This window comes from Lissotriton vulgaris, chromosome 6, assembly GCF_964263255.1.
Source record: "Lissotriton vulgaris chromosome 6, aLisVul1.2, whole genome shotgun sequence".
Lineage (NCBI taxonomy): Eukaryota > Metazoa > Chordata > Amphibia > Caudata > Salamandridae > Lissotriton > Lissotriton vulgaris.
In genome coordinates, this window is record NC_141694.1 from 1,437,926,404 (window position 1) to 1,437,998,492 (window position 72,089).

Genomic DNA, 72,089 nt, shown 5'->3' on the forward strand with positions numbered 1-72,089 from the left:
GCCCCTCCCCCTCCCCATGTCACCTCCCTGCAGGAACTCCTACTGCCGACCTCGGCTGCTGTGAGGTATGAAACTGAGGTGGAAAAGGTATGCCCAGTTCATATTCGCATGTCCCAATACCATACACGAACATTTTATGTGTCATCCAGAATTATCATATTTCTCTGGCACAGGTCTTTCGTCACCCTGCTGGGCGAAGTGATTTCCATTTCTCCTCAGCAAAGGGACCAAAGGCCACGCCACACAAAAGGGATAATTAACAGTGCTTTTCTCAGCTCACGAGGAGGAAGGGGTTGGAATGAAAATCTGCATTCATTTATTACCTGTCACACTGTACCAGGGCTGTTAGCAGACCAATCCGACTGAACAAAGGAGGAAACCCAGACAACTGGAGCCAACACAGGAGGGGGCTCCTCTTTAACGTTTTGGTGGGAAAGGTCCTGGCCCTGGTGTCAGCATGGTGCAGAGCTAAGACCTCAAGACCAGATGTGACCAGTGACATCTTGAACTGTTCCAGGATGCTTAGCACGAGGGTTGGGATAGGACTGGCTTATAGATCCGTCCACCCCTTTAAAAACCCTTGTACATGAAGAGAAAGGGCTACTGATTGTGTGTGTTTTATGCTGCTGGACCTTGGGTCTGAGACAGCCATGGTAAACTGAAAAGAGGAGCACCGTGATACCCTAAAGAACCAAGCACTCTGCCCCAGTTGATCCCAGACCAGTGAGTTTCTGCAAGGGATGGTGATGATGACCCCCTTACACTTCCTCACGACCAATTGACAAAAAGATCTGGACTTCTGTGGCCAGACACAAGGACCAGGAAGATAGCTGGTGCAGGGAGCCAGTGGAACCGACTCTGTGCAAAGTACACCAACTTGGAGGTCAGGAGGCCTGCTGGAACTGTCACTAGTGTTTAGACTTCACCACCAGAAGTAAAATGAGCTCAGAAGCGACCCAACAGGACCATTTGAAGGTTGGTGACCTTAGACCAGCAAAGACTGCCTCGTAACTGCCTGGTGAGAAATTACCCCAGGGTGGGACAGGCCCCAAGGGCTTGTGCATGATTTCATTATATATTTCAGGAAGGGGGCATGTATGGGGCCCCACTCATTTCTCAATTTGCCCCTGGGGGCACCCATCTCCGTGGATGCAGAATAAGGGGGAGTAACATCATGCCCCTACCCCTAATTGCAGTGGCTTTTCCCCCACTTGCCATGGCTATTTCTGAGCAGCTACCACATACCAAACACCCTGCCCACAAGGAGAAACATGCATTGCTCCTGCACATGCAATAAGGACTGCTGGTTGTTGGGTAGCTGGCTGATACAGCTGGGAATGGGCCCACTGGGTAGCCCCCAATGTTGAAGGCATATCTAGGGTGTCCCAGGTGGTACCAGGAGCCCCTGCCCTTAAAAGCAAAACAACAAATCAACAAAGGAAAAGTGACATGACTCAAGCTAGGCAGCGTACCACACGATAAAAGCCACTTCACAATTGAAATTTAGTCCGGGGCTCAGTCGGGGCCTCAAAGCACCCAAACTACCAGCGTGAATCACACACACATTAATCCCCGGACAAAGTCGGGATGGCTGCTAGTGTATATAGTGTATATATATATATGTGAACTACTGAAAATACCAAAAGGTTACAGGGAGGTTATAGTTAGGCTCATATTTCACTCAGACAAAACCAGTGAAATTCCCCAGTTACTTACCGGAGCTAACTATAGCTTACACCCGTTTGCACTGTTATGACCTCACATATTACATCACTCATGATGGGGCCAGTGACATCACTGATTACATCACTGATGACATCCAGTGGGTGTTAGTGCTTGCATAAAAGATTCTGAAAGTTAAAGATATATACTAAGCTACTGCATAACCTAAATTACCATTCTTTTTGTACTACTGAGTGATACTGTTTCTAATATATGTAATCTTAGAGGTACTATGGCTGTATCAGTTTGAGAGTGGGTGTCTGAGTGGCTGTATGGGTGTGTGAGTGGCCATATGGGTGAATAGGTTGGTGTGTGAGTAGCTGTAAGTGTAAGTGAGTGACTGTATGAGTGGCTGTATAGGTAGGTAAGTGTGTGTGTGAATCGGTGACTGCAGTGGCTGCGTGAGTGGCTCTATAGGTGGATGGATGAGTGTGTTTGTGAGTGGCTGTATGGGTGATTGGGTATCTGTGTGAATGGCTCTATGGGTGAGTGACTGGGTGTGTAAATTAACGTATGGGTACATGAGTGGCTCTTTGACTGATTGTATGGCAGAGTGGGTGTGTGAGTGGCTGTTTTGCACAGTAAGTATTTGTGCGAGTGGCCGTAAAGATGAGTGCGTGGGCATGTGAGTGATTGTATTGATGTGTGAATGGGTGTGTGAGTGGTTTTGTGGGTGTGTGATTGGCTGTATGGGTCTGCGAGTGGTTGTGAATGTGTGGTTGTAAGAGTGAGTGAGTGAGTATGTGTGTCAGAAGTTGTATGGGTCTGTGAGTGGGTATGTGAGTTGCTGTATGAGATGTTTTATCGGGGTGTGAGTGGTTCTGTGGATGATGTTATTAGTGATGTCATCTGTGATGTAATTTGAGACATCATCGATGATGTCATCAATGATGTCACTGACCATGGGCCATATGTAGCAAAAAAGAGTTTTGCGATTCTCAAATTGCGATTTTTAGAGAATCGCAATTAGAGAATCGCAAAATGGAATGTATGTAGGATTTGCTAAAAATTTTGTGAATCCTACATATTCCTTATATGCGAATTGTAAATTAAGATGTGCAAATAAGGAATACCTTCCCATTCAGTCCTTTGGGCTAGGGGACCCATAGGAATGAATAGGACGACAGTCTCAATTTGCGATTACCAATTAGAGAATCGCAAATTGAGTATGCAATTTCAAGGTTTCAAGGTTGCCAAAAGGACACCCTGTTGCACCCTTGAAATATGCATGTGTGCACATTTTGTGCACATACATGGCATATATGTGCGACATATTGCACTTTAAAAAAAACAAAAAAGTGTTTTTTTAAAGAAAATCACAAATTACCACCAACTTAAAGTTGGTGGTAATTTGCAATTCCCTAAGGCCAAATAGCAAATTTCTGGGTCTTCCAGAATTGCATCTAAAGAATCACAATTTGCAATTCCTTAATTGCATTCGCAAAAAAGGGAATCGCAACTTTTGCGATTCTCTATTTTGCGATGGCCTTTTGGGATGATACATCCCGAAAGGCGTTTTCCCATTCGCAAATGGGCAGATTCTGAGAATCTATACATTTGCAAATGGGAAAAAGGCTTGATATATATGGCCCTATGTCATGAGTGATACAATATGTGAGGTCATTAGCAGTGAATCACGGGGTCGTAAGTTATAGTTAGCTCAGGTAACTATAACTGCAGAATTTCACTGGTGTTGAATGAGTGAAATCTTAGCCAAACTTTAAAGTCTCTGTAACCTTTGTTTTTTTCAGTGATTGTTTTAAAATTCTATTTCTGAACTATAACATCCTTGTAACCTTTGGTTTTTTCAGTGAATTTCAAAAGTTATTTTTATATTTTAATTCCTAAGTGTAACCTGTAACCTTTGAGAGTGGGTGTGGGATTGGATGCATAGGTAGGTTAGTGGGTGTATGATAGGCTGTATGGGTCTCTGAGTTGGTGTGTAATTGGGTTGGTGGGTGTGTGAGTAGCTTTATGGGTCTGTGAGTTGGTGTGTAAGTGACTGTATTGGTGTGTACATGGCTGTGTAAGTAGGTGTAGGAGCACCTTTGTTGGTCTGTGAGTGCATGCTTGAGTGTCTGAGTGGGTTAGTCAATGGCTGTGTTTTGTGTCTGAGTGGGTCTGTCAGTGGGCGCGTAGTGAAAAAAGTAGGGGCACACAGGAGCAAGTCTTTGTGCCAGCTCCCCCTGTGATGGTTCTCCTATCCAGCTTGCCCGCAGTCTGATACCCTCTGCTGCTTTTGTGCCTCCTCTGCTCATTTCCAACTCATTTTTCTGCCTCTTTTCTGCTTGCTCTTGCCCTCAATTTTGCCTGTTATTTTGCCCCTATGTGCTCCCTCCTGATCTTTATTATGCCTCATGTTGCTCGTTTCTGACCTCTATTTTACCTGTAAGCTCATTCTGTCTGTTATTTTGCCTCTTTCTGCTCACTCCTGACATTTATTTTGCCTCTTTCTGCTCCCTTCTTATCTTTATTCTGCATCTTTCTGCTTGTTTCTGACCTTTATTCTCCCTCTTGCGGATCATTTCTGACCTTTATTTTGCCTTTTTCTGCTTGTTTCTGACCTTTATTCTTCCTCTTTCTGCTCCCTTCTGACCTTTTTTCTGCCTCTTTCTGCTTATCTCATGGCTGACCTCTATCTTGCCTCTTTCTGCTCATTTCTCACCTTCATTTTGTCTCTTTCTGCTTCTTTCTCACCTTTAATATGCCTCTTGCTGTTTTTTTCTCAAATTCACTCTGCCTTTTTCTGCTCCTTTTTCACCTTTATTTTGCCTCTTCGTGCTCATTGCTGACTTTTATTTAGCCTCTTTCTGCTCGTTTACTGCCCTTTATTTTGCCTCTTTCTGCTTGTTTCTGAACTTTATTCTGCCTCTTTCTGCTAATTTCAATCCTTTATTCTGCCTCTTTTTGCTCCCTTCTGACCATTATTCTGCTTCTTTCTGCTCGTTTCTCAACTTTATTTTGCCTCTTCCTGCTTGTTGCTGACCCATATTTTGTCTCTTTCTGCTCGTTTAATCCCTTTATTTAACCTCTTTCTGCTTGTATCCAAACTTTAATCTTCCTCTTTCTACGTATTCCTATCTTGTATTCTGCCTCTTTTTGCTCCCTTCTGACCTTTATTCTGCCTCTTTCTTCTCGTTTCTCACCTTTATTTTGCCTCTTCCTGCTCATTTTTTACATTTATTTTGTCTCTTCCTGCTCGTTTCTGAACTTTATTCTGCCTCTTTCTGCTCATTTCGCACTTTTATCTTGCCTCTTTCTGCTCATTGCTGACCTTTATTTTGCCTCCTTCTGCTCCTTTCTGTCCTTTATTCTGCTTCTTTCTGCTCCCTTCTGACCTTTATTTGCCTCTATTTACTCTTTTCTCCAGGACCGTGAGGGGAGACTCAATGCCCCAGCAGTCCCAGCTGGTTCCCTGCCTCCTGGGGAGCCGGCATTGCTGCTGCATGGAGGGAGCTACTGGAAAGGCAGTTCCAAACAGAATGAAAATGAAAACATCAGACCATCCACTCTAAAAAGGGTGGGCAATCTTATGTTCTTAAATGTACGGCCCCAACTTTGCCAGGACATTCAGTGTAATGTTTCTGATAGCAGATCCAGCAGTGGCACTGCTGTCAGAAATACCACAATGTGCCCGGCTCACAGTAGGGTGGGTGTAACAACACATTTACGATAGAGCAGTTTTATAGTAATGTACAGTAGGGTTTTTTGACTCAGAATTGTGCAACATTGTTTTTTAACATCATTTCTAAGTTGTTTTGTGGCTTGATTGTCCGAAATAGCGGTGAATGCAATCTATTGCAGATAAAGGTGGCAAATGTGGGTGACATTGTTTAATTGCTAAGGTTATAGATCAAAAAGCAGTAGAAATGGATGAAGCACCACTTTGAAAAAAACTTGAATTAACAATATGCAAATGCCAATGTTTCAGAAATTCACACAGGAAAATCAGCATATTTTCTTTTGCTTAATTAGGTTGTGGTAATTCATCTGTGCAATAAATTGATTAGATGACAGCTTTGCAAGTAATCAATTTGTTAACTGAATGATGTATAGGCCTGTTGAGACCAAAGTATGCTGGGATATATTCATCAGGATTTTTAATCTTTAAATTTGTTCAATTTCTTTGTTACAGAAGTAATTATCCAGGAACTACTGAATGTTTCCAAACTATTAGGAGTGTATGGTATCCACATTTCTACTGAAGAGTTTTCCCTTTGCAAACTCTGTCACAGAAACCTATGTTTGAAAGTTTGAGATGTACGGAGTTGCCTGTAAGGACGATCTTTATGTTGTCAATAATATGATTGTCCTTTGGGATATGGCGTCCCTCTATTGACTGTCTGATTAATGTTATAGCTTCAACTGTCTGCTGAAAAAAGAAGTTTATTTAAATCCCGAGCAATTTTTACATTTCTACTAAATGTAAGTAAGTGTATTTTATTATGCTAGATTAATTAGAAACATTGCATACATTAATTACATGTTAAAATCTGAACTCCTTGCTCAAATACAATGCATTAACATAATGTTACGAATATGCACAGTATTTTACACATAAATCAAGTTAAAAGATTTTCACATTTTCTTTTTTTTCTTCAATTGACCATTAATACATAATCTATTAAAACTCACTTCAATAAAGAATTAACAAATAAACTGTCAACCCTACAGAAAGTCCTTTGCAAACCTTGCTACGGGGTTGTAGGCTGTAACCACACAGTATTTCCTAGACTTCAGTTAACATCTTCAACACATGCCCTATTTTAATATCTCAGTGCCATTGTTAAAAGGTCTAGTAAGTTTTAACAGGACTGTTCAGGTACAACTCAAGTTCGTTGTTGGGGGATGATTCCTAGCCAAGGGAGAAATGTATTTCAATCTCTGTGCTGTAATATCAAGACATTTTACAAAACAGCAGTTTAACTGCAATAACGTTAGATTAAATCACAGCATTACTGTCTGTCTGCATGACCTGACTCCTTGCTGGTTAAAAAGAGGGTTTAATAGAGAACTCTTTATGTCCTTTAGCTTGTCACAAATACAAATATTATGGATGAGGTCCTCTGTTCTACAGCCACACTGGTGGCGGGGTTCGTCGCCTCCATTTCTTTCCCAAGGCGGTAAAAATGGGTTGATAGAACCAACTCCCAAGCGGGCATTTAAGAATCTTTCCTTTGTCGCTATCTTTATTCCTGTTTTGAGATAAGGTTGGCGTTTCAAAATGTCTATGGCTGAGATACCCGCCACCCCCTCTCAACACAAATCCCCAAGGATGGGAAGACGGAAACGGTTCTGAGCTTTTGGAAGGCGGGAGGGAGTTACCCTTCCCGGCCGTATTTATTAAAATATGAAACAAAATTAAAACATTAAAATAACAGTTTCATATCATGTACAATTTCATTTATACAGTACGATGTTCTTGGCTGACCTTAACACATCTCTAATACAAAGGTTCTCCTAGCCGATACTAAACATCCTGCAAATGCATTTCTGAACATTGAAATTGTACATCCTAACGTTACGGGCCAACGGCAAGGTCGTAACCAGTGTCAGATCCCCAATACCAATTCCCCCCTCACTTGTGAGGGGCGGGCGCACAGAGGACTGTACCTCTGTGCCAACTTCCAATTTCCCTTGCCTTAGCGGGGGCCCCCTGTTAACTCGACGCCATCTTAGTGGTCGTCCGAGGACTCGTGTGAGGTGTCTAGAAGGTAGCGTAGACCCCTCTCCCACCCCACACAACTTACCACACCTGCCGTCGCAGATGTCCGGGCCCCGGGAAATTCCGAGGAGGGGTCCGTATCCCCTACTCCCCAGTGAAGGGGCTTATGGCCGCCTTCCCTTTCGGCGTCCCATCCTTAGATGGGACCGCCTCCCGTTTGAGGGGCCAATGGCCGCCTCCCCCCGGGCGCTCCCATCCGTAATGGGTGACGCCCAAACCTCTAGGGATCTTCCAATTACTGCTCACCGATCATGACCTTACCGCCCGACCAGAAATAAATACGACATTTTAAACTAAGCTAACGAAAAGGAAATTATTACATTCAAACGATTTCACGTATAACTCTACTGAGCATCACCATTAAACTTATTCGCAAACATTTCTGCTAAGAAACATGTTAAAAACGAAAATCATCCTTTATTATACACACATTATCAACTTTATTTCGAGACAACCTGTAAGAGAAACCAACTCTACTGAGCATCACCATTAAATTTATTCGCAAACATTTCTGCTAAGAAAACATGTTAAAACGAAAATCATCCTTTATTATACACACATTATCAACTTTATTCCAAGACAACCTGTAAGAGAAACCAATTCTCGTCAATCAATTTTATTCCAACAAATCGCTGTCCACAGGGGCTGGTGGGTGGGTCAAAATTGGCTCTTCGTTCCGTCTCGAGCTCACGTGTAACGCGGGGGTGCAGCTTCAGAGCACAGGAACAAGAGGATGCTTCCTTGGCTTGTTGCTCCTTTTATCCTTCGTCGGGCGGGCGTAGACCCTCCTCCAATCCGCCCCCCGGGCGTGGCTGGCGGTGTTGGTGTCTAGGACAACCCCTTCTTGGGCGGGAAAAGGCGCGCCCCAGCTACGCCGCTTCAGGCATACCAGCCGGGACACGCCTCCCGCCCAAAATGGTTTCCCGGGGAGATCGGGGTACTCCACCATACGTTCGGGGGGACCGAGTGGTCGCCCCTTTCCATATGGCTGAGATACCCGCCACCCCCTCTCAACACAAATCCCCAAGGATGGGAAGACGGAAACGGTTCTGAGCTTTTGGAAGGCGGGAGGGAGTTACCCTTCCCGGCCGTATTTATTAAAATATGAAACAAAATTAAAACATTAAAATAACAGTTTCATATCATGTACAATTTCATTTATACAGTACGATGTCCTTGGCTGACCTTAACACATCTCTAATACAAAGGTTCTCCTAGCCGATACTAAACATCCTGCAAATGCATTTCTGAACATTGAAATTGTACATCCTAACGTTACGGGCCAACGGCAAGGTCGTAACCGGTGTCAGATCCCCAATACCAATTCCCCCCTCACTTGTGAGGGGCGGGCGCACAGAGGACTGTACCTCTGTGCCAACTTCCAATTTCCCTTGCCTTAGCGGGGGCCCCCTGTTAACTCGACGCCATCTTAGTGGTCATCCGAGGACTCGTGTGAGGTGTCTAGAAGGTAGCGTAGACCCCCCTCCCACCCCAAACAACTTACCACACCTGCCGTCGCAGATGTCCGGGCCCGGGAAATTCCGAGGAGGGGTCCGTATCCCCTCCTCCCCAGTGAAGGGGCTTATGGCCGCCTTCCCTTTCGGTGTCCCATCCTTAGATGGGACCGCCTCCCGTTTGAGGGGCCAATGGCCGCCTCCCCCCGGGCGCTCCCATCCGTAATGGGTGACGCCCAAACCTCTAGGGATCTTCCAATTACTGCTCACCGATCATGACCTTACCGCCACAGGCCCGGATAGTTGACCGGCTATCCGGACCCCCCACAAAACTCCTACTTAAAGGTCATGGCTACAAATTCTTCAACCAAGCTATGAAGTCTCCTATGAGTAAATCATTCCCCACCCGGGACAAATGCACCCCGTCCTCCAAATACATCTGATCCCCCCTGATACACCCATGCGGAATAGAATGCAATGTATTCGTACGAAACAATCTACCAATTTTGTTATTTACCTTCTTCACAGAATGATTTAAAGCAGACACAGAATTAGCCCCCCGCCACACCTTCCGTGGGATCATGTGGGACCATGCAATTGTGCACCCAGGGACCCTCTTTGCTAACCAACTTACAGTGGATAGTATTACCTCGAGAAGCACTCGCCGACCAATGGTCACCAAATCATTGCCCCCAAGATGCACTATGAGTATAAATGGCGGTGACCTCGTCCGCCCTAACAAACCCTCCATAAAAACCTGAAACTGGTCAATACAGAGCCCGCCCCTTCCGTAGAAGGTCACCCTGTACCCGTATTTCCCAGCCATGTGAATCATGTCACCTGCTTTGAATACGTCTGCGGCACGCCTCATGTATGAGTGGCCCACGACCCACACCACTCTGTCCACAGCCGGTGTCCTTTGACCGCTGGTTCCCAGGTGTCGGGTCGACTGCACAGTCTGCCCCGCCTCGTAAGCATGCGAAACTGTAAAACCAAACAAAAACAAGAAGCGTGAGTTCATGATTTTAGCTTCACAACATGTGCAACCGCACGTACCGTTTATAACAATTCGAGGACCAACGCCCCAACTGTTTCACTTTATCAACACTCAGACCCCTGGCTGTGGCCTCAGTCGCAGCCCCTATCCTGAAGGAATGGGTCCCAAACTCACACGGGTTTAACCCAGCGGCTGTAATTGCCATCGCAAGCACCCGTTGGAACTGAAACCTCGTCAGCGGGGTGGCATCGGCGTGCCTCAGTAAGCTTCCCCCCCATGCTGCCGTCCTCTGCGCCAAATATTCCGCAACGCAGGCTACCGGGCATATGGGCGATCCGGGAATCCGGCGGACTATTACACACTCGCCGTTCGCTCCTTGATCGGTCTTGGACCTGGCAAAGGAGACTACCATTGTTTCCCCTGTAATGCGGATGTGCTCTCGGCACAGTCCCCCCCCCCCCGTATCCTGCTTATTCCTTGCTACCAGCTCGCTTACCCTCATAGCCCCATGGAATGCTAATGAAAAAGCGGCTCTAAACAGTACTGTCTCATATTGTGATGAACATGTTGCAGGGAGTACTGACATCAACAGGGCCAACCTTTCCAGACCTATCGGGTGCCTATCATCCACTCTGCGACCCTCAAGGCGTTGCCACCCACGCAGCGCCTTCTGAACCACAAAAGACGCTGTGGGGTCCTGGAGACCATGAGCTCGTGCCATGAAAGAAATAGCGGCCCGGTGCCTTTGTGCCGTGGCTACTGATTTGCCTGCCTGACGTAATGATAACAGAAACTTCAGGACATACTCCTCTTGGCCCCATAGCTCCCCCCCCAGCAGAACCCAAAAAGGACCAGTAGGAACGGAACGCCCCTTCGTATGCCTTCCTTGTTCTGGGAGCTAGACTCTCTCCCACGAGGTCTTGTAGTCCGGGGTGCCGAGAGACCAGAGAGCTTCGGGAAAAGGTGCCGCCACCGGGTCCGCTGAGGGTAGGAAACCCCAGAAGGCCTGCATACGGGAACGAGAAAGCGCATCAGCAGCCTGATTTAACACCCCTGGCACATGTCTTGCCCTAAAGTGGACGTTTAGTCTCATACACAGTAAAACAATTTCCTTCAGCAGTCTCAAGATCCACTCAACAACGGTCATATTATCAGACCAGAACACTACAGCGCGGTCACGAAATCCCTCGGGCCATGTTATCAAGGCCACCAGAATAGGGAAAAGCTCAAGAAATCCTATGTTACCTGTGAGCCCATTCTCGTGCCACCATGCCGGCCAGGTTTGTGCTGACCAGTGATTCCCAAAGATGGCGCCAAATCCAACACTCCCTGCCAAGTCTGTCCACAACCCTAACTCCTCCGAGGAGACCCCGGGTTTGCTCCACACGACCCGACCGTTGAAATCCGCCAGAAATGCCAACCATATGAGCATGTCCTGCCGGACCTCAGCCGAGAGCCTTGTGCGGTGGTGGCCTTCCTTAAGGCCAACCATGGCCTGCGCAATCGAGCGGGAAAATGGGCGCGCCATTGGGATCACCCTCAGGGCAAAATTCAGTTGACCCACGACCTGCTGTAACTGATGTAATCTCACTTTGGTCGCGCTAATACATGCTTTAAGCGATGCCTCGAATTTCGCCACCTTTTCCCTGGGCAAGCGGAAGCACCCCTCTTCGGAATCGAGCTCTATTCCAAGAAACTCGAGTGAAGTAGATCTGCCCCACTGTCTTACCGGGTGCCAATGGCACGCCAAAGCGCCTCATGAGATCACAAAATGCATTCAAAGCTCGTGTACACTCTATGTCCCCAGCTGCCCCCAGGAACAGAAAATCATCAAGATAATGCATCACATGAGTAAACCCTGTTATTCTTGTGAAGGCCCATTGCAAAAAACAACTGAATCCTTCAAAATAAACACAAGAGATGGAGCAACCCATTGGCATACATTTGTCGATGTAATAGCGACCCTGAAACATGAAACCAAGGAGACGCTGATCGTCTGGGTGTACCGGGAGCAACCGGAACGCTGACTCGATATCTGATTTAGCCATCAGCGCTCCGGGCCTAGGCGATTCAACATGGCGACGGCCTCATCGAAAGATGCGTACCGTACCGAACAAACATCCGGGTCAATCGCATCGTTCACCGAAAGACCCCCTGGAGCTGACAAATTATGTATCAACCTGAATTCCCCCGGATCTTTTTTGGGGACTACACCGAGGGGTGAACAAACAAAATTAGCAACTGGCGGGTTGTCATACGGTCCAGCAACCGACCTCGGGCCACCTCCTTACCAATCTTTGCTTGTACCACCGCCGCATTCTGCTGCACTGATAGTTGATTCCTACATTGTGCTTCACCCTGAAAATCCCCCGCCGGGATGCGGAAACCATATGAGAAACCATCTCGCAACACCCCAGCGGAGATATGATCTGGGTATTCGTTTAGCCAAGGGATCATTGCCATGATATCAACCGGGGTCGGTAGCGGTGCCCCCTGGACCATTTCAGACCTGTTTGGCGCTACCCCTACTCCCCGTATCACTAGTCTTGGCTCTGCACGTGTTCTCCGGATGGGAGGACTGACCACACCCCGAACATTCGTGCCTGAATTTACAAGAACCCTGAGGCCTAGTACATTTGCCCCTGTTAAAGCTCCAGCAGACCCCTTTTTTCCCTGTGCTACCGCTAGTCCTTGAGTTCCGGTCATTGCTGGAACTTGCTCGAAAGGGCGTCCCTGACGAATGGCGGGAATACCTGGCCATCTCACCCCCCAATGCAGGTGACTTCCCCCCTTCCATATTTTGCCATGAAATGGAGTCAAAACAATCCCATGTCAAGGATGAATCATGTTCCTTGGATTTACGAAATATATTATCATAGGCAAACCATTGATTTCCTCCGTACGTTTCATAAAAACCCATGATACGTGTCTGATACCCAGCCAGTTCCCCCAACAATTCGGGCCTACGTTCCCCCATAATTGCAATGAACATTCCGAACGCTCTGCCCCAATTGCCTATCGATTCATCGACTCTAAAACCGGCCATATTGGCTCGCCACACACTTGGATGCAGAAACTCTTTCTGGTTTTTTACATGCTCGATTTCGTAGTGATCGGTCAACAAGGAGAATATGTTTACATATTTATCTGCCCATATCCTCTCCTTCACCTCCTTCGGGATATGCTGCACAATTTTTTCCTTCCTCGAAGGTACCGATCCCTCCCCTACCATCGGCAATGGCTTACCTGAAGCTGCCGCTGTAACTGTCGACCCTGCCGTACCAACGCCTGATCCTGGATGACCCACGGGCGCCTGCGGGGAAACAAAAGGACAAGATGGTTTTGCGGCCTCCCGTGATTGCCGCACCTGCCTCATTAATTGCTTGGCCTCCTCGGCCGTGTCCCCTGGAGCAACGGAACTCACGCTGTTACTACCCAACCATGCCGCCAGCTGGGCGGCCAACTCCGGGGGCATGTCTCCCTCGTTCACCGGGGTAACCACCACAGGGATCGGCTGCCCCTCGACGGGAACCGGCACGGGAGCCTCCACCGGTCTGGGAGGGCTCGCCGGGGGAGCCTCCGGAACTGGGACCTCGTCCTCGATTGCCCCGTTCCTGGCCCTCTTCTTTCTCCCGGCAGGGACCGCCACTGGGATGGTTCTTTTTGGCCGTCCTGTCCCATCTCTGGCCGCCATTTTCCTCTTCATCTCCGCCATGTCTTTCACCAACATCCGGAGCATTTGGTCGGTGCTAACCTTCTTTGCGACCCTTTTGCCCGGCATTCTCCTCACGTGTATATATGACGGTCCTGGACAAGACTTGTAGCGCTAGAAGAGAAAAAAGAGAAATTACAAATTTCAAAATTGGCTCTTTGTTCCGTCTCGAGCTCACGTGTAACGCGGGGGTGCAGCTTCAGAGCACAGGAACAAGAGGATGCTTCCTTGGCTTGTTGCTCCTTTTATCCTTCGTCGGGCGGGCGTAGACCCTCCTCCAATCCGCCCCCCGGGCGTGGCTGGCGGTGTTAGTGTCTAGGACAACCCCTTCTTGGGCAGGAAAAGGCGCGCCCCAGCTACGCCGCTTCGGGCATACCAGCCGGGACACGCCTCCCGCCCAAAATGGTTTCCCGGGGAGATCGGGGTACTCCACCATACGTTCGGGGGGACCGAGTGGTCGCCCCTTTCCAATAGGTGTTTAGCACAACCCAGCCATGCGCTCATTTTGACAGTTTTCTTGTCCACTACGGCTGACAATAATCGTGTTATCCTTGTGACTATTGAATGAGTCATTGGGGTGTTCCAGAGGTCTGGCAGGCCTAGGGGCTTGATGGATTCCAGAAGGTACTCCTTGGCTGGTGATTTTTTAGGACGGGACAGCTCAGCCGAGACATGGTTGTTCAGTGTCCCCTCCTCGGCTGCTCTGATCTTATGCCAGCATTTTACATAACCTCCCCTTCTTTTTATTGATTGATTTTGAAGGCCAAATTCCAACCTTATTTGGGCCGGAGAGACATATTTAGAGAGTTTAAAGATTGCTCAGTAGCAGTTTGCTATTATTTTATCTAGAACTGTTGCATCTTTACCCTTCAATGATTCACTCCCATACGTTATGGTGGGCTTAAGTTTTGCTAACAGCACTTTTAAGAAAGGCTCCAGCCTTTAAGTCCGGTAACAGCTTCTTCAAGGGCTTATTGAGAGATAAGTCATAACTCCCTACCTTTGCTGAAATTCCATCTGTGGCTTACAGGAGTTGTTTTAATCTAGCAGAATGCCCAGATAAGTATATAACTTGTTACTTGATTTAGACGCGTTCCGTCCAGAAACCAATTAAAATCCCTTTTCTTCTCATGGTTTACTGCCATGATTTTTGATTTTTTTTTAAATTTATTTTTAGGCTGTTAGATAGTGAAAAGTTTTGGGTGACGTTCAGAAGATGTTCCGGCTGATCAGGACTAAATCATCGGCATAAAGGAGGTTAGACAATATTCTGTTTCCCAACTTCGGGGCATGTGATGAACTGCTGTCCAATGCGCCCAGTAGATCCGCCAGGAAAAGGCTATAAAGCAACGGGGCCAGGACCCCTTAGTAGTGGCGATTCTTTTTGAAAGGTGCGTCCAGCACTCAGCATTATTCTGATCCAGGCATCAGTATGCAAGTTCCTAAGATGATCTAAGAGGGGTGTTGGTATTCCCCAAACGTCCAGTTTTCGCCAGACCTTAGTCCAATCTACATGGTCAAAGGCGGGCATTTTCCCTGCTTCGCAGAATCCTTAAGCATTGTTAAGGCCATGATATTTGTTATTGTGCCTTGCCCTTGATGGAACTCCATTTGCATTAGAGCTATTAAATGATTTGTGGAAGCCCAACTTGCTAGTTCATTTAGAATGATCCCGCATAATATAGCCTCAGTGTCTATGAGGGCAATCAGTCGGTATTTCTGTGGGACGGACCTCTCGCCCTGTTTGTAAATTGGGCTAATGGTTGAGCCTCTCCATGACTCTGCCATTATAGTTGTTCTTAGCATTTGTAAGAAGACCGGGACGAATGCATTACTCCAGAATTGCGGATCATATTTATACAACATTGGCGCTATGCCATTGGGGCCAGGTGCTCCTGCTGGTCTGCCTCTAGCAATTTGTGTCCCTATTAGCAGTGCTGTATGGTCATTTTGTTCCTGTGCTGCAATAGATAGGCAATCTGGGCCCGCTGACAGATGCATCTCCTGCTGTATTAATCCTGGGTTACTACTGTCCACATCCATGGCACGTTGTTAGATTGTTGCTACATTGTAGCGCTTTTGATGGTGTCATTCCCCAAGTAAGCAGAGCGGACAGTTGTTTCTTTCTCTTTATCATTGAAGTGATTAAAAAGGTAGTCAACCCAGGTGGCTTCAGAAATGTTAGAATTCATGCCAGAATGATTAGGCTGCTGTAGTTTATTTACTGTTTGCCAAAACTTAGCGCTGTTTTCCTGATTTGCATAATGGAGGAGCTTTGCCCATACTTCATTATCCTTAGCTCTTTTGTTGGGCCATCTCCTCCATTTTATAAATGTCTTTAATTCACAAAGCGAGCTTTGAAAACTCGATTTGTTTGGTGATTTTTGGGGTCGCCTTAAGATTTGATTTATAGATTGCTTTAGTTTTTTGGAGGCCTGACTTTTTGCTATTTTTGAAGGTGCTACTGCATACCTCTGATTTGGACCTAAACTGGTTGCACATTTTTCTCCAAGTGATAAGACAAACTTGTCCCAATTTTCCAATGGCCGGGCTAGTTTATCCACTTCATGGTTATGTAGATCTTTAGCAGTAGATGATATTTCCCCAATGTTTTTTGAGTTGCATCTTATTGGTTTAAGATTATTGGTTTCATCCAGCACAATTGTTTTGCAAATTTCTAGCGAGTTGTTAGAGCTTGCTTTAAGTGTCATCTCCTATGCCATATGATAACTAAATTTGTTATTGATGATCTTAAAAGGGGCGATTTTGTTAAACAGAGTCAAGGTTGGAAATGTAAACCCTAGGTGAGACGATACATTGGCCGAATGATACGTTGCTGCTGGTGAATTGTCCTCCTTAAAGCAACCATTTAAAGCTCTCATATTTAAATGCTCCAGATCCTGGAGCAAGTTCCTCGCACTTTTTGCAGGTTTAATGATTTTAAATTAACCTTGCACCAGAATTCCCCATGCTGCTGTTAGATCCAACGTGGAGGCTTCGTCCTGGCCGTGTCCTAAGAGTTGCATATTAAAATCTCCACCCAGGATAATATGGTCTATGTCCTCATCTTCCATTACCCTCTTTAGCGCTGATGGCAGCTCCTTTACTGCGTTCAGTCTTTCTATTGGGTGCACATAAACATGTATTATTAATACTTCCTGTTTGGTCTGGTTAAGCATGAGCTTTACTTTTATAGCCTGGATGCGGTTTGGCGATGTTATTTGAATCTTTATAGGTACAATGCGACCCTGAACGGCGACCAAAGACAGATCCCTTGGTAGCTGGAGTCAGAAGAGATGAATACCCTTGCAGGTCATAGGGCTTGTCTTCCCAAGTCTCCTGAAGGAGGATTAAATCAAAGGATTTCAAATAATTCAATGTCTCATAATCAGATCGTTTTGGATGCTAGTCCATTGATGTTCCAGACGCAGATGTTATTTTCATATCTCTCTGCTATAGGTGACTGAGAGACAGGCATGTGTTGCCATTTTGAATGTACTGATGTTGTGGTTCGCTGTATTCCCAGCCAGTTGTTATTTGGGGAGTATATTATATCAAATTGTCCATGTGTTGGTATCAGTGCAGTTTTCAAATCTGACTCAGTTGTGGTACCTGGTGTTCTGCTCTTTGCTCCTTTTAGCACTGAAGTGGTCTGTCTTCTTGGGCTATTTACTTCATTTCCTAAAAAAGGTGTTGGATATAATGGCTTTGGGACTGGTTTCCGGATTATCCCCCAGCTTTGAAATCTGTATCTTTCCTGAATAATTCTACATGCCACCTCTACGGTGTTACAATTTGTTTTTGTTGCTTCACTACTTGGGGAGTTGTTGCTTGGCAGAAATTCTATTGACAGTAAATCAGAGGTTTGAATATTAGCTAATCTTGGAGTAGAATGTAGCAGCCGTAGCACATTCCCTCTGTTTAATATGTCAACGTGACATCGTGATTTATATTGAGTGGAGAATATAATAGCATTGGTCTAAGCTGACTGCGGTAATTCCTGAATAAGTGGTTGAATGCCGTCCTTATTGATTACTACTTGGGTTGTAGGCTGATGATAGGCATCGTTGGTATTGTTTGTTTTACAATTAGAGGTGTTATAAATGATTAACCGTTGGTATTTTTTGCATATTGGTAAATTTTTCATGAATTATCCTCAAAGGTTGTGATGGCTCTTTGTGGCTGTCAGCCATGCGGGTTGTATTCCTTCAATTGATTAGTTGTTTACTTGAGATGTTGTGAGTGACAATTGCTTTAGGTTTACTCTTTCTGCATTACTGCCCTGTTCTGAAGGGCTTAGATTTGGTCTGCTACTGGGCGATGTCCTAGCTGATGCATGTCTATCCTCCAGATTGTTGGTAGCACTTAATGGAGTATGAGTCCCCCTTTTTTGCTCCTGTGGAGTGTTATATCTGATAAACCATTTCTTTGTACTGTCTGCCAGAGTTGGAACAAAGGAATTTGAAGTTTCTGTGCTTTTGAGATCAAATGTAACTTGGCTTTGCTGAGGCTGGCTTACCGAGTGATGGGCCTGGATAATTAGTTTCTGATTCCTTCCTTTCCATTTATGTTTGCGATGTGTTTTTACTGGTGAGATGTTATTATCAAGTATTCCCTCGTTGGTATTAAACAAGGGCCCACTTCCACCTGGCAGATGTTTACTATTTGAAGGTGTCATCGTCACTGGCTGAAGACCTGAATTTATATTATTCTCCGTAGTTAGATCACTGGTTGCAGGGATCTGGATTATGACTATTGATTTCAGAACATCTAGCAAGTCACCTAATATTGATGAAAGCATTAGTAATTTGTCCACTATCGGAGCACAAGAACATTCTTGTTGCAAAGGCTGTGTTTTAACAGGCAGCTCTTGCCCCCTTTTTATTAATCCATTCAAATCAGCTAGCTTCCTAATAATCCCCTGAAGTGAAGTTGCCTAGGGTTTGAAGGACTGTAAGTTGGAGATTCAATTTGTGAGAATGGTATTGTAGCGCGGCTCTTGAATATTGCATAGCGCTTAGTATTGTTCCCCGAATTGAGTCTTTATTTGTGTGGTAAATTTCACTTCTCTTTGAGCACGCAATTTTTAGAGGAATATTTGGATCACGGCTGTACGAGGTGACTAATTTCGCCCACTCTTGGGAGGCTAGAAAAGATATGTCGTCATTGGAGATTTGAAAATCTTCCTTGGGAGATAACAGGCCAGGCCTTGTTTGTGATTTTACCAAGGGTTCGCCTGAAGCCTTTGAAGCCACCAAAAACATTGAGTCTTCTACTTCAACTCCAACTTGTGCAGTTGGCAAGGATTGGGTTGTAGATTTTTGTAACTGTGATACCTGCTGAGCTGTTGCCAGTAAAGGAGCCTGTTAGAGCTTTGAGTCAAGTCCCACGCCCCCTCTGTTGAAATGGAGCTTCTGTGTTTTTGGCAAGGCAAGCCCCCACAACTTGAGGACTCAGTATTCACTCATTATGGCTGTCCTTCTGCTGAGTGACTTGATGGTCCTGCTGGTAGCTATTGTGCTCCTTATTTGAACTTGACACATTTGGTTCTTCGGCTGCCTCTTCAGCCACTTGCATTACTTCATTATTTTATCGAACGGAGGTCTCGTCCACTTTAGTGTTTCCCTTATTATTGTCTTGGAATTTTTCACCTGGTTAGGTTTGTAAGAGTGAAAGAGCTGAAGGTCAAACCAGTCCGCCAGGTTGTCAGGTTTTCGTGCTGCCCCCTGACAGTCCCCCAGATGAGAGGCTATGGACACTCAAGTCTGTACGCCTGCACACCCGCCCCCGGCTGCTGGCTGGTGGCTGATGGGCAGCTGACGGACTGCTCAGTAGCGGGACCCCATAGCCCCAGGGCCACAGGCAAGACCCCCAGGGAGGTATGCAAGATGGCACAGCCTGTTTGGCAAAGTGCTCTCCTCTTGATAACCTCTGCTCACCTCCCATCCACTCTCCACATTTGGTGATCTTAGGGTGCCGGTCAACTGATGATTCGGGGTGATGCATGGCTACAGGGCTTATAGTTTAAATTTAGTTGTATGATTATATGGGGGTTACAGGTACAATGCGGACGTGCCGACGTATATGGCATACAAAAAAGGAGGAAAAGGGAGAAAGAAGGACTCACGAAGGACTCCCGAACAGCTGGCCAGTCGGCTTGCTTTCATCGCAACATTCGACAGTCAAAGATCGTGGTAAGCCCTTCCAGTCAGAAAACAAATGGGCTCCGCAGCTGTGACCACTGCCGTCGCTGCTCACAGCCTGGCCCCCACAGCTGGCCCAGCCCGCAGGCCGTGGCTGGATGTAGACGCCTGATGTTACAGGTGTAAAACGCTGTCTCTATCCACTGGGCTGACGGGCGCCGACAGGCGCTTGGTGAGTGGCTGGAAGGAAAAGCCGCCCGATATTCCCTAGCTGTTTTTAGCATTTATCAGCTCCCTCGCTTCTCCTTCACTGCTGCTACTCAGCAAAGTGGTACAGCGCTCAAATGCTCAAACAGCTTGAATGGATAAATGTGACTTTTGCAATATTTTACAAGTTTATTGGATCTTATATGTCCACTCCAGATTTTTACTAAGATGAAAAGCCTCATGGCTCGCAATGTTGAATACATTTTTTTTAAACTATGAACAGCTACATGAAGTGACTAACTTTTTATAGTTGCTTAGGCCAATGGGGGCACAGGTGTGGTTTAAAGCTGCTAACCGTGTTTCCTTCTGTTAAATGTCTGGGTTCCAGACAAATTTGCTCCTTCCCTTTCACCAAATGCCACCATGCCAACAATGTATTAGGCCAACCTATTCATCCAACCACAATATTTCCCAGGGCTTTATCATAACCTGTCAGCTAGGTGACTGTGGACTGGAATGCATCCTCAATTGATCACCAGTGGTTAAGATTAATTCAAGTGCTTCATGCACCATCTTGTTGTTTTTTTCCCAAGCTGCACACTACTGATGAGTCCCAAATAGTCCTAAGCCTGTCCGGGGTTTCTTGTGCTCCCTGCTGCATGAAGCCTCTCCTAATTTGGCATGGACATTTTCACTGAAAAGCATAATCAGTATAGATTTGCATAAAGTAGACTTCTCTGCAAAGTGGCTTGCTAGGCAAAAAATTATGGACTGGAATGAGCCCCAAGTGATTGTCAGGGCCTGAAATTAATTCAAGCATTCCAAACCGTCACCTTGTGTTAGCTTGAATATTGTAAGTACGCCTTTGGAAGAATGAGGGAAAAAGGCAAGAAAAGCTTTAGAAAGAGACAACATACAGTTTTGTTTCTCATTATATATACTCAAACCATGCAAGGTAGGGCAACTTGGTTTATAGGTAGGTAGAACCTGTGATCATTGAAAGTTGAAAAAAACGTTGAAAAATGAGGAAAGAAAATATGGCGCCAAAAGGATGATGGAAATGTCCAGGGACGGATTTACATATAGGCGGTAAAATTAAACATGCATCAACAATTGGCAGGGAACTTTAAGAGTTTGCGGTGAGCGATCGTGCCGCTGGCGTGTCAAGGCAATGTTTACCACAGGGACGTACGTGAAGAAATGAGTTGTCTAGCAGTGACTCTGCCGCGAGGAGCTATAGTAAAATAACCACGACGACGAAGTGAGACAGGGTTTAAGTGAACATTGACTTGGTTCGGTAGCAGTTTAGTTGCGACAAGTGAAAGCTAACCACGAGAACAACATGTGTGAAAGAATGTAGTCTGACCTGTAATTAAGGCCATAGTGACTTACAGTAAAAGCTAGCCACGAGAACACAATTATGCGAAGGAAAATCTAAATGTCTGACCTGTAAATTAGGCATATGGGGTGCGGGCGCACCTTCTAAAAAGGATACCACAATGAGTTGAAGACCGCAGTTTGTCGTTTATCCGCTCACACGCTAGTTACACTGTGTGAAGCTGGAAGTATAGCTATGAGTCGCAGCTAGTGTGCGCGACATGGATACCTGGAGGGGGTAATTTTTCAAAATTAATTGGCGCCAGTGAAGGCAGGTGGAGCAAGTGCAAACAGACGTGGTGAGGCTGTTCCCTGTTTAAACGGATGTAGAAGGTCTTGGTGTAGAGGATAGAGGAACCGCAGGAGTAATTCTCCTCATTGATTTTCATCAGGGGAGGATAATGGGGAGGATAATGCCTGTCAGAGCATAAGAGTCATCAATTGTAATAGGACTTGCTTTTTCCTAAGTTTTTCTAATTGCTCGGGAAGTGTAGAGTTTGTATTGCCTGGAATATCAGTTGAGTGAGAAAAGAGTGAGGGCCCCTCACAGATCTTTTTAATGTATTCATCCGAATACAGTGGTGCAAGGTCTGACATAATTTGTAAACAAGCTGGGAGTGGGGGAAAAAATAGGGAGTGAAAGGAAAAAGGTACAGGGGATCCGACTCAAGAGCTGAGGGGAATACTAAGTAATCCCTTGCAATCCAGTGATTGTGCTAAATACAGTTTTAAGTAAACAAGGGAACCCTATAGGTAGATAAGGATCTAGGATAGCAATTTATAAAACAACAATGGTCCTTAATGCATTTGATATCAACACTGTAATAAAGTATACTCAACAATGTTGCTATATTCAAAAAAGAGGTGTCCAGTCGGACACGGCATTTCATCAATGTAAGGTATAAAGGAATTTTACAAGGACAGATATACAGTGTGATACACTCCTGTATCCAATACAAGAAAACATAACAAAACAAAAATAAACAAAAATGTTTTTCAGGCAAAGGCAGAACGGATGCTTATGGTCAGTAGTAATGCCTATCTAAGCTATCCACAAATAGGCAACACAATGGTAGGCTGTGTGTAACTATATTACTGGTCGACGGCATTTTGATCCCTAAAAAAACAGATACTGGGATCATCATCAGGACTTGTAAGTATCACCCGTCGACTCTCCAAGCTTTTTATCACATCACTGGAACTGCACCACACTTCCTCACCTAAGATGGCGGCCGAGTCCGTCTTCACTCACGTATATTTAAACCCCTGACCCCGCCTCCTGTAGCGCCGCTCCTACACACGCCATCACGCCAAGCAGTCTTCGAACACTCACCTACTGGCTGGACGGTAAGCGCTCCCTTTTCCCTACCGACCTTTGACAGCCTTTGCCCCGCCAGCGTCAACTAACTCCGAGCCTTCCCCTCTGACAGGTATTAGCCTCCTCAGATGAAAATCGACGAGGAGAATTACTCCTGTGGTTCCTCTATCCTCTACACAGTACCTGCTACATCCGTTTCAACAGGTAACCGCCTCACCACATCCGTTTGCACTTGCTCCACCCGCCTTCACTGGCGCCAATTAATTTTGATAAAGTACTCCCTCCAGGTATCCGTGTAGCGCACACTAGCTGCAACTCATAGTTACGCTTCCAGCATCACACAGTGTAACTAACGTGTGAGCCGATAAACGAAAAACTGCAGTCTTCAACTCATTGTGGTTTCCTTTTTAGAAGGTCCGCCCACACGCCATATGTCTAATTTACAGGTCAGACATTTAGATTTTCCTTCGCATAATTGTGTTCTTGTGGCTAGCTTTCACTGTAAGTCACTATTGCCTTAATTACAGGTCAGACTACATTCTTTCACGCATGTTGTTCGTGTGGTTAGCTTTCACTTGTCGCAACTAAACTGTTACTGAACCAAGTCACTGTTCACTTAAACCCTGTCTCACTTCGTCGTCGTGGTTATTTCACTATAGCTCCTACCGGCAGAGTCACTGCTAGACAACTCATTTCTTCACGTACGTCCCTGTGGTAAACATTGCCTTGACACGCCGGTGGCACCATCGCTCACCGCAAACTCTTAAAGTTCCCTGCCAATTGTTGATGCATGTTTAATTTTACCGCCTATATGTAAATCCGTCCCTGAACATTTCCATCACCCTTTTGGTGCTTTATTTTCTTTCCTCATTTTTCAACGTTTTTTTCAACTTTCAATGATCACAGGTTCTACCTACCTATAAACCAAGTTGCCCTACCTTGCATGGTTTGAGTATATATAATTAGAAACAAAGCTGTATGTTGTCTCTTTCGAAAGCATTTCTTGCTTTTTTCCCTCATTCTTCCACAGGCTTGCTTACAATATTCAGGCATGTGATACTTCCAAGTCCTGATGATGATCCCAGTATCTGTTTTTTTAGGGATCGAAACGCCGTCGACCAGTAATATAGTTACACACAGCCTACCATCGTGTTTTATTCGTGTATTAACTATTTGTGGATAGCTTAGATATGCATTACTACTGATCATAAGCATCCCTTCTGCCTTTGCCTGAAACATTTCTTTGTTTCTTTTCGTTTTGTTTGGTTTTCATGTATAGGATACAGGAGTGTATCCCACTGTATATCTGTCCTTGTAAAATTCCTTTATACCTTACATTGATTAAATGCTGTGTCCGGCTGGACACCTCTTTTTTGAATATAGCACACATTGTTGACTATACTTCATCACAGTGTTGGTATCAAATGCATTAAGGACCATTGTTGTTTTATAAATTGCTACCCTAGGTCCTTAACTACCTATAGGATTCCCTTGTTTACTTAAAACTGCCCGTAGACTACAGCAGCATTATACCCCATCTTTACCCCCCCCCCTTGTCCTCCCTTACCAACAAAGCATTAGAGGATTTATTGATCTTCCTCTACCTTTTGTTGAAGGCAGGGAATATAGGGACTGGTAATGGAATGATGGAAATATATATGCCTGCCAACCTGTTGTTAAACTTACTCTTCAGATGGATCCCTTTCTATATCTATGCATGCAGCTTTCCTCAAAATCATCAATACATAAATGTTGCAAAAAAGATTGTTAAACCATTCATCTTACTGCACTAATGGCTAAATGATATCATCTGTGGTGCACAATCACATATTGACGTCTTAGATCCCTCTAAGCACCAACAGCATATTCGGTTGTTAAATGGAAAATTTTGGGTACTATTCTCATTCTTACTGGAGAATGAACAAGAACTTTAATTTCCCCTCTCATTGGTAGAAGTCCATGAAGGAAAGTGAGACCCCACTCCTTTATTAGTAATTTTAAACCGCCAATGATGAGAGACAATTGGTCTATTGATCAAGCAGTTAGGAAGTTTGGAAAAGCTATGTCTACTACTTTAGACATCTGTGCCCCAGTTAGGATACATTGCCCTCTAAACAGACATTCAACTGGTAAGTGATATGCAGGAGAACTGAGAAAACAGAAACAGGGATGCAAAACTCTTCAGCATAAGTGTCAACTAACAAAAAAAAATGCAGAGGATAAAAAGACCTATAAAAATGCTATGAATGCCTATTATAAACAACTAAGAAAACCTAAGAGACAATACTTCATGCAAAGACTGGACACAAGTAGAAATGAATCTAGTGAGTTGTTTAAAGTTGTTAAAGAATTATCTCAACCTTCTGCATTGAGCCAAAAAATTGAAGCTACAGAATCTTTCTGTGCGGAGTTATCTAAGTTGTTGAATGATAATATTATGTCAATCTACTCAACATTTGGGGCTCAACGCCCATTGGAATATAAACAGATATTCAAAACAATGCATCCAGAAGCAACTTTCAATTGGGGAGTATTTATGGACTTGACAGTTGGAATGGTGGAAAGGACAATGGGAATGGTAAGGACTGGATCAGCTTAGGACCCCTGTCCTCATTTGTTTAATTCTCTTTCAACCCCTATAATTGCTCCTCAGGTAACATCCCTCTTAAATAAATCACTAAAGGCAGCAGGGTTTCCCACATGTTGGAAAAAAGGCCTTAGTTGTGCCATGAGCCAAGAAGGAAGGAGTGAAGTTTTCTACTCCCTCAAATTATTGGCCCATCTCAATGACACCCTACCTGGCTAAAGTATTGACCCGTAAAAAATATATCAAAGGGGGGAGTGAAGAGGTGGTGCTTCAACGGCACCAAGGTGGGCCCATCCTCCTCTCCTGAATGTACAGTTTATCAACAAGGTCTACCTCACGTAGAGTTAGTGTGTATCCTGATGTTCATGGAATACACAATGTGTGTTAAAATACCCCTCACACACCAAAAGGGCCCTTGGTGTCATGCTTCATCATTGGGGTCTTCCCGCCCCGCTGCGGGACGGGGCAGTGCTGCGACAAGCGACTACGCTGGAGCACCTTTTTATGTGGGTGCTATGTGAGTGAATAGGAGTGAGTGTCAGTAGGGTCAGGGGTGATATATATAAGTGATGTTAAAAAATACCTGGCCTAGTGGTAGAAAAAACTATTTAATAGACACTGGCTGGTATTGTTAAAAAAAGTGATTCGGAGAGACAAAGCAAATTAATGGGCTTACTCTCCCGCACAGGAGAGTAAGCCTATTAATTTGCTTAGTTTGCTAATTGCGTAGTCGCTTGTCGCAGCACTGCCCCGTCCCGCAGCGGGGCTGGAAGACCCCAATGATGAAGCATGACACCAAGGGCCCTTTTGGTGTGTGAGGGGTATTTTAACACACATTGTGTATTCCATGAACATTAGGATACACACTAACTCTACGTGAGGTGGACCTTGTTGATAAACTGTAAAGTATTGACCCTTCTGGGCCGGTCGCTCCACACACCTCGTGATTCCTCGTGAGTGTGCCAGGCTCCCCGCTGCTGCCTCGAGCTCGCCGCTGCTTCGCAGCTGTGCCTTTTGGTTTCCTAGGCGGTCTCCGCCCGGGCTTTGTTGCCGCCCCAGATATTTATTTACTGTACTGTATTGTATATTGTATTCTGTTCCTGTTTTCTTGTATCTGCCTGTCTCTGTGCTCGTGTACTGCCCGTTCCCTTGTCCTCCGTACCCGCCCCCTCGCCCGTTTTTTCCCGCTCTCCTCTCCCCCGCTCCCCGCCGCTGCTCCCCTGCGGCCTCGCCCCATTTCCTTCCTCTACTCCCATTCGTCGCCCCGCTCCCACCTCCCAGCTGCTCCTCCCTCCCACTTGGCCATTTATGGCGGAGTCAGCGCGGTGGTGAGCGGTGACCCTTGACCCTTCTGGGCCGGTCGCTCCACACACCGCATGACTCCCCGTGAGTGTGCCAGGCTCCCCGCTGCTGCCTCGAGCTCGCCGCTGCCTTGCAGCTGTGCCTTTTGGTTTACTCGGCGGTCTCCGCCCATGCTTTGTCGCCGCCCCTGACATTTATTTACTGTACTGTATTGTATATAGTATTCTGTTCCTGTTTTCTTGTATCTGCCTGTCTCTGTGCTCGTGTGCTGCCCGTTCCCTTATCCTCCATACCCGCCCCTTGCCCGTTTTTCCCGATTTCCTCTCCCCCCGCTCCCCACCGCTGCTCCCCTGTGGCCCGCCCCTTTTCGTTCCTCTACCTCCATTCCCCGCCCCGCTCCCGCCTCCCAGCTGCTCCTCCCTCCCACTTGGCCATTTATGGCGGAGTCAACGCGGTGGTGAGCGGTGACCCTTGACCCTTCTGGGCCGGTCGCTCCACACACCGCGTGACTCCCCGTGAGTGTGCCAGGCTCCCCGCTGCTGCCTCAAGCTCGCCGCTGCCTTGCAGCTGTGCCTTTTGGTTTCCTCGGCGGTCTCCACACGTGCTTTGTCGTCGCCCCTGATATTTATTTACTGTACTGTATTGTATATTGTATTCTGTTCCTGTTTTCTTGTATCTGCCTGTCTCTGTGCTCGTGTGCTGCCCGTTCCCTTGTCCTCCGTACCCGCCCCCTTGCCCGTTTTTCCCGCTCTCCTCTCCCCCGCTCCCCGCCGCTACTCCCCTGCGGCCCGCCCCTTTTCCTTCCTCTACCCCCATTCGCCGGCCCGCTCCCGCCTCCCAGCTGCTCCTCCCTCCCACTTGGCCATTTATGGCGGAATCAACGCTGTGGTGAGCGGTGACCCTTGACCCTTCTGGGCCGGTCGCTCCACACACCGCGTGACTCCCCGTGAGTGTGCCAGGCTCCCCGCTGCTGCCTCAAGCTCGCCGCTGCCTTGCAGCTGTGCCTTTTGGTTTCCTCGGCGGTCTCCGCCCGTGCTTTTTCGCCGCCCCTGATATTTATTTACTGTACTGTATTGTATATTGTATTCTGTTCCTGTTTTCTTGTATCTGCCTGTCTCTGTGCTCGTGTACTGCCCGTTTCCTTGTCCTCCATACCCGCACCCTCGCCCGTTTTTCCCGCTCTCCTCTCTCTCTGCTCCCCGCCGCTGCTCCCCTGCGGCCCGCCCCTTTTCCGTCTTCTACCCCCATTTGCCGCCCGCTCCCACCTCCCAGCTGCTCCTCCCTCCCACTTGGCCATTTATGGCAGAGTCAACGCGGTGGTGAGCGGTGACCATTGACCCTTCTGGGCCGGTCGCTCCACACACCGCGTGACTCCCAGTGAGTGTGCCAGACTCCCTGCTGCTGCTCGAGCTCGCCGCTGCCTTGCAGCTGTGCCTTTTGGTTTCCTCTGCGGTCTCCGCCCGTGCTTTTTCGCCGCCCCTGATATTTACTTACTGTACTGTATTGTATATTGTATTCTGTTCCTGTTTTCTTGTATCTGCCTGTCTCTGTGCTCGTGTGCTGCCCGTTCCCTTGTCCTCCGTACCCGCCCCCTTGCCCGTTGCCCGTTTTTCCCGCTCTCCTCTCCCCCGCTCCCCGCCGCAACTCCCCTGCGGCCCGCCCCTTTTCCTTCCTCTACCCCCATTCGCCGCCCCGCTCCCGCCTCCCAGCTGCTCCTCCCTCCCACTTGGCCATTTATGGCGGAATCAACGCTGTGGTGAGCGGTGACCCTTGACCCTTCTGGGCCGGTCGCTCCACACACCGCGTGACTCCCCGTGAGTGTGCCAGGCTCCCCGCTGCTGCCTCAAGCTCGCCGCTGCCTTGCAGCTGTGCCTTTTGGTTTCCTCGGCGGTCTCCGCCCATGCTTTTTCGCCGCCCCTGATATTTATTTACTGTACTGTATTGTATATTGTATTCTGTTCCTGTTTTCTTGTATCTGCCTGTCTCTGTGCTCGTGTGCTGCCCGTTCCCTTATCCTCCATACCCGCCCCTTGCCCGTTTTTCCCGATTTCCTCTCCCCCCGCTCCCCACCGCTGCTCCCCTGTGGCCCGCCCCTTTTCGTTCCTCTACCTCCATTCCCCGCCCCGCTCCCGCCTCCCAGCTGCTCCTCCCTCCCACTTGGCCATTTATGGCGGAGTCAACGCGGTGGTGAGCGGTGACCCTTGACCCTTCTGGGCCGGTCGCTCCACACACCGCGTGACTCCCCGTGAGTGTGCCAGGCTCCCCGCTGCTGCCTCAAGCTCGCCGCTGCCTTGCAGCTGTGCCTTTTGGTTTCCTCGGCGGTCTCCACACGTGCTTTGTCGCCGCCCCTGATATTTATTTACTGTACTGTATTGTATATTGTATTCTGTTCCTGTTTTCTTGTATCTGCCTGTCTCTGTGCTCGTGTGCTGCCCGTTCCCTTGTCCTCCGTACCCGCCCCCTTGCCCGTTTTTCCCGCTCTCCTCTCCCCCGCTCCCCGCCGCTACTCCCCTGCGGCCCGCCCCTTTTCCTTCCTCTACCCCCATTCGCCGGCCCGCTCCCGCCTCCCAGCTGCTCCTCCCTCCCACTTGGCCATTTATGGCGGAATCAACGCTGTGGTGAGCGGTGACCCTTGACCCTTCTGGGCCGGTCGCTCCACACACCGCGTGACTCCCCGTGAGTGTGCCAGGCTCCCCGCTGCTGCCTCAAGCTCGCCGCTGCCTTGCAGCTGTGCCTTTTGGTTTCCTCGGCGGTCTCCGCCCGTGCTTTTTCGCCGCCCCTGATATTTATTTACTGTACTGTATTGTATATTGTATTCTGTTCCTGTTTTCTTGTATCTGCCTGTCTCTGTGCTCGTGTACTGCCCGTTTCCTTGTCCTCCATACCCGCACCCTCGCCCGTTTTTCCCGCTCTCCTCTCTCTCTGCTCCCCGCCGCTGCTCCCCTGCGGCCCGCCCCTTTTCCGTCTTCTACCCCCATTTGCCGCCCGCTCCCACCTCCCAGCTGCTCCTCCCTCCCACTTGGCCATTTATGGCAGAGTCAACGCGGTGGTGAGCGGTGACCATTGACCCTTCTGGGCCGGTCGCTCCACACACCGCGTGACTCCCAGTGAGTGTGCCAGACTCCCTGCTGCTGCTCGAGCTCGCCGCTGCCTTGCAGCTGTGCCTTTTGGTTTACTCGGCGGTCTCCGCCCATGCTTTGTCGCCGCCCCTGACATTTATTTACTGTACTGTATTGTATATAGTATTCTGTTCCTGTTTTCTTGTATCTGCCTGTCTCTGTGCTCGTGTGCTGCCCGTTCCCTTATCCTCCATACCCGCCCCTTGCCCGTTTTTCCCGATTTCCTCTCCCCCCGCTTCCCCCCGCTGCTCCCCTGTGGCCCGCCCCTTTTCGTTCCTCTACCTCCATTCCCCTCCCCGCTCCCGCCTCCCAGCTGCTCCTCCCTCCCACTTGGCCATTTATGGCGGAGTCAACGCGGTGGTGAGCGGTGACCCTTGACCCTTCTGGGCCGGTCGCTCCACACACCGCGTGACTCCCCGTGAGTGTGCCAGGCTCCCCGCTGCTGCCTCAAGCTCGCCGCTGCCTTGCAGCTGTGCCTTTTGGTTTCCTCGGCGGTCTCCACACGTGCTTTGTCGTCGCCCCTGATATTTACTTACTGTACTGTATTGTATATTGTATTCTGTTCCTGTTTTCTTGTATCTGCCTGTCTCTGTGCTCGTGTGCTGCCCGTTCCCTTGTCCTCCGTACCCGCCCCCTTGCCCGTTTTTCCCGCTCTCCTCTCCCCCGCTCCCCGCCGCTACTCCCCTGCGGCCCGCCCCTTTTCCTTCCTCTACCCCCATTCGCCGGCCCGCTCCCGCCTCCCAGCTGCTCCTCCCTCCCACTTGGCCATTTATGGCGGAATCAACGCTGTGGTGAGCGGTGACCCTTGACCCTTCTGGGCCGGTCGCTCCACACACCGCGTGACTCCCAGTGAGTGTGCCAGACTCCCTGCTGCTGCTCGAGCTCGCCGCTGCCTTGCAGCTGTGCCTTTTGGTTTCCTCTGCGGTCTCCGCCCGTGCTTTGTCACCGCCCCTGATATTTATTTACTGTACTGTTTTGTATATTGTATTCTGTTCCTGTTTTCTTGTATCTGCCTGTCTCTGTGCTCGTGTGCTGCCCGTTCCCTTCTCCTCCGTACCCGCCCCCTCGCCCGTTTTTCCCGCTCTCCTCTCCCCCCGCTCCCCGCCGCTGCTTCTCTGCGGCCCCGCCCCTTTACCTTCCTCGACCCCCATCGGCCGCCCCGATCCCGCCTCCCAGCTGCTCCTCCCTCCCACTTGGCCATTTATGGCGGAGTCATCGTGTACGTGCAGCGAGCACGCGCAGGGGGTGCGCCAATTGTGCGCTAAGGCGTGACAAAGGCAAGCCCGTCTGCACCCGTCCGTGCCTGGACCGCACCCAGCGCCAGGACCCCTGGCCCCCGAGGATGCCATCCCACTGGGCGGACTTACAACACCGCAACCCTCCACGCACTCAACGCCGGACGGTACCCCGCCTGCTACCGAGCCACCCCGAAACGCACCCACGGACCCTTCATCTGCAAAGCCTGCAAGTTCACCTGCCTCCGGACCTGCACCGCTCCCGCCAAGCCAAGCACCGGCAGCAACCACCTCAAGTGCATCCTGCTCAACACCCGCTCTGTCCACAGATACGTCGTGGAACTCTGGAACCTGCTCGACACAACATCACCAGACATCGCCTTCCTCACGGAAACCTGGATGAACGCCTCCTCAGCGCCCGACATGGCCATAGCCATCCCGGACTGATACAAGATCACCCGGAGGGACAGCGTCAACCAGACTGGAGGAGGCATCGCCATCATACACAAGAACACCATCCGCAACTCGACCAACTCCAACGACACCTTCACCGGTGCCGAACACCTCCACTTCCAGATACGCACCGACCCCAAGACGACCCTCAGAGGCACCCTCATCTACAGATCCCCGGGACCACGCACACAATTCAGCGAAGACATTGCAGACTTCATCAGCTCGCACGCCCTCGCCTCCTCTGACTACATCCTCCTAGGGGACCTCAACTTCCACCTGGAGAACAACAATGAAAACAACACGGCCGCCCTGCTGGACAACCTCGCCAACCTCAGACTCAAGTAACTGGTGAAAACCCCACCCACTACGCCGGCCACACGCTTGACCCCGTCTTCTCCTCCAGCAAGCACATCTCCTTCAGCCACTCCACCGGACTTCACTGGACTGATCACAGCTGCGTCCACTTCAGCTTCAGGAAAAACACGACCCACCACCACCCACAACAGATTCCTCACCGGAGCTGGAGCAAGATCACCGCCGAGCAGATCACCACCTCCCTCCACCAGAACCCTCCAGCCAGCACACCGGGCCCCAACGAAGCAGACAGCAACCTCACACAGTGGATCACCAACTGCGCCGACGACCTCGCACCACTAAAGCACCCCCCTAGCAGGCCCAGAAGCAAGAAAGCTCCCTGGTTCACCAACAAACTCAAGGACTCCAAGAAGAACTGCCGCACCCTCGAGAAAGCCTGGCACCACAATCAGACCTCAGACAACATGACCGCCCTCAAGCACGCCACCCGCAAGCACCACCAGCTGATCCGCATCACCAAGAAGACAGCATTCAAAGAACGACTGGACAACAATGCCCACAACAGCAAGGAACTCTTTAACATTGTCAAAGAGCTCTCCAACCCCAGTGCTGGAAACAACAACATCACACCCTTGCAAGACTTCTGCGATTCCCTCGCCTCGTTCTTCCACCGCAAGATCGCCGACAAACACTACAGCTTCGGCGCACCAACCACGTACCCAACCACCGAACCAACGCCCCCTACCACCACCCTCTGCAACTGGACCCCGGTCAGCACCGAAGACACCACCAGCACGATGAACACCATCCACTCCGGATCACCTACCGACCCCTACCCCCACCACGTCTTCAACAAGGCCGACTCCATCATCGCACCCCAACTGCGGGACATCATCAACACCTCCTTCCACACCGCCATGTTCCCGTAGAGCTGGAAGCACGCCGAGCTCAGCGCCCTCCTGAAGAAACCAACAGCGGACCCCACCGACCTCAAGAACTTCCACCCCATCTCGCTCCTCCCTTTTCCTCCCAAAGTCATCAAGAAGTCCGTCAACAGACAGGCCTTCCTCGAGCAGATCCCTCGACCCCTCGCAGTCCAGTTTCCGAGCCAACCACAGCACCGAGACCGCCCTGATCGCAGCCACCGATGACATCAGATCCCTGCTCGACAACGGGGAAACAGCAGCCCTCATCCTCCTGGACCTCTCCGCAGCATTCGAAACTGTCTGCCACCGCACCCTTGTACAGCGCCTCAGCAACATCGGAATCCAAGGGAAAGCACTAGAGTGGATCATCTCGTTCCTCACCGGAAGAACCCAGCGAGTCCGCCTCCCCCGTTCACATCCGAGGCCACCGAAGTCATTTGCGGCGTACCACAAGGATCATCACTCAGCCCGACCCTCTTCAACATCTACATGAGCCCCCTCGCAGCCATCGCACGCCAACCAACACAACCTCAACATCGTCTCCTCCGCCAACGATACCCAGCTGATCCTCTCCCCTCACCAACGACCCCGCCACCGCCAGAACCCGCCTACACGAAGGGATGAGAGACGTCCCCGAGTGGATGAAGAACAGCCACCTGAAACTGAACTCAGACAAAACGGAAGTCCTCATCCTTGGATTATCGCCCTCCGCCTGGGACGACTCCTGGTGGACCCGGCCCTGGGCACCACTCTCAAGCCAACGGACCACGCGCGCAACCTGGGCTTCATCCTGGACTCTTCCCTCTCGATGACTAGACAAGTCAACGCCGTCTCCTCATCATGCTTCAACACCCTGCACATGCTCCGTAAGATCTTCCGCTGGATCCCCACCGAGACCAGGAAGACGGTCACCCAGGCACTCATCACCAGCCGACTGGACTACGGGAACACCCTCTACGCCGGAACCACAGCCAAACTGCAGAAAAGACTCCAACGCATCCAGAACGCCTCCGCACGACTCGTCCTGGACATCCCCTGACGCAGCCACATCTCCGGCCACCTGAGAGACCTGCACTGGCTCCCCGTCAGCAAGAGGATCATGTTCAGGCTCCTCACCCATGCACACAAGGCTCTCCACGACCTAGGCCCCAAGTACCTCAACAACCGCCTGACCTTCTACGAGCCCACCCGCCAGCTACGATCGACCAACCTCGCCCTCGCTGCTGTTCCACGCATCCGCAGAGCCACCGCCAGAGGAAGATCCGTCTCCTACCTGGCAGCCAAGACCTGGAACTCCCTCCCCATCCACCTGCGGATGACCCAGGACCATCTTTTCTTCAGGAAGCAGCTCAAGACCTGGCTGCTCACGCAGTAACGCACCCCTCTCCCCCAGCACCTTGAGACCCTTCCGGGTGAGTAGCGCACTATACAAATGCTATTGATTGATTGATTGATTGATTGAGCAATTAGTTAATATTTAACTAACTCAATACCTAGAGGATAATATTTTCATCCAGCCCAAACTAGATTTAGAACAAAGTATAGCACCAAAACCACCTTACTTGTAGTAATGGACAGTATCAGATCATTAGTAGATAAGGAAAATCAGCAGTACCTTTATTACTAGATCTATCTGCAGCCTTCGATGTTGTGTCTCACTATCAACTACTTTGAAGGCTGCATGAAAATGGTCTTCACTCAGCCACCCTACATTGATTCTACTCCTTTCTAAATAATAGATCTCAATTAGTGCAGCTGCCTCTTTTTAAATCAAGAATTATGGATCCGCATTGTGGAGTTCTGCATGGACCTTTATATTGTGAGAAAAAGAGGATTTAAAGTCATCATGAATGCTGATGACACTCATCTCTATTGATGGTAAGTGCAATGAAATAAGGAACAATTTGTTTGAGTGCCTGTCGGAGGTATCAGAATGGTTGCATGCTCACTGTCTGAAACTAAGTGCAGACAAATCTGACATTTTATTGTTTGGAGGTGCTGAAAAATGTTAGAATGAGCTATGGTGGCCAGCTAGCTTAGGCCTGACACCCATACCAAAAAATGTGGGTTTTCTTATTGATAACACACTGTCCCTACAAGAACAAGCAACCAAGGTTCAAGGGACCAGTTTTGGACAATTACATATTCTTTGGAAACTATTCCGATGGATCCCAGTAGCTTGCATGCTTTAATTCTGACTAGGGTTGACTATGGTAATTAATTATATGTTGGCATGGCTGATTATTTGTTCTCAAGGCTCCAAGCTATTAAAAATACAGCTGCCAAACTAATGTACAATGAAGGCAAACACAATTTATCAGCTTGCCTTTGATTTGATTTGAAATATTACTTATTAAGCGCACGAATGCTGAGGCGTCTTGGCGATGACTGTGAATAACTAGCGTGAGACTCTAAGCTTTAAGTTTAAGAGAACAACCCGGTTGTCAGTTCCTTCCTAAACAACATTCGGTTGAAGTCGCAATGTGGATGGCATCTAATTTCAGAGTTTGGTTTCACAGAATGACAGTCATGCAACCTCCCCATCTTGCCTCGCGTATTTTTGAAATACAAACAAATCCCTTCGTAGAGGATCTAAGAGATCTAGCTGGAAAGTACGTTGTAAAACGTTTCCACACCTCCCCAGATATTCCTCCATAGAGGCTCTTGTGTACTATACAAAGAGCCTTAAAATTGTCTCTTTCCTCAATGGGAAGCCAATGTAAAGCTCTAATAGCCTCTGATGTGGGGCGTCCCTTGGGGATGTTCATGAGCAGTCTGGCAGTAGCATTTTGCAGTGATTGCAACTTCCTCTCCTGTGCATTATCACTTCCCACAAAAAGCATTTTGCAGTAGTCAACTTTGGATGGAAAAAGTGCCACTACAACGGTTTTTTGAAGTTTGTATGCAATGAACTGGAACATTTTCCTCAATGTTTTTAGGAGAAAGAAACAGGAGGAAGTTAGCTGGTTAACTTGGACTGACAGGTTAAGCTGCTCATCCAGAATAACCCCCAGGTTCTTCACGTTGGTACCTGGTCTCGGACAGACTCCTGCCTCCATAGGCCACCAGTTGTTTTTCCATAGCGGGGGTCCTTTACCAAATTCTAATACCTCCGTTTTGTCCATGTTTATTTTCAGGAAGTTCGAGCTCATCCAGTTCATGATGTCCTTCAGACATGCATGAAAGCTGTTAGCCACTACTTCTGATGGTTTAGAAACCGAGATTGTAAGCTGCGACTCGTCGGCATACATAATCATGGAAAAACCATGCTTCCTGATTAGGGTGGCCAATGAGGACACATATATGTCGAAGAGAGTTGGTGACAAGGCAGATCCCTGCGGCACACCACATGGGAGTTGAAAGATTCTGGACTGTAACTTCTCCCAATGAATGCGTTGTTCCCTATTTTCTCGGAAGTAGGAGAGGAGGGTGGAGGACTTATTCCCCACCCCCAGATCCCTCAGCCGCTGTACCAACACTGTATGGTTCACGGTAACAAATGCCGCTGAGAGATCTAGTAGGATCAGGATCACTCTACCCCTCCCCCCCATCAACTATCCTCCGAATCCCCTCCGTGGCTAGCACTAGAGCTGTCTCCGTCAAATGACAGGGTCTGAACGCATGTTGGGTGGGGTCCAGCAGTAGATTCTCTTCGAAATAGTGAATCAACTCTTTGTTCATGGCTTTTTCCAATTGTTTTGCTGCCAGGGGTAACCTGGAAATTGGCTGATAGTTTTTAGGCTCTAGGGGCCCAAAGCTGGCTTTTTAAGGATAGGCCTTAAGCAGGCCTTTTTCCACGTGCTGGGGTATTGGCCAGTTCCTATAACTTGATTCAAAAGAGGGGTGAGATGTGTTCTGATAGTATTAGCGACTAGTATGAATGTTGCTGAAGGGCATGGGTCAATTGGCAAACCGGATTTTGTTAATATCAGGAGATCAAGAATCTCCTCCATAGTCAAAGCCCTAAAGTGTGACAGCCTCCTAGTTGTTGGCCACACTTTTAAGTTTGCTGGGATATTTGCTGGAGTAATGGTGGACAAATTTAAAAGATCATTATGGATCAGCTGTACTTTACTCTGAAAAAATTTGGCCATTTTGTTACATAGAGCTTGATCTGGTCGGAACTTGGCAGTATGCAGAGGTTTAACTAATGTATATACTGTTTTAAAAAGTTCCTTAGAGGAATGTTCCGCCTCTCCTATTTAAGCCGTGAAATAGGCATGTTTGGCTTCAATGATTGCTTTTTTATAATTGTCAAGGCTACAGTTATAGGCTAGCTTATGTTTAGTACTATAGTCTGTCCTCCGACTCCGTTACCGCCTTCTGCATTCCATTTTTATGATTTTTAAATCCTGACTGTACCAAGGCGAAGCTGTTGATGCTCTTTTAACTACTTTCACTGTTTCTGGGGCAATGCCATGCAAAGCTGCTCTCACCCAGTTATCAAACTGGTTTGCTGCTGTGTCATTGTCCCTGTCTAAGGGCGGCCCATGATTTAGAGCCGGTTCCAGATCTTCCTTTTTTTTCTTATTCCATTTCCGGACACTCTCTTTTGGAGTGAAAGTTGGAAGTGGTAAGCTAGGCGTTTTATTTGTCACCTCAAACTAGATAGCTCTGTGGTCAGTCCAGGGTAATGGTATAGTCTTTGTAACAGTTGTATCCGGTTGATTTGTAAAAATACCGTCCAAGGTATGACCTGCCAGGTGGGTGGGTCCCGAACTATCTGGTAGAGCCCATATGCTGCTAAGTTCATTCAAAACAATTTCATAAAGTTTGTGCAGGTTTGTGCAAATAGCGTGTTAGCAGCAAAGAGTGACCCTCAGTGCATTCACCAACGTATCACAGGCCCTTGACCAGCTTCACTGGTTACTGTGAGAAGTTGGCCTGGCATATGCTGTCCACTATTCTAGTGGATATCTTGCACCAGTCCAAATGACCCTTATTGATGGTAGGTTAAAGACGACTGTAGCAGTGTCTCAAGGAGGAGAGACGCAGATGAGGTGGTGGAAATATACTTTATTCACTAAAGACCGCAAGTACAAGTACATCGACCCCAGCCACAGCTGACTGGCACAACTGCCGGTTTAACTGCTCACCGGCGCTCGCTTTGGAACGCTTGCAGTGGTGACATTCTAAGTGATGTCACCACGGAGTGTTCCACAGTGTACAGTGGGACAGGAGGGTGGTGAATGGTTCTGTAACATCTGTTAGGTGGAAGATACCACACATCCCCCTTCCCTACAGAACACAAGAAATAAACAGAGTTGTAACAGTACAAGAACATTTGTCGCACTACTTGGTTACATATTGTTCCAGGTGTCTGGGACGTTTAACCACTCTCTGGCTAGTTCTGCTAGCAGTGTGGGATACCCCAAAATGTTCCCTAACACGCAGTTCTCCTCGCACCTGGGGTTTGTCTACCCTCCTCTCCTCATGGTTTATGTCTTCATCGGGAGCGCGGTATCTCACTACTCTTTCCAGGTTCCAAATTTTCCCCTCCTGAGTTTTCACAGCATTTCTAAATAGTTCGACAATCTTTGTGGGTTTGCTAAGCTCAGACCAACTCACTCTGCCTGTGGGTGCTTTGACTTTTATATCATCTCCTACTTTGAACCCCGCCTCTTTTGTGGAGTGTAATTTATCAAATCTTTCTTTCCTTGCTATCATGGCTTTGCGCAGTCTGCCTAACCCTTTGGACTCTCTAGAGCGATCTGCCCATCATTTGTGCCACCCCATCCATCCTGGTGAAAGTTTGGTATTGGGCTTTCTCGCCCGGAGCAATTCGAAGGGGGTGGCCCCCGTTGTCTGGTGTGGAGTCAAACGGTAGGCTTCCAGACGCTTCATGATTTCTTCCCTCCAGTTCAGTCCATTGGTTTTCGCTAACTGGATGCTTTCCTTGAGGGTCTTGTTGGACCGCTCGACCATCCCATTGGTCTCAGGGTGGTAAAGCGCGCAGCGTTTGTGTTCAATCCCATACTTCTTGAGAAAGTCTCTCATTTCCTTTGAACACAGTTGCACACCATTGTCCGTTAATAGACTGCTTGGTAGGCCTTCCCTGAGGAATAGTTCCTGTAAGAACTCGATGACCGCTTTCGTAGTGATCTCAGGTACCAATTTCACCTCTGGCCATCTTGAGTATAGATTCATAAGGACTAAGATATACAGCGTGCGTATCTCTCCTGCCAGTGGACCTATTATGTCCAATGCCACTTCTTCCCACGGCCCTGAAGGGGGTGGCCTGCACTGCATGGGAGGTGTATGCTGTTTCAAGACTTTGTCGCTAACAGTACATGGAATGCAGTCTCTTACTTTCCTCTCAATTATATGGTCCATGCACGGCAACCAGTAGTATTCCCGCATCCTCTGCTTTGTCTTGGTGATACCCAGGTGTCCGGCATGGGCTAATTCTACCAGGTGCTCTCTCACAGTCTTGGGCGGGGATCAACATTGGTCAATGACAGACAGTTCCTCCGTGACCATCCAGAACGGGCGTATGGTTTCGTCTTGTTTTTCTTCGTGTTTCCACTTTCCCTTTACTCTCTCACACACTCCCATCAGCAGGTCATCTGCCCTAAGGGCTTCTTTCCAAGAATCTTCTCTAATGGCCCCTTGACTAATCACACAAACATTTTCTGTTTGGAAATCATCCTTGTCTTCACAATTTTTGTCGCCAGACTCATCCTCTTTCTTTTCTTACACTGGGCACGAGAGGCAGTCTGCTGCTAGGTTCCTTGTTCCAGGCACATATTTGACAGCGCCTGATTCTGCTCGAGATCGCGTCGAGCCCCTTTTTGTTGAATACTTCGACCAAAGGCTTGTTATCTGTTCGCAGAATGAACTTTGTTCCCCAGATGAAATCTCTGAACTTGTTCATGGGCCAGTGTACCGCCAAGGCGTCCTTCTCGATTACCGAGTAGTTAATCTCGGAGTTCCGCAGGGACCTCGGCGCGAAGGCTATTGTCTCCTCCCCACACACCCCTACTTGTGTGAGGACTGCCCGAGCCCTTTCGAACTCGCGTCGTTCTGAATCTCGCCAGCACTTGTCTCAACCTTGCGTTGTGTTGTATGTTATCTGTGTCAAACACCAACACGTCATCTTGATAGCACAAGACGCCGGGAATGTCTCTCAGAATGCTGCCCATGATCCTTTGGAATACAGCTGCGGCCGAGACTACCCTGAATGGCATCCTCTTGAACTTGAACGCTCCCATTGGCGTTACGAACGCTGTAAGTTCCTGTGAGTATTCATGGAGCCTGATTTTGAAGTAGGCCAAGGTCAGATCTAGTGTTGAGAACACTTTTGCTCCTTCCAACATGCTCATCATTTGTGTGATATTGGGCAGCGGGAATTTGTCGACCACGACCTCCTTGTTCAGTGCCCTGAGGTCAATGCATAGGCGGACCGATCCATCCTTCTTCCTTGCTGCGACGATCGGCGCCAGCCATTCTGTTGCCTCCACTGGTTCTATGACCCCTATCCTGCATAACTTTTCTAGTTCAGTCCTAACTGCCTCCTGGATTGCTATGGGGAGGTTCCTAACTTTAGCTACAACCGGTACTGCGTGCTCTTTCAGTTTTATCTTGTGGGAGTAGTTCTTCAGGCACCCCAATTCGCCACTGAATACTTCTTTGAACTCTGCCTCAATGCTGTCCCAAGTTTCCTCTACTTCCTGCACTAAAATTTGTGGTGTTTTGTTTGGATTAAGGTATATGCCTAATTCTTTTTGGGGTTGCCACCCCAGTATGTTGTCTCCCAACGAGGACACATAGACTTTAGACACTGTCAGTCTATCTTTATACTCCACTGTGCCCCAGAAGTAACCCTTCATGCTAATGGGTTGCCCACCATAGCCCCCTGGCCTTAAATCCATTTTGCTCAACCTGATTTTACCTATCAAATTCTTTTGCATTGATGATCGTAATTTGGAGCACGAGTCAAACATAGCTTCTATTCCAGTCTCTTCAACCTTTATGGTGTCTTTAGGATTGCTGACTTGACCACTCTGCACCTGCAGGATGATTTCATCGCACACCTTAGTTGTGTTGTCCTTTCCTTGCTTCCTATAGCCCTGACCACTCCTGCAGTACTGCCTAAAATGACATTTCCTGCCACACTTGCTACACGTGTATTTAAGCGCAGGGAAATCTTTATCATATGCCAGGTGCCCTTGCTTCCCACACCTATAGCAGTTGCCTCCCGCTTTGCTCTCCTTTTGCTCTTTGTGCCCCATGTTCTGTTCTTTTACTTCCAACACACTGTCACTTTCTGCCACCACCTCGCTCACCTTAACCTTGCTCTTGCTGGCCTTACTTTCAACGTCCTGTTTAATTTCACTTACACATTGCATCATGTGTTCCACCTGCTTAGCAACAATAAGTACCTCTCTTAATTTTAAATAATTTAATTTGTGGGTTTCTAAAGCGCTAGAATCGACTCCCGAAGGAGTATCTCTGTGCAATAGACCGCTGGGGAACCCGTCCTGGCTTTCTCTGTGAGATGGTCCCTACTGAGTATCTCCAAGGTGAAACCAGGCATCCCCGGTGTATGTGGGGGGCCGTTGTGGAGATGAGGCAAGCTAATGCCCAGAGTTGCCGAGTGTGATCTCTGGTTAGAGTAGGCACCGAGGTGAGAATTATCGAGTCCGCTGACCCTGGTCCAAGACCCTGCTGCGTCGGGAATTGAACCCTGGTCCCGGGCCGTCGTCTGCTGCCTCTAACAAGTGAGCCACACCACTCCACTTAGTGGTGGGTCATCTTTTAGCCACAACTCCACACGCACACGTTCAGTCCTGCACGCTAACACAAACTGGTCCCTGATTCTTTCTTCACAAGCACCCCCAAACTTGCATGTTGCAGCCAATTTTCGTAAATCAGATATGAAGTCTTCGATCGATTCCCCTTCCTTCTGCCCTCTTTTACCAAAATGGTATCTTTCCATAATAGTGCTAGTTTTAGGGAGGTAGTGCAGGTCTAGTTTTTTTTGGCTTATTTCAAATTCATTCAAACCCCTAGCTTCATGTGCACCTAGCTCCGGGAGAAGCTCCAACACTTCTTTACCCTCTGCCCCCAAATAATACGATAACAAAGCCACTTTTCTTTCCAACCCCAGATTCAGTCCGCATACAACTGCATAGTTCATTAAGACCTTTTTCCATTTCTTCCACTGGATGATAGGCTCCCCTGGACTCGATAGGAAGAAAGAGGGAGGCGTTACATTTTGCATGCTTCCCAAGATAATCTGCTATGCTGACACCCCAGTGCGCTTTGTATTGACCACCCTATTGGTATGTAGATAGACTTAAAAAAATAAATAAAAGAATAGCACAGGGTCATCACACTTTGTACAAGTATATCGACCCCAGCCACAGCTGACTGGCACAACTGCCGGTTTAACTGCTCACCGGCGCTCGCTTTGGAACACTCGCAGTGGTAACATTCTAAGTGATGTCACCACGGAGTGTTCCACAGCGTACAGTGGGACAGGAGGGTGGTGAATGGTTCTGTAACATCTGTTAGGTGGACGATACCACTATGACCTTTATAGAAAGCTATTCTAGTGGTAGGTATGGAGAGCACCCTTCAGACTATTTCTTGGAGGAATGTAAAACAGCTTGTTTTACCAGTCTATAATCTCGAGAATGATATATATAAAGTATATGTATTTATTCTAAACACATCCCACTAGTCTCCGAAGAGACTGGAGGCAAAAGTACATTCAGTAAATTCAATGACACACAGTAAATTAGCACAATATACGTTGAGCCCTAGAGGTGTACCAATCCATATATCAGTAAAGTGGTATAAGGACCACGACTTGCATAGATGCAAGGCTTAGAGCCTTTAGAACAGCTGGGGCCACGAGAAACCACCCAAGGTGGTGACACAGGGGACCCAGGAGGGACGCGTGCAGTGTCTAAACACAGCCGCGAATTGCCATTAACTTCTATGGGGAAAGTTACAGTTGGAATTTTAAAGATAAAGGACACTTAGAAGAGGACTTGGAGCAAACCACTTTAGAACTAGGGGGTTCTAGAGTCAACACCCAAGGGAGCACTGGAGTACTCGAGTTACCTCACCCAGGGAAGTCGGGTGCATAGGTGTCTTTTCGTGTCGGGTTTCGTTGTTTTCAATGTCAATCTGCTGCAAAGTGCTGCTGGCTTCCAAGTGGAAGGTGTCCGGTGTGATCCAAGACAGGATCGAAGATGAGAAGAACCTGAAAGCAGAGAGGACAGAGTCTGGGTCACTTTCCAGTGACCAGGGGCACGATAGTCGAATGCCCACCGATGTCAGGTGATTTCAGGTGAAGAAGGTGAAGCTTGACTCTTCAGCCACGAGGACCAGGAGGTGTTGACGACAACCAGGACCTGGAATCGAGCTGTCTCACAAAGGATGTTGAGTGCTGCGTTGTCAGTTTCCGGGTTGGACCCAACAAGCCTTGGCAACAGCAACCCACGCAAAAAGCAGAGATAGGTTTTGGTGAAGACCGGTCCAAAATGGTGGATTGACACCGCCAGTGCGGAGGAACGCTGGCTGAGGTCCGGGCTGTGATCATGTCGGACCATGCTTTTTGCTGATTTTGCTCTACTTGCGACATTGTACTATATCACTAGTGAAGTGTGAACTATCCGGATTTTGCTTGGCGGCTCACTTACCGTGGCGGGAGGTAAAGGTTGATTGCAAGTATACTGCTTGCGTGCAGCCGACTCTTGGGGTGAGAAAACGCATTGCGGTCACGGCACGGCTTGGAGCGGCTCGGCTACGGAGGCTGAGTGGCAGTGAAGCGTGGCCAGAACTTGGGCGGATGCTGCAATTTCGGCTGATTGAGAGCCGAGTGCGGAGCTTACTCCGCTTCATTCGACTACCGCACCTAGCCTCTGGTGCATCGAAGGGCTGGTCTGCGGTCAGCTGGTTTGGCCTACAGGTCTATCGGCGCTCCTCCTCACCAACGGTTACAGCGATAACGAACTACGCGGGGATGGAGCCGAAGCCTCAAGGACGAAGCACCCGGACGACAACAACGGCAGCTAAACAAGCGTCAATGACGACGACCAATTCCACGGACCCAGCTCCTGCTGGAAATGTTGGTGGCGTGACAGCGATATTGGAATCTCAAACGGCTACATCTGAGATGACTTTGGATGCAAGCAAGAAAGTTACGGGTAGGCAAGAGAAACTGGGGGAGAGAGCGGGAGTTTCTAAGATTAATTCAGCATCTGATGATACTTTGTTGCTACCAACGGAAGCTAATTTATTGATGTCTAAAACAGGGAGCAACATTGTAGATAAAGGGAAGAGCCAGAGAATGAATGCTGCTATGGGAGCTAAAGTGGACAATGCTATTGTCGCGAATGTGAATAATACATTAAATGACCGTGCCCCGTTGGCTGAAACTGCTATTAACTTTCAAACTGGAGCAGATACTCGCTCTCTTGCCTCGACTACTCAAGCTATATCTCCATTAGCAGCTATCAATATAATTCCAACTCACTTAGAGACACAATCTAAGGAAAATCTTAGTGTAAATGATAAACAATTTACACAATCTACTCAAGCCTCATCTATTATAACAGACAAAGTGCTACCTGAAGAGGGGCTCAGTATGGAAACAGACGGGGTAAAAGAAATAAAGGAAACTCTAGAGGCTGAGTGTCTGGAAAATGTGGATGGTGTTGAGACAGATGAGGAGTACTGTGACTTTTCCGATTTGGGCAACAATACACCTTCATCTTCAACTAAAGATAAAGATAAAGCTATCAGTATTAAAAAGTTAAAAAACAAAACCAAGAATAAGATTAAGAAGGTCATGAATAAACCTAAACCCACTACTATGAAGGCGATAGCAGAAAACAGCCCTATCAGACAATGGGTACAAGCTAAAGGTGGCGTTAAATCAATGGCTATGAGACTCTCAGGAAATAGCCCTATTGACACAAGTGCTTCATTGGGGGATGTAAGTGGTCTTAATGCTGTGATGGATTTAACAGGCTCTGCGGGTTCTATCAAGCGGGTAGCTGATGTACTCACTGTAACCCAAAAGCCACAAATCACTTCCATTCCCACCTCTCCCCTTGTAACTGCTACTACAGTTCCTACACTGGTATCAGTGGACGGGCACGATCAAAACGGAAGCTTTAGTGGAAGTCTCCTCTTCTTCTCTACTGGCTTCTCAGCCAGCGATAATCCTTGCACCAATAGCGTCTATTGAAACTCCCAGTACATTCTCTTCCACTACCACTACCATCTTACAGATTGCAGCAAATACAGGAGATTCAACTGAGACAGGTCTTGGGATGGCTTTCAGTGCAGGACTAACAAAAGAATCTGATTTAGATGGGCTAGAGCATTCTTCATTTTTGCCGGTGGATTGGACCCTTCAAGGGGAGGTGCCGTCATCATTTCAGACAATTTTACAACTATTAAATGAACAAAAACAGGAGGCCAAGATTCATCATCAGCAGATGAGGGAAGATAGTAGTAAGACTCAATCTTCTATGCAAGAAATGTTGTGTAAACTTGGAGCCATCTCCCAGGATATGTAAGAGCTTCAGCAAAGAGTGGTTTTAGCAGAGGAAAAGTCACTTAGCTCTGAAATAGCTGTGAATAAACATGCGGCTCAACTATGCCAAATGCTAATCAAACTTGAAGATTTAGAAAATAGGCAACACAGACACAATCTACGCATATTTGGAATTGTGGAAGGGGCCGAAGGAGCTGACCCTAGGGCATTCATTGTTCAATTATTTCAAAAAGCTTTTCCTGAATTATCAGATTGGGATTGGGACTCGCAGATACAACGCGCCCATCGGCTCCCACTATTTCAAAGAAATAAGGGCGGTAAATACCCCCGCCCAATTCTGATATGTATAGGTAACTTTCTGCTCCGCCAAGCTATCTCATTAAAAGCACGACCAAACACTCCAGTTACCATTGATCTAGTTACTTTTTTTGTTAGATCTGATTTAAGTAAACTCTCTTTGGAACGACGTTGGAAACTGAAACAATTTATTGACCCGATAAATGGCCAAGCTTTCTTGCAAGAACCAGCTAAGCTGAAAGTAATAAAAAATGGACGCTCTTACTATTTCCTGGAAGAGAATGAGGTGGAACGAGCATTGGCTACTTGGAAATTGGAAAAAAATGGACATTGAATAATGCTTTGTTTTAAATACTTCAATCTATTCCTTTTTTCAATAATGTTATAACAGGAGAAAGTGCACGGAATCCATGGGTGAAATTTGGGTGTTTATTCAGGGATTTATTGTTATTTCTTCTATTTTCCTTGTTTGATTTATCGGGCCATAAGGCAGTATAAAGTATAAAGCAATAGCGATTGCTAAGCACAGTCTTGTTTATTTGAAATTTTATTTGAATGCCCGGATCCTCTAGGCGGCTGACTCCGCTCTTTAGCTGCCAGTATAGCGGCAGCCGTTCTAAAGGGGGGACCTGCAGGTAGCTATAGGGTAAGGGGGGGATGGGGTAGTGTGCGGGGTGGGGAAGGGGGAGGTATTTATTGAGGTAAAAAATGCATCAGGGGGCTAAAAAACGATATAAATGTGAGGTATAGCAAGGTTGCTTTGATTTACTGTAGAGGCTTTATAGATAGGAAAATATACTTTATAAAATGTATCAAGTAAAATGTTTGGTATGGAATGTGGCAGGCTTAAATAGCAGGATTAAGAGGAATCTTGTGTATGAGGAACTTAAGATGTATAATCCTCAAATCACGGTTATCACTGAGACTCACGTAGCATACAAGGATAAAAAATTGCTTAAACAACTGGGATACAACATTATGATGTGTACTGAATTTAATGCTTCAATCCGGGGGGTGGCGATACTAAAACATAAACATCTGAAGGTTGAAATACGTAAAACATTAACTGATAAGGCGGGCAGGTGGGCCATCGTACAGATAATATTGGAAGGCTGTAATTATACAATATGTGGGGTCTATGCGTCAAATCAGGATGAGCCAAAAACTATTTACCAGATTAATATGGAACTACTCGCATGGGATGGGGAATACATTGTGCTTGGGGACTTTAATTGTATTATGAATTATAATTTAGATACTACCAGAAAAAGCTCATTTCAGAGAATGAGGAAAACTAGGGCTGCAATTATAGATCTGGCAGCAATTCATCTTCTTAGAGATGCTTGGAGATATTTACACCCCATTTTGCCGGCTACACGTACTATTCTGCAGCACATAAATTATGCTCACGCATAGATATGGTTTGGGTCTCAGATTCTATTCTCGGAACCAGCTCTATGGCAATTTGTCCAAGGGTAACTACGTACCACAATCCGATCTCTTTAACATTTGAGGTTACAACTGTGAAATTTTCTCCTCGCCTTTTCTCATTTCCCAGATATTTATTCATGGATCTTAATTTTGTGAACCAACTTAAAGAGCATATAAAGGAATTTATTGACATAAATAACCACTCTGCTCGACCTTTGACAGTTTGGGACAGTATGGCAAGCATACGGGGATTCACACAACAGTTTATAGGGCGGCAAAATAAAGAGGGCCGATGCCAAAATGAGCATATGCTTGCGGAAATACTCAATATTGAAGATCAAATATCTGAAGCTTTAGTAACTGGGGTAACGAATTTGGATACATTAAGCTTCAAATTAATTGAACTTGAAGCAGCTTTAAAAAATCTTCTCAGGGCTAAGAGTATTAGTAAACTAAAGAAATATCAACTTGACCAATATGAAAATGGCGATAAGATTGGTAAAGTATTAGCTTATAAAGTGGCTGAAGATCGATCTCAGAATATTATTAAAGAAATTAAAGGGGATAATAACCAATTATTTTTAGATCCCAAGTCAATATTGCAACAGTTTGCATTGTTCTATCAAAATCTTTATACACCAGAAACCTTAGTTACGGAGGATAATATTAAAAATTATATAGCGGTAAACAGAGTCAAAACTTTGGAGCCTGAACAATCTAATCAACTTGCGGCAGACTTTACAACGGCAGAAATTAGAAATGCTATCAACTCCTTAGCAGCTGGCAAAGCTGTAGGTGAGGATTCTATTCCTTTGGAATTATTTAAATATTGTATGGAGGAACTGATACCGCTATTAATTAAAGTGATTTTTGCTATTGGCAATGGGGAGCAGGCACCAAAGTCTTGGAACCCAACCCAAATTATTATTTTTTTTTAAAAGGGCAAACCACCTCAGGAGAGAGGCTCCTATAGACCAATCTCGCTCATTAATAGTGATGCTAAACTTTTTACAAAAATATTGGCAACTAGGTTGGCACTTGTAATGTCTCAGCTTGTATCCTCCCAGGAACATGAGTTTATCCCAAAACGAGACACTACAGCACATATTAATATGGCTATCTCTGCTTTTGATGCTACACGGACCCAGTCTACCCCACTCGGTATGATTTTATTAGATGCAGAGAAGGCATTCGACCGAGTGGGGTGGGGCTTTTTATGGGCTGCATTGCAGGCGTTTGGTATCAAAGGCCAATTCTTGAGATGGCTCCAATCGCCGTATGATAATCCTAGGGGCAATGTATGTTACATGGGAAATTGCTCCTCTACTTTTTCAATCAGGAGAGGGACACGGCAGGGGTGTCCTTTGTTACCCCTGTTATTTGCTTTGGGTATGGAACCTTTTTTGATTGCACTTCAGAGCCAGGCTTTAATCTGCCCTTTTTTAAACGGTTTAAACGCTCTTGATATTACTGTGTATGCAGATGATGTTGCAGTTTTTTCCTCCAATGTGCCTCAAGCTATGAAGGGTATTATAGTAGAAGCAGGGAAATATGGCTTAGTTTCAGGCTATCGACTCAATACCAGCAAAACTCAGATTATTATGAACCATCAACAGCCAGCCCGGTTTTAGGAATTTGTGATGTAGCAACTTACTTGGGGGTTAAAATCTCCTCGGATATTGATCTAATTGTGGCATTGAATTATGAACCATTATTAAAAGAGACTGCTATACTATTTAAGAAGTGGCATAAGTTACCGCTTAGCATAATTGGCCGAATAAACCTGGTCGAGATGAAAATATTACCAAAATATTTATATCTTTTTCGTTCGATTCCCTTATGGGTAAACAATTCTTATTTTGTCAGATTAGAGGGTATTATTAGCAGTTTTATATCGGGGTATAAGAAAGCCCGGCGGGCTGTGTCCTCACTTAAACTTCCTTTTAATCAAGGAGGACTGGCTCTCCCCGATTTTAAACGTTATTATTGGTCGGCTTTTCTGATTTGTTTTTGTAGCCTGCTGATCCCCGATAAATGCTTATATTTTCATATATTTTTGTTAGGACGGGATGCTAATTTGTTTCTTTATAGGCTAAACGACCCCAATTACTTTAAACGGGTAAAGTTCAAGACGGTACGAGATACAGTTAATATTTGGCGCTCCATTCTGGTTAAGAGTAAGGTCTCTCTTTTTCATTATAAAACACCCTTGTGGTGTAATCCGGGTCTACCCGCAATTTTTCATGACTCAGCTTGTCGTTTACTATCAGACTCTGGCATTAAATTATTGGGTGATCTATATGACCACAAGGGATTTATGGTATATGAACGACTGAAGATGTGTTACAATTTGCCGGAGGTGGCTCGGTTTAAATGCTATCAGATTAAGAATTACCTAGTGAGGAAATTAGAGCTTACTACTGTATCAGATTCTGAGGTTTGGAATTGTATCTATAGAGAAGCAGATAAAGCCCTGATTAGTATAGGGTATAAGATCTTTTCTGGCTACAATATTAACGACATTACAAAATTAGCTGAAAAATCGAGTAGAAAGCTGGCGATGAATGTACCATCAGATTTGATTACTTCATCTCTTAATAGCTTAAATGTGTCAGTTCAATCTTCCAGTCTTAAATTACAGTTGTTTAAAACTGTAAGCCAACTTTATCATACCCCCGAGAGAATTCTTAAATGGGCAACAATTAATAACTTCAGTGACCGTACGAAATGCCCAAAATGTGATCTAAGTGCTGCTGATATTATTCACATGTTCTTTTCCTGCCCGCATCTTATTGAATTATGGGATGGAATAACTAAAGTTGTTTCTGATAGACTTGCTCGTCCTATTACATTTTCATCAATGGATGTGTTGGTGGGTATATCTGGGGGTAATAGGGTATTATGTGACTTGTTGAACATTTTAGTTACATGTGCCAGTCTGGTTATTGCTAGAGCTTGGGTTAAAAAAAAACCACCAACTGTTATGGAGTGGTGGAGCCTTGTTAAGGAAATATATAACATGGAGTTTTCTCTTGCTGCTACAAGGGGTTTACAGACGAAAAGGAAAGTCGAAAGAATGTGGGGATTAATAATGTTGTAATAATAGTATATTTCTCTTCTTTTATTGTTTTTGTAGTATTTTTCTGGTTGGCCTCTACTGTGTCTATGATTTATGTATCCTCTTGCATTGGATATGTTAATTCACTGATCTTGCTAAACTGTATGTAGACATTTATTGCTTCTTATGGTTTTTCTTTTTGTTCCCCTTGATGCAAATAAAAATATTTAAAAAAAAAAAAAAAGTTTCGGTGAAGACCAGCAAGGTCTGAGGGACTCACCACTTGGTGGGGAGTCATGGCATATCTGGAGCAACCAGGGAAGCCCAAGGAAAAGTAGAGTTTACTTCAAGGGGACCCACCAGTTGACGGACCAGGGATCGCAAAGGAGCCTTAAGCGGAAATGCAAGAAGCTGGCTCCCGGAACACTTGTGGAGTGTAGGCCTACAATCTTCGCTCTGGGCTTGGGCTACAAGTAAACCAAAGCATAACTTCAGGAAAACTCGGGAAGTCAATGCACTTAGCAAATGTGCACGGTATTCAGGGTTTCTGGTTCCACATCACACGTGAAGGCTGCGGATCTCAGCTTTGCTGAGAATTCGGGTCTGCCTTCGAGAAGTCTGGAAATCCTCTTCCTGGGCTGCAAATACTTCAGAGTCAGGCGGGAGCTTCTGAGATGCAGACCGGCAAATGCTTTGTTGGTGTCTGTTTGAACAGGGGAGTCACTCCTTGACCCCATGGGAGATTCTTCCATCCTCTAGTATTTAGTAAAGTGTTGAAGTTCCAGGATTCAGTTTCAGAGTTGCGTTAAAGTATAATCTAAAGTCCTGTTGCCAGGGTTCCCTTACTTATACTAAGAAAAGGGGTTGGACATACTCTGGGGACCTACCTATGGGAGGGTTTGGAAAGAGGGGTGGCTACGCCCATTTCCTTTGTCCAGTTTCATGACAGAGCAGAGACTGGTAGCCCTGTAACCAGTTTGAACTGGGCTATGCACAGGGACACCAAATGTGCCCCTAGTGCTGACTTCAAAGCACTCTCAGAGTACTCCCACCCAGCCCCAATACACTAAAGCATGTCTGGGGGGTGGTTACACCTCCCTGTGACAGGAAACGTATTGTCTAGGCCTCCCTGCCGGAGTTTCTGTCAGCAGAAGGAGGCCAGACTCGTGTCTGTGGCTGCAGAATCCATTTTGTGATGCCAGGGCTCTTTTAAACTATTACCGGTTAGACCAGTGTGTACATGTCTCTCCCTCTAGAAGGGTGGAATTGTACCCCCACTGCCAGGACTGGCGGGGGTAGGATTCCAAAGTGTTTGACACCAAACATGACAGGTTTCCATGCATCCATTCCAAAGTTAGCATTTACCGTAAGGTAATAATGCACTTAAGAGTATAAATTGACTGGGTGCATCACATAACAGCCTCAGAGAATAAGGTCGGAAAGCTGCAGAGGTGCTCTGCTCAAGCATGGACACCCTCTCACACAAAACCAAGCACTCTGCCTTCAGGATTGATAAGGCCTGCCATAGGAGTGACTGATAGGCTTATATGTGTCAGTGATTAAAGGTAGATATAGGCAACCTATATCTTAGTAAGGGATGCATGCACCACCTTACCCAGGCTGCAGTAGCACTCCTGTGATGCCATTTTAGAAGGCTTCCCAGGGGTGGCATAATACATGCTTCAGCCCCTGGTAGGCCTCTGTGGTACCTATGCCCTTAGTACCTAGTATACCATATACTAGAGACTCACAATGGTGCCTCAGTAACCAAACTGGAGTGTACCTAAAGGGCCCCAGCCAGACTAAAGTAAAAAAACAGTGAAACACCAGCAAAAAGTGGGAGTAACCATACTAAGCAGGTCCTACTCTCCTACACACCCCCCCCCCCATGCAGGGACATTAAACTAACCTTGACCAGTTGAGTCTTCATGTTCTAATTGTAAATCTCTGGAGAGTCCATCTGCATTGGCATGGTTACTCCCAGGTCTATGTTCCACTGTATAGTCCATTCCCGTAGGGAAATGGACCACCTCAAAAGTTTGGGTTTTTTACACTATATCAGTTTTAGCCATAAGAGGGGCTTATGGTCAGTCTGAACAGTGAAGTGAGTGCCAAACAAGCACGGCCTCAGCTTCTTCAGAGCCCAAACCACATCAAAGGCCTCCCTCTCAATAGCTGACCAACGTTTCTCTCTAGGGGTCAGCCTTCTGCTAATACAAGCTACTGGCTGGTTCTGACCTTCGTCATTCAATTGTTACAGCACAGCCCCTACCCCCAACTCAGATGCATCTGTTTGGACAATTAATTCTTTGGAGTAGTTAGGAATTTACAGAATTGGTGCAGTGCACATGGCCTGCTTCATGTCATCAAATGCCTTTTGACAGCTGACTGTCTAGTGAACTTTCTTAGGCATTCTTTTTGATGTTAAGTCATTCAGGGGTGTCACCATGGAACCATACCTCTTGACAAATCTTCTGACCCAAGAAAGCTCTGACCTCAGTCTGGGTGGTTGGAGCAATCCAGCACATGATGGTCTTGATTTTGCTCTGTAATGGTTGAACCTGGCCTCCACCTACAAGGTTGCCCACGTACACAACCTGACTCTGTCCTATCTGGCACTTAGTAGCCTTGATAGTTAGGTCTGCCTTCTGCAGGGCATCCAAAACATTTCTCAGGTAGACCAGGTGATCCTCCCAGGTGGAGCTAAAGACAGCAATCTCATCTATGTATGCCGTACTATGGTGTTCCAGGCCTGTTAGGACTTTGTTCGCCAACCTTTGAAAAGTGGCAAGTGCATTTTTTAAACCAAAGGGCATTACCACAAATTGATAGTGCCCACTAGGGGTAGCAAATGCTGTCTTTTGCTTTGCATTATCAGCTGTGAGATCAAATGCGCTCAGAAACTTGGCTGAGGCCAAAGTATCTATAAGTTCATCTGCTCTTGGGATTGGATGGGCATCAGTCCTAGTGGCTGCATTGAGACCCCTATAAACTACACAAAACCTCATCTCTCTCTTGCCACCCTGGGTGTGAGGTTTTGGCACCAAGACCACTGAACTATTGATCAGGTTGTCTGTAAATCTTATTTTGAACAGGCAGACTGTACCCAGTGTCCACTTCATGAGTGCACCAGGTAGTCTGACTTGGAGTCAGAGAAAACATGTTCCTATACTGACTAAGCACCTGTCTAAAATCAGTTTTTTGCTGAGCAGAGAGGCTGCCTGCCAAGGCTACACCATCAACTGACCCATCATCAGGGTTCTGTGAGAGCCGGTCAGGGAGTGGATCACTCTCTGACTCCTGTCCCTCATCAGTAGCCATGAGCAAGCCCATGTCTGCCCTGTCAACATAAGGTTTCAGTCTGTAGACATGAAGCAACTGATGGGGGCTTCTGGGAGTTCCAAGGTCTACCAGATAGGTAACCTCTCCCTTCTATTCAACAATTGTATGGGGGCCACTCCACTTGTCTTGGAGGGCTGCTGGGGCCACAGGCTCCAACACCCACACTTTCTGTCCTGGCTGGTAAACAGTCAGCATAGCCTTTTGCTAATGGCAGGGTTTCTGTAATTCCTAGCTAGCCTAAAGGTTTTTGGATGCTTTTTTCATGTATTCAGCCATCCTGGAGCGGAGACCAAGTACATAGTCCACTATGTCCTGTTTAGGGGGTTTGAGAGGTAACTCCCATCCCTCCTTCACCAGACACAAGGGGCCTTCTACAGATGCCAAAACAAAAGTTCAAATGGGCTGTAACCAACCTCCTTCTGAGGAACCTCCCTGTAAGCAAATAACAGGCAGGGCAGTAGGATGTCCCATCGCTGCCTAAGCTTTTCTGGGAGACCCTTGATCATACGCTTTAAAGTTTTGTTGAACCTTTCAACTAAACCATTGCATTGTGGGTGATAGGGTGTGGTGAATTTATAATTCACTCCACACTCCTTCCACATTGCAATCAAGTAACTGGACATAAAGTTTGCACCTCTGTCAGAAACGACCTCTTTAGGGAAACCCACTCTTGAGAACACTCCCAAGAGGGCTCTTGCCACTACAAGCGCTGTAGTGGTACTAAGGGGAATTGCCTCTGGGTACCTAGTGGCATGGTCCAACACCAACCAGATACATCTGTGCCCAGATGCTGTCTGAGGATCCATGGGACCAACAATTTAAATCCCTAACCTCTCAAAGGGAACCCCCACCACAGGTAGTGGTATCAGGGTGGCCTTTGTGGTACCACCTGCCTTGCCACTGACTTGACAGGTGACACAGGAACGACAAAACTCCTTTGTGTCTTCAGAGATGTGGGGACAATGAAAGTGGGGGACAATCCGGTCCCAAGTCTTGTTTTGGCCCAGGTGACCTGCTAGAGGAATATCATGGGCTAGTGTAAATAGGAAGCCCCTGAATTTCAAAAGTATAACCAACCTCCCGACTGCAGCAGGCTTGGGGTCCCTACTCTCTGAGTATAGGAGTCTATCATCCCAATACATCTTATGGGTGCCACTAGCATTCCCATCAGCCTCAGCAGCAGCCTGCTATCTGAGGGGTTCAAGAGAAGGGCAGCCTAGCTGCTCCTAACACTGATCTTCCCTGGAAGAGACCCCTGTCCCCAAGAACTCAACCTGATCAGGCTCAAGCTCCTCTGAGACAGTTCATTCTTTAGGACTACAATCGTCTCCCTCAAGAGACTCATCTGTATTCTGAGTCAGGGGGGAAGGCACTGCCTTAACCCTACTGCTCCTTTTCTTGGAAGGCACCTGGTCCATTATTCCAGAATCCAGGGCATGTTCAGTGTTAGACAGTTTTGCCTGTGACCTAGTCACAGCAAACACATGTGCAGAGATACCTAACATTTCTACATGGGTCCTGAGCTCCACTTCAGCCCAAGCTGAAGTCTCTAAATCATTGCCATGCAAGCAGGTCTGCACTTACCCCAACCTTTCTTGAGGCCAGTCACCCCTCCCCAGGAGAAATCAACAACTGACAGGTCCTGGTTGGTCCTGGTATTGCTAGCATTGGTCACTTGGTAAGTCTCAACAAGTATGAGCTGCTCAGGAGCCACAAGGTCTTGTGTCACCATTGTGACACTTGCCTCCTGTGTCCCTGTAGGCCATAGCCTCCTTTCCATTTATCAAAGTCTGCTGTCTGTATTTGCCCAAGTTACTGGGACTCACAAAGGAGGGCATATCCATGCCCCCATCACAGATCAGTACAGCCTGAGTTGGAACTCTGACTAAGCCAGAGTCTTCCTCAGAACCCAGGGTTAACCTTACTACACCCTTATTCTGATTACCACCACTATTAGCTGAACTAGGGAGAACAGTTGCCTTAGGGGAAATGATTGCTGGAGTTGATTCTTTAGGTATGGGTAATCAATAGTCCAGTGGGTATTCTGCTTACAGATTTTACAGCACTGTTTCTTTTGACCTTTCTCTTTGGATGATTGGGAATCCCCACCATTAGAAGATTTCTGTGGGCCTTGTGAAGACTTCTGGTCTTTACCCTTCTCCCCACCCTTATTAGGATCTTGCTTCTTCTGGTCACCACCTTGGTTCTGTACCTTCCGCTTTACCCTGGTTCTGACCCTATTGTCTGCCTTCTTTCCCAATTCTTGGGGAGAGGTCAGATCAGAGTCTACCAGGTGCTAATGCAACAGTTGATTCTGACAGTTATTAAGGATCTGCTCCCTCATAATCAAGTTGTACAATCCTGTATAATCACACACCTTACTGCCAAGTAACCAGCCCTCCAGAGCATTAGTAGCACAATCCACAAAATCAACCCAGTCCTGAGTCTGAGCCTTTTGGGTATCTCAGAACTTTATTTTATATTGCTCAGTGGTTAAGCCAAACCCTTTAATCAGAGCACTCTTCAGGATTGTATAATCATCGGCATCCTCTTCTATTACAGGGTGGAGCTTGTCTCTACCCTTTTCTCGAAAGGAGATAGGTGCCCACTGCTCCTGGGGGACCTTCTGAACTTTGCAGGCCCTTTACAGTGCAGTTATCCATTTGTGGATGTCATCCCCACTCTGGTAGGGAGGGACAATCTTGTTTAAGGTTCAAGGGTCATAAGAACTTTCCCTACCACTAGGAAAGTTGCTGTCACCATGGGACTCTAGTCCTATCTTTTTTCTAGCTCTTTCAAGATCTAGGGACTCCCTTTCAAAGGCTTCCAGCTGTCTTTTAATTCTCAGCTGATGTTCCTGAATTCTCATCTGCTTTTCTCTCTTCTCCTCAGAGGTTCCCCCTATGAGAAGAGAAATAGGTCCCTACAGATACACCAGAATGGTCAGACTCCACAGAAGGAGATCTGGGTCTTCTAGGCATACCTCCCACTCTTCCTGGAACAACAAAGAGAGGACCACATTGGCCTTCTTCTTCATCTCCAGTAGGACATGGATTGTCGAGGTCAAGGTCATTTTCACCGGCCTTGTCAGCATCAGAGTCTGAGTCCTGTTGGTTTGTACCACTGGGCTCTGGCTCAGCTGCTGTCCCATCCCACTGCCTGACCCCTGAAGCCTTTCTAAGATGATATAACAGTAGTACATCTCTGAGGTGTTGGTTATTGGCACTTTTTCCTGTCTTCAATTTCCTCATAGTACACAGAGCCCTTAATTCTAAAACAGGGAATGTGTCATACTTGGATGCCTGTAACATACTACCATCTGGCAGGGACCCACTGGTTCCCGGCCTTGAAGAGATTACCAGTGAGGTGGGGTGTATGCACCTACCTACTCTAGTTGTTACCTACTAAACTCTCTTGAGTTGTAAAAAGGGTGTGCTAAGCCCTTAACACACAACTCTAAGTTCAGTAGAACTGACTGTATTTAAGCTTATATTATATGTAACTCTGGTACCTTTAGTGGTTTTCAAATAGTCAACCACTTGAGATTGTCTGATAAAACAATATGCAAGCTGGAATCCCACCGCTGCCACCAATGTGAGAAGTTGGCCTGGCCTATGCTGTCCACTATTCTAGTGGGCACCTTGCACTAGTCCAAATGACCCTTATTTATGGTAGGTTAAAGGCAACCTTTATAGAAAGCTATCCTAGTGGTAGCTGTGGAGAGTAGCCTTCAGGCTAAGTCGTGGAGGAATGTAAAGCAGCTTGTTTTACCAGTCTATAATCTCATGAATGACCAAATCGAAGGAGAACCACACCAGGTATATATATAATATATATGTATTCATTCTAAACACATCCCTAAACACATCCCACTAGTCTCCGAAGAGACTGGAGGCAAAAGTGCATTCAGTAAACTCAATAACACACAGTAAATTAAAACAATATACATTGAGCCCTAGGAGCGTACCAAACCATATATCAATTAAGTGGTATAAGGACCACGACTTGCATAAATACCACGCCTAGAGCCTTTGGAACAGCTGGGGTCACCAGGAACCACCCAAGGTAGTGACACAGGGGAGCTACAGGGGACATGTGCAGTGTCTAAACACAGCTGCGAATCACTAACAACTTCTATGGGGAAAGTCGCAGTTGGAATTTTAAAGATGAAGGACACTTAGAAGAGGACTTGGAGCAAACCCTTTTAGAACTAGGAGGTTCTAGAGTCAAAACCCACGGGAGCACCAGAGTACTCGAGCTACCTCACCCAGGGAAGGCGGGTGCATCAGTGTCTTTGCGTGTCGGGTTTCGTCGTCGTTTTCAAAAGTGATCTGTAGCAAAGTGCTGCTGACGTCCAAGTGGAAAGTGTCCGGTGTGATCCAAACCTGGATCGAAGTTTAGAAGAACCTGAAAGCAGAGGGGACAGAATCTGGGTCACTTGCCAGTGATAGTCGAATGCCCACTGATGTCGGGTGATTTCAGGTGAAGAAGGTGAAGCTTGACTCTTCAGCCACGAGGACAAGGAGGTGTTGACGACAACCAGGACCTGGAATCGAGCTGTCCCACAAAGGATGTTCAATGCTGCGATGTCGGTTTCCGGGTTGGACCCAATAAGCCTTGGCAACAGCAACCCACGCAAAAGCAGAGATAGGCTTCGGTGCAGACCAGCAAGGTATGAGGGACTCACCACTTGGTGGGGAGTCATGGCACATCTGGAGCAACCAGGGAAGCCCAAGGAAAAGCAAAATTACCTTCAAGGGGACCCACCAGTCAATGCAAAGGAGCCTCAAGAGGAAATTCAAGAAACGGGCTCACGGAACACTTGTGGAGTGTAGGCCTCTCAGTCTTCGCTCGGGGCTTGGGCTACAAGTAAACTAAAGCATAACTTCAGGAAAACTCAGGAAGTCAATGCACTTAGCAAACGGGCATGGTGTCCAGGGTTTCCGGTTCCACATCACTCGTGAGGGCTGCGGGTATCAGCTTTGCTGAGAACTCTGGTAGGCCTTCGAGAAGTCTGGAAATCCTCTTCCTGGGCTGCAAATTCTTCGGAGTCCGGCGGAGCTTCGAGGATGCAGACCAGCAAATGCTTTGTTGGTGCCTGTTTGAAAAGGGGAGTCATTCCTTGACCCCAAGGGAGATTCTTCCGTCCTCTAGTCTTTAGTAGAGTGTCGAAGTTCCAGGATTCAGTTTCAGAGTTTCGTCCAGGTGTAATCTAAAGTCCTGTTGCCAGGGTTCCCTTACTTATACTAAGAAAAGGGGATGGACATACTCTGGGGACCCGCCTATGGGAGGGTCTGGAAAGAGGGGTGGCTATGCCCATTTCCTTTGTCCAGTTTCATGACAGAGCAGGGACTCGTAGACCCTGCAACCGGTTTGAACTGGACTATGCACAGGGACACCAAATGTGCCCCCAGTGCTGACTTCAAAGCACTCTCAGAGTGCACCTACCCAGTCCCAATACACTAAAGCATGTCTGGGAGGTGGTTGCACCTCCCTGAGACAGGACACCTATTGTCCAGACTTCTCCTGCTGGAGTTTCGGTCAGCAGCAGGAGGCCAGACTCGTGTCTGTGGCTGCAGGATCCATTTTGTGATGCCAGGGCTCTTTTAAACTATTACCGGTTAGACCAGTGTGTACATGTCTCTTCCTCTAGAAGGGTGGAATTGTACCCCCGCTGCCAGGACTGGCAGGGGAGTAGGATCTCAAAGTGTTTGACACCAAACACGACATGTTTCCATGCAGCCATTCCAAAGTTAGCATTTACTGCGAGGTTATAATGCACTTAAGAGTTTATATTGTCTTACTGCATCACAGAACAGCCTCAGAGAATAGGCTCCGAAAGCTGCGGAGGGGCTCGGCTCATGCATGGGCACCCGCTCACACAAAATAAAGCACTCTGCCTTCAGGATTGAAAAGGCCTGCCATAGGAGTGACTGATAGGCTTATATGTGTCAGTGATTAAAGGTAGATATAGGCAACCTATATCTTAGTAAGGGATGCATGCACCACCTTACCCAGGTTGCAGTAGCAGTCCTGTGGTGACATTTTGGAAGGCCTCCCAGTGGTGGCATAATACATGCTTCAGCCCCTGGGAGGCCTCTGGGGTACCTATGCCCTTAGTACCTAGTGTACAATATACTAGGGACTCAGAAGGGTGCCTCAGTAACCAAACTGGAGTGTCCCTAAAGTACAGGTAATCAATTTAGAGAGGAAGCAGCTAGGCTGGGGTCCTGGATAGCAGGGCCCCGGCCAGACTAAAGTAAAAATAACAGTGAAACACCAGCAAAAAGTGGGGTTAACCATAGTAAGCCAATCCTACTCTCTTACAGTTACCAGTCTGCAAACAAGCCATTTTTAAGATATTATGCCACATGCACAGCGCACTTTATGGGAATGGCCGCATACTGTTACTAAATAAAGTCAACTTCTATAAACCCAACCAGAATCTTAGAACAGCCACTAAGGCCTTGATATCTTGTAAAATAATCAAAAAATCCCAGATGGGTGGAAGCTCCTTTAACCTTTTAGCCTCCAACTATTGGAATAGGCTCCCCCAGGAGTTGCGTATTCTACCCCATTTTTTGACATTCAGAAACAAATTGAAGACATGGTTGTATTCTCTTTAGGTCTCTTTCAGAACTAGTAATTGACGCTGTCTAGTGCCAGGATATCCCTTTGGGGACGACCACTATAAATTCCAAAAATACAAATAAACACATTGGTAATATTTCAAAATCAGTAAAGGAATTTGTCACAGAATACCTTTCTGGTCTTTCTTATATGTATTTGAGTAGAAGAAGCAATCATAAACCAGTTGGAACACAGATGCCAGCTTTTTCTTAATTTTTTTACTAAAAAAAACAGGCATTCTATTTGTTAACATATATATGAACCATGATGTGTAAATTAATTCAGTTTATTTATCCAGTCAAGCATGAAGCCCAGTGACACAATTTATCTTCCTAGTTCATTGAAATGAAAGCTATTTGGTGTGACCGGACCTATCTACACCTACTTGCCAGAGTGTCTCTGGGGTAAGTGCATTGGCCAAACACTTTGGAGCTGATTACGATGGCGGTCGGACCGCAACTGATGGCTCGTGGGTTGCAGTACGACAGCCATCCGCTGCTGAGGTCCGGCATTACAATGCGTGCAGTCGGAAGCAGCATGCGGAGGGACCGTCTGATGCTTTCCAATGGCCTCAAGGGTTCTGTCAAGGCGTCTGTTGGACCATCCAAACACACCATAATCTCTTTATGATGGTAATGCCAGGCTTGGCAGCTTCTGTTAGCCATTTCATGTTGGCTGTTTTGATATGAAATGGCTGTCGGAAAGTGTCTATGGGGGCTCCTAACAGGGACCCCTAGCCCCAGCCCTCTGCAATGGGGCTTGGTGGCACCGATGGTGCCCCCCTCATTCCCCCTGCACCACACTGTGCAAAGATGTTTGCAAACCTCCATTCTGCAATAATACATTTCTGCTCCAAGCCCATTACACCCGGCGCACAAGCTTCTATTGTGGAATGGATGTTTCTGTCCACCCTATGAGCGGTCACATCTAAATCAGGCGGTTGGAACCGCTGACCTAGGGTCAGGTGGTTCCAATCCGAAACCCACTCGACATCGTAATGAGGCCCTATATGTCCTCTGCTGCAACTGATTCTTATCTGTGGGACTCAGCGTGCAGCTGCAAAACCAGCAAATAGTAAGGTCCCTACTTGACGTTTTCCTTAGGTGGAGTGTAAACAGAAGATCTTTCTCTTGGCTTTTGTAACTTGATTGACAACTCACTTTTCATCATCATGTTTATAAATAAAAACAACTTCCCATATTATAGCAGAGATTCTGTCTCTTCAAGGAGTGTTTACTACTCACAATATTCAGTAATAAATTACAATGCAAGATAATAAAAGGGAAATGATGACTTTGAACAAGAGTTGATAACCACTAGTGTAGTAACCTCCATTTAATACAGTTACAAGTTCATTACTTAGCCACTTACACTGAAACCTGAGGACTAAAGTGCATTCTTTGAAGTCAAAATTACCTTGACATTTTGAAAGTAAATGCTTGTTTTCATTATCACTCAACCATTAAGCCTGGGCTTAATGATAAAGACAGAGAGCAAAAAAATGATTGTACTCTTATTTCATACTCCAGTTCACATTGATGCGAAGTAACAGTGTAGGTATCGAAACACTTGTCACTGAAAATTCAATATGGGAGGGTTTATGTCCAAAATATTTCAAATTGGCCTCAATGTTTAAAATGCAAAATAGAGCGCAGAAGGGTTTATGCTTCCCAATCATAGTCTAGAAAAAGAATAATGAAAGGAAGATCAACCTAATCCTTCCAGATACTTTAACTATTTACATTTTAGAATAGTGAAGGGTGCAACCCCTTGGTGTAAACCAAAAAAATATTCAGTAATCATTTAAGACTAGATCTTTTTATTGGTACTCATTTAATATTAGCCCAAGGCCGATATAAATTAAAAGAAATATCTGCTAGTATATGACATAAAGTAAAAATTCAGCCAAAAATTAGACAGAACAATTGTCATCACAACATGATGAACATGAGATGGACACATGTGTATGTGCCCATTAAAGATTGAGAAGACCCCTTTCTGATCAATAATGCAACTAGCTGAGATGCGAATGAAAGGAAACATGTCATTTCAAATAGTTCACATTTGTCTAAAAACCTATTTTCATCTACTTCTCTCTCATCCGATTATTACAGTAATTTTAAGAAGCCCATTCATCTAGTGAATTGCATTAAAGTGTTCCATCTAATCTATGTTAAATTTTCAATCAGGCAGCTGTACACTTCTAAAATGCTGCATTTTGATTGGCTGCTAGCCGGTCAATAAAAACCCAGGAGGTTGATAGCTAGTTACCTGAATCCAGTATCATTACAGTGTCAACCTTCACATAACATCACAAAACAATGCCTTGTGAGGATCACACAGTTCTAATAAACAAGTAGAATCTTCACCAATCTCGCAGAACTTGCCTGCACTGATAGATATGTAACTGTAGAATACCACTTATGACTCATTCCCTCTCTTGTACAGAATTCTGAAAATGTGCACAAACATGAAAATGTTTCTTTTCCCTGCTGCTAAAAGTTCCTGAAAGATAAATGTGTCCCCAAAATTATTTTGTTAGTCTTATATTTTTGAAGCATTCTCCGTCTGTGAAAACTGCATAGACTATGAGATTTTCACTGTGTTGTAAAATAGTACCTCATTGTTTTGCCTGGTTTTCAGTGTTGATTATTTGAAAATAAATTATAATTAATTTTCTTTAAATGTAGAGATAATAAGATATTAAGAAAGACATTTTTATAGACAATTCATATATTTTAAGAGTGATTTGAACCTTGAATTATAAGATGACAATGGTGCTGCACTCTCTACTACCCACTAAGCGAGTAACCCTATTGACTTATAAATTAAGTATATTATTCTTCATACAAAACAGTAATGATATTCCTAGTATAATGGTTTTATGCCTTTATTTTAAAAAATGATGATACTTCTTTGGTAAAAATGTATCTATCTTATATCAAAATTTCAATTCATATCCATCTTATATCACCAAAATGTTTACATTAATACTCTTGAAAAGCTCTAACAAAATGATGTCTCTCTCTACATAAAGAAATGGCACACTATGCAAGAGAACCTTCATATATTTTTGTATTAATTTATACAATTCACATTGATAGTGTTCCTATGTTGTACAACTGTGATTGTTAAAAACTAGACACACTACAGCTAATACTGCCCACATGTTTTGCGGTGATAAGCTACTTCTTCATGGCCAGTGTTCAGGATGCAAAATCCTTTCAAATTTCATAAATCTCAATAATTTCAAAGTGTCACGACTTTTCCCGTCTGGCTAGTGGATAAGCCTTAAACGGATCACTGACATAATATCGTCGAGCACAATGTCGAGTTGCAAAAATATCGGCGATATAATATCGACTACCCTTATATCGACATCCAATACTTATTGAAGAACCTACATAAATATCGACTACTAAATATCGAATATAATAATTATCGACAACAATAATATCGAAAGACAAAATATAGAATAAACAAATATCGTGTATTACTAAATTAAACAGTACACAATAAAAATATTGACACAAAATATATAGATAACACTAATATCGAAAATAATGGAATATCGACTCACTAAAAAATAGCTAAAACGTTTTAAATACAATCCAACTATATATTTTAAATATATAATACACTCCACAATAGATATAACACAAAGAATAAACATTTTTTACCACACATACAAGAAAAGTATAACTTTTTTACATTTATCATCCAAACATTGCAGTGAATTTATAAATAAACAGCATACTTTTAACAAATATGTGCAAATTAATATTACATACATTTTAAAAATAATAAAAACAAACCTGGTTTACTGCAAAAGTAAATAGCATTTCCACAACACCAAACATATCAATTAAATTTAAAAAAATTCAAAAACAGTTCTTAAATCATCCAATCAAAGGAAGTAACTAATCAAATGCACACTATAAAAAGATTACTTTGCTACTGCTATTTCCTGCTTCTAACTCTAAAGAAAGAAGAAGGTGACACTCTGACCAACTGTTTCCTGAGAAAACTACTTTTCCAGACAAGACTCCTACAGAAATAATTAAAGTAAGTTAAACTAATTTTTAAATAAAAGTAAAGTAGTAGGCTAAAAGTGTAACTATTTCTCAAAACAGTTTAAATAACATTTTTTTTGTTACCTTTTACATTTCTGCTACAGACATCTCCAAAACACAGCAATAAAATTTGAACGGATTATATACTACAAAATCCTTATTGTAAGTATTTTAAAATGTTCTGTAACACACCAACTGCATTATTTGAACCCAAATTTCTAATACACATTTTATCTTTATTCTATATTCTTAACAGAATTTTCGAAGACATCCAAAATATTACTCCAATAAAGCTAAAGACTACACAAAATGAAATAGTAAGTATATTTTGTAAATTAGTTAAAAACCCTAAAATGCTAACTACAAGACAGCCTAGAAACCGCTCAAAATGTTATAAAATAATAGATTATCTAATTATTTTCATTTTCTACCAACAGAAATATAACACGAAAATACAAGAAAAAGCTTGAAAACACCTTCTCAACATTTCGAATTACAACAAAGAACAAATGTAAGTATAATCATTGAAATATGAATGCATATAAAACATGTATAGCAGTATTTAATCTTAAAATATATTTCTTTCTAACCTTTCCTAGCACTACAAATAGAAACATGACTGAAGGTGCAGAGTTTGTTATGTCGCAGAAAAACAAGCTTTTACTATGTTATATGGGGTATGTTTATACCCAAGAAAAACAGTCAGGACGCAAAGTATTTTGGAATTGTAGCAAATATTACTCTAATAAATGTTATGGCAGGGCTACAACAGAAGAAGCTAATGTACTATCTACCAAAGAACACAATTACCCCCCTAATATAACTGAAATTGAGGTCAGGGATGCCCTTGAAAGCATAAAAGAAGCAAGTACAGGGACTGACAAACCAACAACCCAAATACTAAAAGAGGAACTCTTAAAAGTTCCTCAACATGCTTCTGGCCAACTCCCCTCACTTGACTCCCTAAAACGCACTATTGCAAGACAAAAAAAAGTCACAACAACTACTCAACCTAACCCTAAAACGTTAGAAGAAGTTGTTATTCCCCCTGAACTGAGTATAACACATAATAAGGAACCATTCTTACTATTTGACAACAAATGCCCTACCAACCGAATTATAATGTTTGGTACTGCTATCAATCTAAGAAAATTACAAGAGTGCCAAAATTGGATGATGGATGGGACTTTTAAAACATGTCCTAAACCATTTTACCAACTATACAGCATACATGGATTGTACCATCATTCTAACATCCCTTTTATTTACTGCTTGTTGCCCAACGAACAACAAAATACTTACACAGAAGTCCTAAACACAATAAAACAGAAAACAAATAATTATTTTCCACAGAAAATAATTATTGATTTCGAAACAGCTATGATCAATAGTATATTAAAAACGTTTCCACACACAGCAATACAAGGTTGCTATTATCATTTTAATCAAAGCATTTGGAGGCATCTCCAAAAATCTACATTAAGCATACAATATGCTACAGACAGCACCTTTATATAAATAACAATATGTGTGCCAGGACTGATGGTTTTTTGAAAAATGAAACTTAGTGTAGACCTCTATGAATAAAACATAAACGTCTGCTTGATCATTTGCATAATTTAATGATATTGCTTGAATTTTCTTTTTTTATACATTTTTAAATGAAATCTTATCTGTGTGAAAACACCTTATATCACAAATTCTATATACAAATATGTACACAATCTACAAAAACAATACAATTCAGCGAATTGACAAATTGCACTTACACCACATCCATGCCTCATACACACTTGACAAACATACTATACAATGGTCCCTAGGTACACCGTAATGTAAACAAGATTCAACCTCCAAAATGGAAACCAATTGTGCTACAGCATTTGTGGTATTTTTTCTAATTGGACTATTAGTCCCCTGAAGGAACAATGGTGACTCCTTAATTCGTGTGACCTGGGACCAGGTCGAAGCGTTTCGAACCCTCAGAGTGGTGGGGTTCTCATCAGGACCAAAAAGACTCTTAAGTCTTCTCTACAACCAAGATCTCATGTGGTGGAGCTGTCTTGCAATCCCTATAGCGATGAATCAGAAGTGTTTTTTGGGAAAAGTGGAGGGGGAGCCTCCTGGCAGCCAGTGAAACGTGGTAGTTCTGCTCGTAGTCTCAGTCCTCGAATTTCTTAGTGCTACAAAAATTGCCTAAGGTAAGTGTAGCCTTCTTGTGTCAAGCGGAGCTATCGGGCCGGGGTCAGTCCCTCCAAAAACGAGTGCAGACAGCACCTTTGCATACCAAATAAAAAAATGTATAGCCCTATCATATGTCCCTGTTACAGACATAGCAGAACATTATAACATCCTAATCGATAGCCCATATTACAAAAAATATGAGGAAAAACTAGCACCACTCCTAGACTACTTCGAGGATACATGGGTGGGAAGGCTACATAGATCGGGACACAGACGCCAACCTAAATTTCACATAGCTTGGTGGAATTTATATTTAAGTACACTGAATCAAGAAGCTAAAACTAACAACAGTGTAGAAGGATGGCACAATGCCTTTCAAGCTACCACTAGCAGTGGAAAACCCACTGCCCAAAAACTAATAGAAGCTTACAAAAAGAACAGAGCTACCAAGAGCTACGTATACAACAAACAGTAACACAAATAGGACCAAAACTAACTAAACAAATAAAACAAATGTTTAGACTACTCCAAAGCCAAGTCACCATATATCCTTCTACAAGAGGCCTAGACTATCTATCCTTAGTAGCCAAAAGCCTACTGTGAATTATCTACACATAAATAACAATACTCTCATTTATTTAATAAAATTGTGATAAGTAGCATAACAATTTTATATCATAATAAGTATTCCATAATTGTCTAACATATTTATGTACCAAAAAAAGAATTTTAGACAATTAAGCAATATTTAATATGATATAAAATATAACAATAATAATAACAATCACATTTCCCACCCGAATGAAAATAAAATTAAATAACTTACAAATCATGTTGCAGAAGAATACGTAATCCAACCACTTGCAATCCGTGTGCTCCACTGTTAATCCATTACAAATCCAATTTGTGAACCCTCAAAAACCCGAAAACAAGTAAAAATAATAAAAAACGCTCCAGGAAATCCCGAGGAAATAAAGTATGGTCACTTTATTAATTAAATTAACATACACAAACTTTTGTTAAAAAAAACGCATAGTTATCTCCCAATCCAAATTGATACCCTTAAAAACCCCAAAAATAGTCAAAAAGAGTAAAAATCGCTCCATGAAACCACAAAAAAAGAAGAGAGAGTATAAAAATAATACTTTAATAAAGTAATACAATCTCTTCTCCAAAAAAAAAATGCATCCTTCTCCGGAACGAAATGGCGAAATCCAGGAACCTGTAAAAAATATCGAAAACAAAACCACCCACACAAAGCCCCCAAACATTTCCAAATATACATAAACATTACTGTAAAACATTATAATACACATATTTTTACATTACACTCAGAAAATACACTAGTCCTCAAACACTCACAACACCTCCGTAAAAGCCAAGTAACACCTAAAACATACCAAAGCCACAACTATACACACACAATAACACTACACACCTCCAAAATACACTCAAACACTACTAATCTATGACATATAATAGTTACTATTCACCTTACCTTTCTCAACGCGACGCACCATGTAACCGCAAGCTTCTCCAGTCCTGAATGAAGCAAAATAACCTTACGCGGTTAAAAAATATCCCATTTAAACATTAATAGAAACTTAAACATATTAAATACAATGTTCAAAGTAAAAATAAAATATACTACTATACTTATAATTTTATACATTTTTATCTACCACTTATAAAAATTATCTTATAATAAATCTCCTTAGCAAATTATTAATAAATAATAATAAAGTATTATTATTTATTATTAATACTTAATGTAATATATTTACATTGTAATAATTACATATAATGAATACAACTTCAGTTTATATATTATTTACATTTATGTTTTATTTTTAAACTTACTATAAAAATATGTAACATTTGTAAATTAATAATAATAATAAATAATAAATATTATTTATTCTTATTATTAATCCTATTTATGTGTATATATTGCAAATAAATACAAATCCGAATTTACACTTCAGTGATTATGTTCAAAATATGTTTATGTTATTTGTTAAAATATTTCATAATTAATTTACATTTGTAAATTAATAATAATTATTATTATAATATATTAATTATTATTAATATTAATTGTGTATATATGTATGCAAATAATTTAAAACTACATATCAAACATTGTATACAACTGTATAAATGATTTACTATTTTATATTGTATTAATACTTTTTTTATTTAAAAGCTTAGTATATACTTAATAATAATTCATTACAAATATTAATTATTATTAGCAACATTGTATTTAATATGTATAAATGATATACAAAATATATTTAGCATGTAAATGTAGCAAATATATACTTACCTGTTTATTATTTTCTGTTCATGTAAATATTCGAAATATTTAATTAATAAAATTAATATATTATGTATTAACATTATTAATTAAATATTTAAAGAAAATGTAAGAAAAATGTTGATTAAAAAAGAATAAAAAGTTTTAAACTGTTGATAAACTTTATAACAAATTTGAAACAACACTGTATATCATTTTTGAATAAAACTTTTAAAAAGACTTTTTTTAGAAATGTAAAACATTTATGAATATAAATAAATGTAATGTTATACATTCAATTTACCTAAATTTTTATAAAAAAGAGTACTTAATTTTTATACTGTACTGTACATATTATAAATACGTGTCAATAAAATTTTTAAAAAACTGCATATCTACTTATTTTACAAATAAAAATAAAATGTTATATTTAAATTGTGATTATTATAATAATATTTTTACATTTACATCTACCTTTTTCCATTAGCAATATTTATTCTACAATTATAATACTACATCAAATGTTTTTTACATTACTTTTCTGATTTAATTTTCTAACATATATAACTTACTATTCCCACTCCATTCTAATAACAGTTAAGTAAGGTTCTGTACACTGACCCAAATATAATTTACTATTCCAAATCCAGTCAGATAAAACTCTGGGAAGGTGCTGGACAATTATCCTATTTAATTTACTATTACCACTCCAGTCAAATAAAAGTCTGGAAAGTTGCTGGACACTAGCCCAATTTAATTCACTATTCCAACCCCAATAAGATTAAACTCAGGGAAGGTGCTGGACAGTGACCCAATATAATGTACTATTCCAACTCCAGTCAGGTGAAAAACAGGGAAGGTGCTGGACACTAACCATATAAAATTTACTATTCAAACTCCAGTCAGGTGAAAAACAGGGAAGGTGCTGGACACTGACCATGTACAATTTACTATTCCAACTCCAGTCAGATGAAACTCAGGGAAGGTGCTGGACACTGACCCAATATAATTTACTATTCCAACTCTAGTCAGGTGAAAAAAAGGGAATGTGGTGGACACTGACCATATACAATTTACTATTCAAACTCCAGTCAGATGAAACTCAGGGAAGGTGCTGGACAGTGACCCAATATAATTTACTATTCCAACTCCAATCAGGTGAAAAACAGGGAAGGTGCTGGACACTGACCATATACAATTTACTATTCCAACTCCAGTCAGATGAAACTCAGGGAAGGTGCTGGACAGTGACCCAATATATTTTACTATTCCAACTCCAGTCAGGTGAAAAACAGAGAAGGTGCTGGACACTGACCATATATAATTTACTATTCCAATTCCAGTCAGATGAAACTCAGGGAAGGTGCTGGACAGTGACCCAATATAATTAATATTCCAACTCCAGTCAGGTGAAAAACAGGGAAGGTGCTGGACACTGACCATATACAATTTACTATTCCAACTCCAGTCAGATGAAACTCAGGGAAGGTGCTGGACAGTGACCCAATATAATTTACTATTCCTACTCCAGTCAGGTGAAAAACAGGGAAGGTGCTGGATACTGACCATATACAATTTACTATTCCAACTCCAGTCACATGAAACTCAGGAAAGGTGCTGGACAGTGACCCAATATAATTCACTATTCCTACTCCAGTCAGGTGAAAAACAGGGAAGGTGCTGGACACTGACCATATACAATTTACTATTCCAACTCCAGTCAGATGAAACTCAGGGAAGGTGCTGGACAGTGACCCAAAATAATTTACTATTCCTACTCTAGTCAGGTGAAAAACAGGGAAGGTGCTGGACACTGACCATATACAATTTACTATTCCAACTCCAGTCAGATGAAACTCAGGGAAGGTGCTGGACAGTGACCCAATATAATTTACAATTCCAACTCCAGTCAGGTGAAAAACGGGGAAGGTGCTGGACATTAACCATATCCAATTTACTATTCCAACTTAAGTCAGGTGAAAAACAGGGAAGGTGGTGGACATTAACCATATCCAATTTACTATTCCAACTCAAGTCAGGTGAAAAACAGGGAAGGTGGTGGACACTGACCATATACCATTTACTATTCCAACTCCAGTAAGAATAAATTCTGAGAAGGTGCTGGATAATAATCATATGAACTTTAATAATCCTAATACCATAATTTTAAATAAAAAAGAAAGTATTTACATCTCACTCTATATCTCATAACACATATTAAACAAACCTCTCAATGATATATTATATAACTGTATTATAAAATGTTAATAATTTTTTTAACATTCCTAAAAAATTCTATAATATTATGAATTACTACAATTTTTTTTATTTTAAATTAATAATTAGAAATGTGTAATTACTAAAATAATTTATAATTATTTTTCTAATAGATTTTTTGAATATTTTTAAAACATTATAAATTATTTATAAATATTTAATTTTTTTTCCAATTTTTAAATTTTTTTAAATTCTCAATAAATGTCAATGATTTCACTATGAAATATATATTCTAAAGGTGAATAATCACCATTAAACACAATTAACCCTATATATATTTTATTTTAAATTTTTTTTTAAATTCTAACTTTACCGTTTAGTTTTTTGTTTTGCATATAATTTAAACATGTTATTTTTTACATAATATTAAAAAATTATATATTATTAACCCAACATCTTGCTCCTAAAATAACCAATATTTAAATTTTATAGAATTTTTTGAAAATATTTTTTTTTAAAACACTCCCCACCCTTATCCTCTAATAACCCAACATCCCGCTCCTAAAATAACATAATAAATTTTTAAAAATACGATTTATTTTTATTTTTTAATAAACTTTTTTTAAAACACTCCCCACCCTTATCCCCTAATACCCCAACATCCCGCTCCTAAAATGTAAAATACTTTTAGAATTTTTTTTAAAAAAATAAACAAAATGAACTCTTTAATTCTCTAAAATTGTTACTATTTTTTTTAAAATAATTATTATTATTTTAAAACACTCCCCACCCTTATCCCCTATTAACCCAACATCCCGTCACTAAAACTAAACATAAAATACAGAACTAAAATAATAATTACTTTTAACATATTATACATTTTTTACACATTCTACAATATTTACAATTTTTTTTTAAATTATTAACATTATATACATTTTTCGATATTTTTTACTGTCTATATTTTTTTCGATATTATTTATATTCTATATATATTATTTCAATATTTTTAACTACACTAACAATTCGATATTAACACTACATAATATTTTTGATTCGATATTTTTTACTTCGATATTTAAACTATAACAATATTTTTGACATCGATATATTTTCATTCGATATTTCTCTACCATTGATATTTTTTCCTCGATATTTAGTCCATTCGATATTTTGTAGTCAATATTATGCCCAGTTACCGCCTTAAACATTCCCTTACATGGATTTGGTGTTATCTCTCATCACCAACAATGTTTTCATACTCATGACTTACACTGGCCCAAAGATTAGGCTAGATTAAACTTCAAAAAACAAAACTAACCAATATAATGTGTGTTGGTCCCAAACATCATTTGATATCTTGTTCACCTCCACTTGATTTGTAAAAGTCACATACCTGCATCACACTAGCCATTGGATATAGTCAGTCTGTGTACGCATATATATCCC